A 72089-nucleotide genomic window follows, 5' to 3' on the forward strand; every position below is an offset into this window, starting at 1 on the left:
GCTTACCCTATGCCACTGAACTGGGAAACAAACGTGGGAAAAAACAGTTCTATTCCCAGTGCTAAAGTTCTTCAGGTTACTGAGCTGAGAAAATGTCAAAATAAGTGTAAAAGCAAGCAGAAATATAAAGGACATGAACCAACCAGCAAAAACAATGTTTAAATGCAGATTTTTTCCTCCCTAAATTGCTGTGATTTGCGATACCATTTGTGAGTGCCATTTGACAAAGTGATGGATTTGAAAAGTAAAGTTCTTTAAATTCATTTATGTGCCGGGAAGAAGCAGAGAAATGATCAGTGTTGTTTTATAAAAATATAAAACTAATTAAAATTAGGAAAAAAGCACTGCATTCAAATGAAAAGTTTTTAAAAATGTTGTCTATGAACTAGTTTGTTCTATAGATTTATTAAATATACTATATATTTATGTGCTAATGAAACAGAACAATTTCAATCCTTAAATCTTTGATCCGAATGTAGAAAGTATTAAAACGGTAAAATTTGGGTACTTAACCTTTCTTGGTAAACTAATGCTGGTAAATATACCGATAACCAAAACAGAAAAGACACAGCAGCGATTTTGTTCACATTCTTGCTGTGCACTTTGAAAACAGTAAAAGAGGAAATGCTGACACCTATTGGTAGAAATGCACAAACATAAGAAGTTGCATTTTCAAGATTAACACTTCATGTTTGTACAAAATCCAAAATTTTCCTCAACTTTTCCAGTTGTAGAAAGTAAACAGTATGAGCTGTTCTGACATTTAAGAAAACGTGTGGCAAAAATAAATATCAAATGTATATCAGGTCTGGCCAGAATCCGAATTATCTGTTATCATAAATTCACTTGATTTTTATAAAAGATTGTGGAAAAAAAGTAACCTCTGGTACCAAGGGTTTACTTAATTTACATTTAAAGGTCAAATAAATTAAACACCAAATTGAAAAGTTGCAACTAAAATATTTAGGCAGCAAATGTATTTTGCGGTTTAAAGTTTTACCTAAAGGTAATCTTTTAGGGAAAAGGTAATCTCATTCCCCACCCTATTTGAAAAACAATGGCTTGCATTTTTTTTGTTTCATTTTTTTACAGCTTTTTTACAGCTCTTTTCTCCTAAATGAACCACTGTGATCTTCATTTCATTTCGCGCTTTGAGACACAAGGCAAAATGCAAGGATTATTATTATTTCATATTGCAGTTGTGTTTATATAAGCCTTTAAAATCAAGAGTAGAAAAGCCAAACGATGGGCTTATTTACAATACATTCCACCAAACAGTTGTGAGACCTGAATGAAGTGCTACCTTAGGAAAGGCTGAATTTCCCCAGAGTATTAATGCACAAAACCAACACAAAAACCAAATGGTTGGAACCAGTGTATCCAGCTTTTCTTCAATATGGTATAGTTAATTTTATAAATCGGTTACATAAGATATGGTGGGCAGCCTGCAAGCCTGAAAAAAATTGATGTACTGCAGAAAAGACTGGAAGAATTGCATTCAAATGACAACCTTGTACACACTCGCACTTCCATCAGATGCCAAGTAACTTAACACAGCTAAGATACTAGGGTCCATACTAAAGTGGCAAAGTGTCTTGCTGAAATGCAATTGCAAGAAACTATTTGGAATTATTCCTCAAGTCACTTTCTATATTAGATGCTGTTCAGAAGCCAGAGGTGTCCGGTCACCTCTCCGACTGGTGAAGTGGTGAAGGACATCCAATCTTAAAAATGGAGAAGGATCTAATTTAAGCTAGAAATTAGTATAATTGTTAGAATAATCCACAACATGCTTGATGTACAAAAAAAATCAACGATGCTAATTAACACACTGTTAAGACAAACAACCAATGGATAATTAACAACAGCTTACACTTATATAGTGCCCTCCACCCAAAGTAGCTTCTCAGAGAGCTAATTAACACTAAAGAACACACATACACCACTCAATGGTTGCAGACAGAAGGCAGCTGCACATTGGACTACTAGCTCAAGGATCGCAGTACTGGACACTGGGTTAGCAGCCTTAAAAAAAGTATATTAAGTAAAGATGGTAACCCATTTACCACCAGTCAATTGGTACGATATTAATGCATGGCACAGCAGGCTTGTGCGTTCAACCATTATTAAGGGTGGGGAGGGGGAAGAATCCCACCTCCAGTGAACTCTAGGCCAGTATACATTAATAAAACTGGTTGCTCTCCTCAATTATGCGCTATTTAGCATAAACACATTAAAATTTTCCCAGTAAAAATAAATTTACTTTTCAATTTCAGGCTGATTTGAGGTTACAAGACAGCACTGATGTTAGTTAATTTAGCAATAGCTTAAGGTAAAACAATCAGACTATGTGTTTGACCAGACTTTGTAAAACAACAATGTCAGACTTTCAACAATCTTGAAATTCTGGTGACTGATGTTTACGATCTGGAAGTGTTATACCCTGATAACTAATGAGCTTTAGTGTTAGTAGGCATAATGATGTAAAACCTTTATCTGGTTTCATTTTACCAGCACATTCACTTCCCAGCTTTAGTTCAAAAACCTTGCTCTTTATCAATTGCAGTATTCACACTAATCTAATTATAATGTTCTGCACAAAATAAAACCACCGAAAAGATTTAATATATTCTGTTCCACAGAATATGCACATTGCTGTATTTTTGTAGTTCATAGCAATTGTACAGTATAAATCATGTTATGCTGTATGATACAAGCAAACTTCAGACTCAAGTCAGTTAATGGCTTCAGAACAATCAGTATAAATACTCACGCTTCCATTCACTTTGTGTGTTTTTAATATACACCAAAGGAAAATATGAAAACAGACCCAAATAAAACATTAAAAATTGTTTACAGGGGTAGATTTTAGTTTTTTTTTAAATCTTTAGCTTGATGAATGAACATTAACTTCATACAGTTAGCACAACAAATGTTTTGACTGGAGTCTTGGCAGTCATAGAACAAATTAATAATTTACCATTATTAGGGAGGCAGAAACTTTTTGAAATTGTAAATTAAAAACTTGAGCACCCTAAATTTCTCTTTTTTCCCCCATATTGTGTAAATTCTCACTGGGAGATTGAGTCAAGTGGCTTTCTTTGGTTGGGGTGGGAAAGGAGGAAAAAAGCAGGGGCAGAAAAACAGAAGAGTGTGAAAACTCAGCCTTCCCCAGAACATCTAAAACAAGTGCACGAAGCAAAAAAGACAACAGATGTTTAAAAATAATTCAAGTAATTAAACGGTGCCTAAGCATCGTTGATTAATGAATTTGATCTTAACTTCTCTGGGGGAAGAGGCGTGGGGGGGAAAAAAAAGTTTGCCACATTAATTGTAGCTCAACTCAAACTCATATTGGAATTAAACTTGAATGAAGATCAATATTACAATGCAAGATTCCTCGTGCGTCTGTTACAAAAAATACAAAAACAGTCATTTGGGGCAATTTTCAGATTTTTCACCCCAGCCACACAGACATGATATTTGGATATAAAAATATGTTCCAAGTTATGAGCTTCAAATTACAACAGTAAAAGGTATTTTAAACAAAAGAAAAAGTATTTAAAGTTCAATAGCTCTTGGTCATTTCATACGAGTCTGGGAATGCAACAGAACTGTGACCTGAACCCACTACAAGAGGCAGGATTCCAGCGTTTGGGACCACATTCCAAGACAGGGTCAAAGTGATGTTTTCATTTCCTCTGTTGAAAGAAACATTGAAAGGTATGACTACATAAATGTGACAATACAACACGAGGCGACACACAAGTTGAAATGAATAGCCGTTGAAACAAAATGGTTGGTTCTACGTTTTAGTTAATCACTGATGCAGTTCAGGCCATCAAACTCAAAAGTGTACATCTATAAGATCAATAAACTAAGAATAAAGTAGAAGTGATGAACTTGTGAAAGTTTACAATTTTACATCTACTGAAGAGCATCTTTTTCCTTAAAAATAAAATCAACCCCCCCAAAAAATGCGGTATGTAAGATTTTGAAATCATAACTTTTCAGCATTTTTTCCGCAGTAGGGGTAGTATTGTTTTAAAATTGGAGGACATAATATTTATGTATATAGTCCATATTAAGGAGAAAGTGCACAATTTATCAGCATAACACTACAAATGCATTGCAAAAGCTACCACCAGATGACAAGGATATTTTCTACCAAATTACTTAAATAATCTTTGTATTATTAGTACATGCAATATTGGTGCATTTAATCATTTACTAGAAAAAAAGAATAATTAAGTTAAGATAATTTGAAATCAGATTTTACCTATGTTGGAGCCATCACTGAAAATAGTTACTGTACTTCTACAAGCTCAGCAGTGACACCAAGAGACGCATATAAAGTTCTACAACAACTTGTGAACGTCATCATAATCTTTTCTCTTGAGCTCAATTCTATTGTTCCAATCCAAAATCCATTATTACTCAAGACTGAAGTTGTCTTGTTTGGTTCTCGCCAGCACTTATATGACCTTAGCTCCAATTCCATCATCCTCACTGGATGCTAAACTCAGGCTGAACCAGGCGTTTCTCACCCTTGGTGTTTTATTTGAACCTGAGCTAAGTTCCACATCACTGAAAACGTCTTCTTTTACCTGTGGAACATTACACACTTGCAACCCTACCACTTGCTACTAAAACCCTTATTCACGCCTTTGTTACCTTGAAGATAATTGTTACCTTGCTCTCCTTACTGATCTCTTTTAGTTGATCCAGAACTCGGCCTCTAGGGTCCTCTCCCACACACCCACTACATCTATCCTCACGTTTAGTCAACATTTTTAAATGTACTTTCCTGTACAGTTTTTTTTGAATATGGTAGACATGAATTTTGCCACTGAAAGCATTAAAAATGACAATGGCCTGTGGAGTTTCTCTTTAACTTAAGACTGTTTTACTTTTAGAATTAAAACTAAGGAATGTAGTACAACAGGGGTGGGATGAAAGTTGCAAAATGGACTGAAGCTTTCACAAAACTAACACATGACATTATTCCCCATCAGCCATTTAATTACAACTTTAAAATAACCAATTTAAAAGGCCATAAAAATTGAAAGCCCCCAAAATGCATTTAAACCACAATGTATGCAGCATAAAATACTGCACCTTTGGATTGATGGCTTAATAAGAAATAAACAATTTACAACAAACTCGTAACATTTTCCCATTGGCGACTTTTCATTTCATCACGAATCCCTCTTCAAAGCGTTTTATTCAAAACGCAAATCTGGGATGAACAGGGCATTTGATATTCACTAGTCTCTCTTTTCCTCTATTATTATTATTTATCAGTCACATCCCCAAGCACAACCTACAGTGAAGCAATCACTTTCTCGTCATACAGGCCCTGAGTTCCTATCTACTGAACATTACCTTTACAAAAGGCTAGATGTCCCATTACGCAAATCAACAATCTGAATAGAGTGAACACTTTAAGGATAATTCTAAAACTTTGTTTTTGAGAAAATTCAGTTGTAGAAGAATTTTAACAATAGCTTTATTAAATTAACTTCAAATTAATAAAGGACAGATGCACATAAGGAGCACATCATCTCACCCCCAGGGAAAGACACCACAGTTTCAACCAGACACTCCCCTGCCCAGCTCAAAAACAAAGTAAGTGAGGGTAGGGTAAGAAAAGAACCTACTCTGTGATGTGGCACATTAATGCATGAGTCCCTGCAACACCTCACAATGCAGAAAGTTTCCACACGCAAGAGGGGTTGGTGGGAAAGACTGTCATTGAATTATTGAGGGAGTACATATCTATTCATTAACCTCTCAGTTATAAAGTTGGGCAAATACGTTTCATATCTATAATTCTTTACAGCCATGGTAATTACTTACTTTAGGCCATTTCCATCATCAAAGAAGAAATATTTTGACTTCACATCCTTCAGGTTCAACTTCTTCTTCTCTCCTCGAAGAACAATCTTATCCCAGAGAACAACCTGGTTCAGTGCCTGCATTTACACACAATGGAGATTATGGAAAAACTCAGTTGTGTTACAGAACAGAGATGCTAGCACACTCTGATTATCAACTTAATTACATAATATTTACCTCAGTTTGTTCATGGTTTAGAATTGTAATAATTTAATCATTTACATGAAATAAATGGAAACAAATGTCACCTTTGAGACATTTAAATTATTGTTGTATAAAATTACACAGAATGATACAGCACAAAAACAGCCCAACTATTCTGTGCTGGTGTTTATAAACCACACAAACCTCCGCCCTTCCTAATTCTGTCTATTGCCTTCTCCCTCCCTGCATCAAGTATCTTCTTAAAAATGTTGATGCTTTTTGCTTGCACTACAGCTTCCATAAGTGGGTTCCACGTTCTCACCACTTTCTATCTAAAGTTTCTCCTGAACTCCCTTTTAGATCTGTTATTTTATATTTACGTCTTCTCATTTTGGAATCATCAACAAGTGGAAACAGCCTATTAACTTTCACGTTATCCACTGCATTCATAATCGTAAACACCTCTAGCCATTTGAAATGTTACTAATGAGATCATTTTTCATAATCACTGTAATAACCTCTGGCATGATTAAAAACTATCCATTGTGAAGTACTAATTATTTTAGTATTTGATGCCATTAGAATCTGTTTTTAAAAAGTTTAAACTGCATTCCGGAGCTTATTGTGGCATTTCAGACTCGGAGAAGACTAGGTGAAATATATTCACTATCCACACTAAATTAGAGCACGATTTTAAGCTGTGCTGCTGTTTAGCAGTAGTTTTTTTAAGCTGGAAGCTATGTTATAATATTCCACACATTTGATAAATGAAAGAACTAACCCCCCAAAAAGGATTTGGAGAATAGTTTTATTCACAAATGTACTATCAGAACATGGATTACCCAACTAAAGCTGATGTTTGAGGCAGAATCAGTAACAGCTTTTAAAGGGTAAATTGGACAAATACTTAAATATTTACAAAGGTATGCAGAAAGAGCAGGGAAGTGGGACGGAGTGGGCTAAAGCTCTTTTATAGAGCAAGTGATTAAAAGGTAGCAAGTACATGAGTTACCAGTTATATAAACCCAGTGCTGCAATTTGATCGCTGGAAATTCATAGTAATGCTGCAATGGAGTTTCCACATTGCTGCCTGAACTCTGCGCGGTTTTATAAAATCTGAAGTTAACATACAGGCACACAGAACACAAATCAAGTCTTACTCACCGGAGTAACGTCTTACTCAAAACTGTTTGAAGGTATTCACTAAAATTACATTTTTAGTTCCAAAGTAGTTTTGTACGTCTCAGTCCCATCTCTCCATTCCATGTGGCAACAATGCCAAGATAATGCCAAAGCCTTCCTGTCTTGAGTCACTGGGACACCATTCACCAGTTTTCAGTGTAAATTTCTGTTATCATTTATCATAGCATCTATTGAACCAAACTAACTAGTGAATTCTATTGACGACATTAAAAAAAAGTGTTGTGTGTCACAATTTAAATATATACTTACATTGGTTTTGGTTTTATACTCCGCTGATAAATAAAGAAACAACTGTTTGACGTTCCAGTCAAATATTGGCTCCAAATGTAAAAGCAGTTAAAGATAATAAGAACAAATTTATAAATTACAGCAAAACACTGTGTAATCAATTTTCCCTGACTAAGGTTCAATGACATTCTGCTAATTTACCAGTACATCTGCACACGTGGCCATTCTTCAGCTTTCACGTCAGGCGTGAGGCTCTTCAACCTTGGAGTGGACCACAGCCAACCCCATCCACCATTCATATCATCGCATTTTCCAACATCGGTAACTGGACAGTTATTAGGAGTGAAAACAAGTTACATAAATCACTGTATCAAATGCAAGGATTATTATATAGTACCTATCATGTCAGGAGGATGTCTCGACTCTCTGACTTCAGTTTTTTTAAAAAAATCAAAGGATATCAGCTGTCAGATCAAACGTGATCAATCCCAAGTCACTTCTTTCTCGAGGTCCAGTAAAATCTTCTACATTTTTCCTGCAATAAAAGTTTTACAAACATTTCTGAGTTCTAATACAATATAGTAATAAAAGCATGAGAATTTCTCCCAAGACAGGCTATTGACCTCAAAAGATTTTCAAACCCAGAACCTTCACATCCAAATCTGATGCTCATGCAATGGAATGTACACAGATGTGAGGGAGGAATGATTTCTATGGCTTCTCATAGACCTGTGCTAAAGTATTCTGCAAATAATTGATCCTCAGTGTCTCAAAAACTATTTTTGGATTAAATTTCAGATCAGCTGGAACCAGTCAGACCAACCAGTGAGACTGATCATTAGCTGCTGGAATGACAGTTGTGCCGTTATCAGTAGATATAATATTCTGCAACCTCGCCAGCAGTGGGCGTAATATTCTACCACCCTCCCAAACATTTAGTACAACTGCATTCCCACAGCATAACATTGAGGCGGTATACATCTCCACTCATTATGATTAAGTTATTTCAAATGAATCAACTTGAAATCCCACGAGGTAATTCTCTCATGCGTGTGGAGTCCTGTAGCTCAGTGGTTAGAGCACTCGCTTCGCAAGCAAAAGACCTGGGTTCGATCCATGGCAGAGCAAAATGTTGGGCAAGTTTCCTTACTCCACACACCCCTGTTTTCCTAGCAGTAAGTAGGAACCCGGTTGTTAAGTCGATTGGCGGTTCACTTTTCTGGGGATAATAACTCCTTCAAAATTTTTTTAAATTGGTCATTTCAACGTACAACTGTTTGTGGGACACTGCTGTGCACAATTAGCTCCTGCGTTTCACCCACAAAATATACAATCAATTCACTTTACAGTATATTCTGTGAAACTCTTTGATACATCTTGAAGACGTGATAAGGAGTTATATCAAACGCAAGAATTATTAGTAATATTATATGCCACACAACAACAACTTGGATTTATATAGTGCCCTCCACGCCGGACGGCGTCTCAGAGCCCTTCACAGTAACGGATCCCGGGGCCGAGCCAGGGGGAGGGGGAGGAAGGTGACCAAAGGCTCGGTCGAAAATAAAGGTCACTTTCTGTTCACTAGAATACACTAGTATTTTCAATTTGTCTAGGTGGGAAAAAAAATCCAATGCAGAATATCTAAAGATCGAGCACCACCTTCAGTTCTCAAGGTCAACATCAAGTGTTCCCTTTTCAATTTAAAGGCTTTTGTTCAAATTAAACCAAGGCTGTATGTGCGAAAATGGAAAAAGAACATTTACTGTTCTCTCAAACCTATATTGAGTGATACTTTTACATTAACTGTAGCCAACACTTCCCCTTACAATAAAACTCCACTATGACCAAAAGGTACCGTCTTCGTGAAATTTTAAGGGGCACACTTCATGAAATACTGTCGTGCAGTATCATAGTCAGTACCTCCTTAAAGGAGTAAGAAAACAACGTGCAAATTTAAAAATGGAAACAAAGTAAATGTAGAGATGTGAGGGAGGAATGATTTCTACACAAGGTTCACTCCCATCAGCACAAATTTCTCTAATCATTTCAAGCCCTCTGTGTAATGAATGCATTATATTTTAATATTGATACTATGCGGATTAAAAGATTTTAAATTACAAATAAAAACAGAAAAACACTATTTTATTCAGCTTTTCGCCCAAAAGCTTCCACCCACTTCAAACTACCACCAACCAACAATTTACATTTGAATAGCACCTTTCACATCAGAAGTATCATCAAAGCACTTCATACAGTTGACTGGACATTCGAGCTGGGGGAGGGGAGACAAGAAAGTTTAAGAGATTTTTTTTGGTCAGCTGGGTATCACACTGCATAATCGTATCCAAACCAAACTAAGAATTCCATGCATCCCACCTACACATGGAAATCCCAGAGACGGAATGGAATGTGCACTCTCTCCCTGGAGGGACAGATCCTGCTTCTCTAATTCCAGAAAATATTAGGCACAGGCTGACAAGAGCCAAGGCTTCGAGGCCCCAGAGTATGCATTAATAATAATAATAATCCTTGCATTTGATATAGCGCTTTTCACGTCGGGAGGACGTCCCAAAGCGCTTCACAGAACACACTGTAAAGTGAATTGATTGTATATTTGTGGGCGAACGCGGCAGCCAATTGCGCACAGCAATGTCCCATAAACAGTCGTAGATTGAAAATGACCACTTTATTATTGTTATGTTTTGGAGGGATTATTATTAGACTCTGTGTGGAGTAAGGAAATTTGCCCAAGGTTTCGCCCTCTGCCTGGAATTGAACTCAGGTCTCTCACTTGCAAAGTGAGTGCTCTAACCACTGAGCCACAGGACTCCACAAGTGGGGTACTGCTGGAGTCTAACCCGCTAGAACCGCTTAGGGTGCCATTGATATCACTGTCTATCTAGCAAGCTGTCCTATTGCCTGTCCAGCGAGGACCACCCTACCCAGAAGGGCTTTGGCTTGCACTGTTAACAGGAGCTGTGTCAGATGATTTCCTGCCGATGAGCCAGGCTGGCTGTGCTGTCATCAGCAGTGCCCTGGAAATCTGTGGACCCGCCTGGCTCAGGAACCGGACTACCGAGACTGCAAACAGAGGGCTGGCGGCCCATTTCCGACATTGCATTGCCAAGCATGTCACCTTGGAGTAGTTCAGCTCCATGGAGACTCCACTTATCTTCCCAGTCTAACGCGAGTGTTAAACGTGGAAAGAGAGGGGCAGAGGGATTCTAGGATAGAGTTCCAAAAAGCAGGAATAGAACAGTTAAAAGGTCGACATTCGGCCGCGCTGAAGGAGGTCGCAAAGGAGGGTGGAGTGAGGCTTTAGAGGGATTTGAATGCGAGGATGAGGATCTTGAATTCTATCTGCTGGGGGATAGGGAACCAGTGAAGCCAAACAAGGATGGGGTGATAAGCTCATGGATAATAATCAAGCCGGGACACAATGAATGTCTACAAAATACCACAGTAACTACAATAAATCCAGTGCAGCACTTTTGAGACATCCTCTCGATGTGAAAGGCACCATATCAAAAGCACAAATTGTGATTTATTAAGGCGTGGATGAATGTAATACAGCTAATATTACAATAAAATGCATCCTACCCATCACGTCAACAGTATTGAACACTAATGCTTTGACTTTGAGATTAGGACTAAATGCTGGAAAAGTATGGAAACTATCTTCCCATAGCTTTCATACTTTTACAGCATTTGCTGCAGCAATTTATAGTATATTTCAATATCCATCTCATAGATTCAGTGTCTTTGAATAAATATTAGCAAACAGCTGCAGCCTTTAAATAAGTATTTGGCACATTAAAAGGCAGGTACATTTTTAGATGCTCTGCACATTTGTAATGCCTCGTCATTTAAATAGAAACTTCAAAACCCTGCACACAATTATTTCTGGAACAAGACCAGAATTACAGCCTATTGAATATGTTCACCGTCAGCACAGTGTAACAGGCGATCATTATCCCAATCATTGAAGTTACAGTGACCTTGCGTGAATGCCCAGCCATACCTTTATGAAGTTTGCAAAGCACAGCCAGATCAAATCGAAAAGCTTATACACAGATAGAAAAAAAATCACTAAATTCCTAAAAAGATTAAACAAGTGTCCCAATTCACCAAAGCTACTGAACCATGTTAAGGTAGTATTGCTCAGTTAGAATAATTAGAATAGCAGATAAACTGAACAGGGAAAAACGTAATCATAATTGTAGCCTACATAAAATGCATATTTGCCTAATTTCACCAAATTTCACCACTTTAAAACAGACATATATCAAATAGCTCAATGAGGTGTCCAATTTACTGGTTGCAAACACAAAGAAAACACAACTTGATTTTGCCTCATTTCAATTGTTCAATCTAAGTAGATCAATCTCAATTATACCAATCGTATGACTAGGGAATGCTAACTGACTGTTAAATTAATTAATTAATCCTTGGATTTGACATAGCGCTTTTCACACCTTCTAGATGTCTCAAAGCGTTTCACAGAATATGCTATAAAGTGAATTGACTGTATATTTGTGGGCGAACGCGGCAGCCAATTGTGCACAGCAGTGCCCCACAAACAGTCATGGATTGAAAATGAACAATTTATTACTGTTTTGGAGCGATTATTATTATTAGGTGTGTGGAGTAAGGAAACTTGCCCAAGGTTTTGCCCGGCCTCGAATTGAACTCAGGTGTCTCACTTGCCAGGTGAGTGCTCTAACCACTGAGCGACAGGACTCCACTCAACTGTAAGAAATGTACTGTACAAAAAAACACTGAGCACCATATTTCAATAAGTGGGTCAGGAGGAAGAAATCCTGCTAACACAGATGTAAAAATACATCTTTCCCACACTATACTTCTGCTTAATGAACGATGGTATAACAATGCTACAACTAATCATAAAAGCCATTGGGCCGAGCAGTTATTCCACTACACTTAAACATGCTAACCATTCTATAATACAGTCAAGTGCCCCAAATCACCAAAACACAGACACACATAGCAGAAAACACTGCCACATTCATTTCAAAGGTACAAGGCAAGAGAAGAAATAAATATTCTCTTTTGGAAGAGAAGTTAACTAGCATGCTTAACAATTTCAATCTACCTCCAAAAAAAATCTGAATTGATTAACCAACTGGCCAACGAGACCCTCATACACGCGTTCATAACATCCAGGCTTGATTATGCAAACTGCCTGCTTGTCGTGGAGTGAGAAGCAAATCAAGCTTCCCTTTCCTTTCCTTTAGAGGAAAGGGAAGAGGTATCTGGAGGGAGGGGGGAAGAGGAGTGTGAACTAAGAAATATTTGCATTTTCACCCCTCTCCAAATGTTCCCTGCAACAAGCATTTTGTCATCCCCTATCCTAATCATTTTACTACAATATTGCGTTGCTTCCATCAGTGTAGACTGGACCCATAGTAAGATCATCTACAACTAATGTACGGATAAAAAACAGCTGCCTCAGTTAGTTGCACTGGACCTGCCGGTGCATATTTACTTATTGCTTTGGAACCCATCCACCAATACAAGTCTACCTTAAAAGACTCTGCAGCCAGCAATACCTGCTGCAGCCACAGACCCTGCAGCAAAAAGCCTTTGATGGTCCAGTCCCCCGTGTGCATTCGATTGGATAAACATGTGCTATGTCTTTTTTTTGTTAGAAGTGCACACAACTTGGAATATGCAATCGGGACAGTCACTCGCCCGGTCCGGAGGCCGAGTGCCGCACTCTCCAGTCGGTGCAGTAACCTCGGTGTCCGGGGGGGGGTGGGGGGGGGGGGCGGCAGCAGCTGCTCACCGCTCACTGCAGGAGCTGCGGAAACGTGCACTGCATTCATTGGTAGGAACCGAGAAGGCAATGAAACCGCAGCCGCAGCTTTGGGTGCAAATAAAAACCCGCAACGTGTTCAAACACTAGTCGAAGGCACTGCAAATACGTCGTCCGCCGATGTGTGTCCAATGGGGGGGGGGGAGAGGTGGTTGGAAATGCACTGCTGCTTATAAAAATAATCCACAGTAAAAGGCTGTTTGTTACCTCGAGGTCACCTCACCATATGGTACCAGACACACAAACTTCCACAGATTCAATCTGTTCTCTCAACGCAAACCTCTCGGCCGTTTAACACGTAGTCCCCTTTTTTTTTAAATATAAAAAAAATAAAACAAGGTATCATTTACAGTGCTGCACTTTTTGTGCAAACGGGGCTTTTTTTTTCTCCCCAAAACAAAATAAAAGGATTTTAAATCAGGAAGTGAAGGGCGGGAGGTATTTGTCACAGCTGCAGAACAGCTGGAGAAGGGGCTGGGACACGGGGGGGGGGAGGGGGGCATTGAACTGAATGATATTGAATTGATATCTGACAATAATGAAATGTGTGCAAACAATGTTTCCCCCCCACCACCACCACCATTCCCCCAATGCCTCTATCCCCGCCCCAAGTCTTTCTCCTCTTTCTATTCCCCCGTTCTCCCCTCTCCCGATATCACTTTCACCCTCTCTGTATTCCCCCTTTATGTTCATCATGTATGTCTCTTCCCTTCTCTGTCCCCATTCTCCCTCTGCCCTCTTTATTCCATCTCTCTCCAGCCCCGGATTCCCCCCATCTCTCTCCAGCCCCGGATTCCCCCATCTCTCTCCAGCCCCGGATTCCCCCCATCTCTCTCAGCCCCGTATTCCCCCCATCTCTCTCCAGCCCCGGATTCCCCCATCTCTCTCCAGCCCCGGATTCCCCCCATCTCTCTCCAGCCCCGGATTCCCCCCATCTCTCTCCAGCCCCGGATTCCCCCCATCTCTCTCCAGCCCCGGATTCCCCCCATCTCTCTCCAGCCCCGGATTCCCCCCATCTCTCTCCAGCCCCGGATTCCCCCCATCTCTCTCCAGCCCCGGATTCCCCCCATCTCTCTCCAGCCCCGGATTCCCCCATCTCTCTCCAGCCCGGATTCCCCCCATCTCTCTCCAGCCCCGGATTCCCACCATCTCTCTCTATCCCCGGATTCCCCCCATCTCTCTCCAGCCCCGGATTCCCCCCATCTCTCTCTATCCTTCCTTAGAATCATAGAATCCTACTGCACAGAAATGTTTGCTGGGCTACAGGGTAAGAGTGGGGGAGTGGAACGAGTTGCCGCTCTTTCAAAGAGCTGACACAGGCACGATGGATCGAATGGCCTCCCTTCTGCAAGCAAGATTCACAATGAGAAGGAGGCCATTCGGACCATTGTGCCCGTGTCAACTCTTTGAAAGAGCAATCCATGTTTTTAACCCGTAGCCTTGCAACTTTTTTCTTTTCAAGTATCTATCCAATTCCTTTTGAAGGTTATTATTGAATCTGCTTCCAACACCCTTTCAGGCAGTGCATTCCAGATTGTAACAACTCACTGTGTGTAAAAAAAATTCTCCTCATCTTCCCTTTGGTTCTTTTGCCAATTACCTTACATCTATGTCCTTTGGTTACTGACCTACCTGCCAATGGAAACAGTTTCTCCCTATATATTCTATGCAAGCCTCTCATAATTTTGAACACCTCTTATCAAATATCCCCTTAACCTTCTCTGCTCTAAGGAGAACATTCTCAACTGCTCTAAAGTCACATAACTAAAGTCCCTCATCCCTGGTACCATTCTGGTAAATCCCCGCTGCACCCTCTCCTACAGGCCTGAACATCCTTTGTAAAGTGTGGTGCACAGAATTGGACACAATACTCCAGCTGAGGCCTAACCAGTGACTTACAGTTTTTATTCCCCATCTATCCCCTCTTATTCCCACCCCCACCATCTCTCTCTGGCCCCTTATTCTCCTCATATCTCTCCCTCCCCTTCCCCCATCTCTTGCACCCTCTTATTCTCCCCATCTATTCCCCCTAAATCTCTCTTCCCTTCTCTCCTCTCTATCTCTCCTCTCTGTTCCCGCATCTCTCTGTGACCCCTCTGAAACCCTTGTATCTATCTCACCACCACCCACCCCCCGGGTCTCTCCCCCCCCCCCCCGGGTCTCTCCTTCCGGGTCTCTCCTCCCCCCCCCCCCCCGGGTCTCTCCCCCCCCCCCCCCGGGTCTCCCCCCCCCCCCCCCCAGGGCCCCCCCCCCCCCGGGTCCCCCCCCCCCCGGGTCTCTCCCCCCCCCCCCAGGGGGTCTCCCCCCCCCCCCCCCCCCCCCCCCCCCCCCCCCCCCCCCCCCCCCGGTCTCCCCCCCCCCCCGGGTCTCTCCCCCCCCCCCCCCCCCCCCCCCCCCCCCCGGTCCTCCCCCCCCCCCCGGGTCTCTCCCCCCCGGGTGCCCCGGGTCTCTCCCCCCGGGTCTCCCCCCCGGGTGTCCCGGGTCTCCCCCCCTCCCCCCCGGGTCTCTCCCCCCCCGGGTCTCTCCCCCCCCCCCGGTCCCCCCACCCCCGGTCTCCCCCCCGGGTGTCCCGGGTCTCTCCCCCCCGGGTGTCCCGGGTCTCTCCCCCCCGGGTGTCCCGGGTCTCTCCCCCCGGGTGTCCCGGGTCTCCCCCCCCGGGTGTCCCGGGTCTCCCCCCCGGGTGTCCCGGGTCTCCCCCCCGGGTCTCCCCCCGGGTGTCCCGGGTCTCTCCCCCCCGGGTGTCCCGGGTCTCTCCCCCCCGGGTGTCCCGGGTCTCTCCCGGTTACTCACAACATGACTTTTGACACCTGGATGTTGACGGTGACCGCCCGCTGTTTAAAGGCTGTGGTGAGGAAACAGCCGAGTGTCAGCACCGCCATCACACTCAGCGAGAAGGCGAAGAGCGAGTTGGCGCGGGAGAGCACCGTGTTCATGGCGGCGCCGAGTCTCTGCCTCTCACACACACACACACACACAGAGAGTGGGGCAGTGACTGACTGCGGGGACAGCACAGGCCGCGCACTTCCTGTCTGACGCTGTCCGCCAGCAGCAGGTGCCGCGGGTAACCAGTGCCCCGAACAGAGGTTCCGCTCCCAGAGGGAACCAGTCACCACCCAACCCCCTCCCGCAAACCCCTCCTCCAACCCCCTCCCGCAAACCCTCCTCACAACCCCCTCCCCCAAACCCCTCCCCCAAACCCTCCTCACAAACCCCTCCCCCAACCCCTCCTCCAACCCCTCCCCAAACCCCCTCCCGCAACCCCTCCCCCAAACCCCCCCCAAACCCCTCCCCCAAACCCTCCTCACAACCCCCTCCCCCAAACCCTCCCGCAAACTCTCCTCACAAACCCCTCCCCCAACCCCTCCTCCAACCCCTCCCCCAACCCCCAACCCCTCCCCAACCCCCTCCCGCAACCCCTCCCCCAAACCCTCCTCCAAACCCCCTCCTCCCAACCCCTCCTCCCAAACCCCTCACTCCAAACCCCTCCCGCAAACTCTCCTCACAAACCCCTCCTCACAAACCCCTCCCCCCAAACCCTCCTCCAAACCCCTCCCCCAACCCCCTCCCCCAAACCCTCCTCCAAACCCCTCCCCAACCCCTCCCCCAAACCCTCCTCCAAACCCCTCCCCAAACCCTCCCCAAACCCCTCCTCCAAACCCTCCCCCAAACCCTCCCCAACCCTCCCCAACCCCTCCTCCAAACCCTCCCCCAACCCCTCCTCCAAACCGCTCCCCCAACCCCTCCTCACAAACACTCCCCCAAACCCCTCCCCCAAACCCTCCTCCAAACCCCTCCCCCCAAACCCCTCCCCCAACCCCTCCTCACAAACCCTTCCCTCCAAACCCTCCTCACAAACCCTTCTCCCCAAACCCTCCTCACAAACACCTCCTCCAAACCCCTCCCCCAAACCCTCCTCATGCTGTGGGTATCATGGTTCAGTGGCTACTGAAAACAAGGTATTGGTTTTGCACAGACTTGCCTGGACTGGTGCGGGTGTTTGGTGGGTCACTTCTTGATACCCTAAAAGTGGCCCAGGATACGGGCATCAAGAAGTGGCCCGTTCCTTGCCGAACACCCGCTCCAGTAGATTCCAAGCCACAATACCCATAGAGCGGCCATGAATGAAGAAAAATTCAATAAAGAAAATTGCATTTGGTTGACCAACCATTACTGGTCTAAGAACCGAAGCCCCGTCTGCTTGTTCAGGTGGATGTTAAAGATCTCATGGTACAACTCAAAAAGAGAAGGAAATTTCTCATTGTGTCCTGGACAACATTTCCCCCAGATAAAATTGGTCATTCACTTCATGGCGGTTTGGACCACTACTATGTGCAAATTGGCTGCCTTGTTTATCCACAACATGCACATTCACTATACTTTTACAACAAATCCTGTGAAGCAATTTGAGACGTCTTCCTGAAGTAATAACCACTATACAACAATTATGTAGCACCATTCAGGTGGGATAATGTCTTGGAGTACCTTATAATGGGGAGGGGTCAGTTGCCATGCAAGGGGTTGGTGACCTTAGGCACAGTTGAAGAGGTAGGTAGGTTTTAAGGCAAGTAAGACAGGTAGAGGGAGGCAGTTTTAGAGTTTAGGGGCAACATATCTGAAGACTCAGCTACATGTGTACTGGTGCTGCAAATGGCAAGGTACACATTCAGCAAGCGCAAGTTAGCCAAGCAGCGGAATGGGATAGAAGATCCAAGACTTATGGAGGTGTTAGGTTTGAAGGCATCGGCATCTATAAGTGAGACTGGGGATCATGAAGTTGATTCATTCGCAGGCAGGAAGCCAGTGGAGCCTGGGGAAGACTGGGGTGATGAGCATACCGAGTTTGATGTGGTTATAAATGGAATCTTGTTGTTGTTGTTGTTGGTTGAGGATGTAGATGGTGGAGTTTTGCATTAACTGCATCTGATTGACGATGGAGCTAGGAGATGGAGGAAAGAGTAAATTTAAGAGTGAAGATGGGGACAGACAGACGGCAAAGGCCAGAATAAGGGTTTAGGTTGCATTCTGTTAAGAGATAGGGGTGGAGGTGGGCAATGTAGTGATAAGGTTTTGGCTGATTAAACTTCAGTAACACCCCAATGTATGCCCTGGGGTCCCCAATCCTTAGCTCTTGCCAAACAATGCCTCATACTCTCCAAAATTAGGTAAACCGGGTGTATCTCTTCAGTGAGGGGGTGCACTTTCCATTCCAGACATAGGGACATTTCTATGTGTTGGTGATATCCATATGTGGAACTTGGAGTCTCATTTGGATTCTCTTCTGGAAGGCTTGAAAAGTGCTATATCAAGTGCAAGGAGTATTATGATATATATATCCTTCAGTATGGTGATACAGCTGTCAGTCACCAATGACCAAAAAAATGCTGTCCCTAATTGCAGTCACTTGGTGGAGCTGTGCAGAATTGAAATATTATATGCTGCTGTTTCTGGATCAGTGCTATTGGGGAGAGGGAAGAAGGTCTCTGTTGCAGGACTTATTCAACCACAAGAATTACGTGCCACACAACTGCTGAAAGACAGGAGTAATTGTTAATAAAATCAGTGAAATACAGAAGCATGTAAAGCATGTACATGATAAAAGAAAATAGAAAGAATGTAAGAAAATGGAAGCAGGGATACATAGGTCTTTAAAGGTGGCAGTACAAGATGATAAAACAAGAAAAAAGCAAATGTTATTATTGCTTGTATATGTAAGGTCATTGAATGAAAGAATAAGGATATGTTTTATTTGTTCGGGACATTGATTGGCTGCAGTTTAATTATTGCATCCAGTTTTGAGGGTCCATTTACGGACCGTTCATATGGAGAAGGAAATGTGGAGATTCCAGGAGATTGCATCATAAGAACATAAGAATTTGTTAGGCCAAAGAAGACCAAGGTCCATCCAGTTCGCTTTCAACCATCCTGTTAGTTGCATGCACAGGTCGAGTCCCAAACTATATATTGTATCATGAGATATTATTTCCTAACAAAAATCTGTTCAATTTGTTCTTGAAATTATCAACACTAGGGATGAGGAGTTATGCTTCTGCAGACATGTTTCAAAATTTGGGTATTTTACCAGTGGAACAGCAAAGGTTAAGTTACATAGAATTAATTAAAATGACAACTCACATTTATATAATAATAATCCTCGCATTTTATATAGAGCCTTATCACATCTTCTAAACACGGCAGCCAATTGTGCACAGCAGTGTCCCACAAACAGTCATTTGGATTAAATGACCAAATTGTTATAATTTTTTTTGCAGGGATTATCACCTCTGGAAAAGCAATCCGCCAATCAACTAAAAAATGGGTTCCTACTTACTGCTAGGTAAACAGGCGTGTGGAGTAAGGAAACTTGCCTAACTTTTCGTTCTGCCCGGAAATCAAAGGACTCCACAAATAATGCCCTTCGTGCAAGGGAAGCGTCTTTGGTGCTCTTGAAAGTTACAGCAAGGAAACAGACCATTAGGCCCAATTGGTCCATGTTTATCTTTCCCCTCTAGGAGAGACCCAAATCTCTCCTAGATCCTTCCAATTCCTTCTCCCTCATGTATGCCTCAAGTTATTTAATATTGTTAATTCTGATTTGCCACCATTAATCACCAAATTAATCACCAAAGCCATCCTTGACTCATCTGAATAACAGCATCATAAAGGTGACAATTAGTTAGTAACTCCTCTGTACCTTAGTGTTCTGTGCAAAATTAAGTGACGATCTGTAGCAAGCCTTTTCAGTGAAGGGAGGCATCAAAGGTACAAAAATCACTCATTTGGAAAACAGCAGCTGAAACCCTCCTCAGGTTGCAAGGTGCATTTCCTACATTTCCCACGTATATAACGCATCGTCAGCACAATCCTGACTGCAATGAGATCTTGGACTGAAGCCAAGTTCTCACAGGTTGGCATGATGTACACACAATACAATACAAAATTTGTAAAGCACCTTTCACATCGGGAGGATGTCCCAAACCGCTGAACAGTCAGGAATTGGGACCCGAGTGGGGGTGGGCCGGGGGTGGGGGGGGGTGGGTTTGGGATCAGAGGGTGGGATGGACCCTCTGAGGGTAGAGAGGACAGGATGGTGGCCGAAGAGTCGAAGAGGAGGGTCGAAGAGGAGGGTCTTGAGGCATAATAATAATAATAATAATCCTTGCATTTGATATAGCGCTTTTCACGTCGGGAGGACGTCCCAAAGCGCTTCACAGAACACACTGTAAAGTGAATTGACTGTATATTTGTGGGCGAACGCGGCAGCCAATTGCGCACAGCAATGTCCCACAAACAGTCGTAGATTGAAAATGACAAATTTATTATTGTTTTTGGTTTTGAAGGGATTATTATTAGGCGTGTGGAGTAAGGAAACTTGCCCAAGGTTTCGCTCTGCCTGGAATTGAACTCAGGTCTCTCGCTTGCAAAGCGAGTGCTCTAACCACTGAGCTACAGGACTCCACAGGCATGCCTTGAAGGTGGCAAGGGAGGGAGTGAGGCAAGGAATGTGGGATGGTGTTCCAGAGGATGGGGGCAGAGAGGCTGAAGGGCCGACCACTGATGGTGGGGCGGGCTCGGTGAAGGACATGGAGCAGGCTGGAGCCCGCTGAACAGAGGTAGTGGACAGGTTGATAAGGGGTTAGTACATCAGAGAGGTAGGAGGGCCATGAAGGTGCGGACGAGAATTTTTAACTCTATCCTCTGAGGAATGGGGAGCCAGCGGAGCCGGGCGAGGGTGGGGGTGATGGGGTCACAGAGCCTAGTGCAGGCGAGGACATGAGCTGCAGAGTTCTGGATGATCTGCAGCTTGTGGAGCGAAGAGTTGGGAAGGCTGACAAGCAGGGCATTGGCATAGTCGAGCCTGGTTGTAATGAAGGCATTTATGAGGCTTTCGTCGGCCTGATGGATGAGGAGGTGGCGGAGTCAGGCAATGTTGTGGAGGTGGGGAAAGGCAGAATGGGTCATGGCACAGATTTGGAGGAGAAAGGACAGTTGAGGGTCGAACAAGATGCCTAGGTTCCTAACTGGCTTGATGAGGTGGAGTGTGCATCCATGGATGCTGATGCTGCCAGTGCCCCAGGTGAGGAGGCGCTGACCAGAGCCAATCAGGAGAGCCTCGGTCTAGTTGATGTTCAACTGGAGAAAATTAGCTCTCATCCAGGACTTGATGTCTGACAGACAGTCTGTCAGGACAGCAGTGATCCTGGAGTCGAGGGTGGCGGCAGAGACATAGAATTTGGTTTCATCCGCGTACATGTGGAAGTTGAGTCCATGTCTGCTGATGATGTCACCAAGAGGGAGCATGTACAGGTTGAAGAGGAGAGGACCAAGGACGGAGCCCTGAGCAACACCGCACAAGACAGTGCAGGAGCTGGAGGATAAGTCTTTTGTGGAAACAAAGTGGAGCCAATGTGAGAGATATGATTTGAACCATTCTAGGACAGAACCTTGAAAGTTGAGGTGAGAGGAGAGGTGGTGGAGGAGGATAGAGTCATCCACAGTGTCAAAGGCAGCACAGATGTGGAGGAGGATGAGGAGACAGAGAGAGTCCTGGTCAATTTGACCAGGGTTGTTTCCATGCTGTGGGCAGCATGGGAAACCCGATTGGAGGGGTTCGTAAAGGGACTGGCATGAGAGGAAGGAGTGAAGCTGAGAAGCCCAACCTGGATAACACCGAGCAGCCTGCAGGGAGAAGACAGAGGAGGGAAAGAAGATACCAATGGACTATACTACACCTGGGATTCAAACCTGGTGGGCAGAAGTGACGTCATGGGGGAGTTTAGGTGGGAAATTGTGAAATGGGGTACATGCACACATTTCAAAGCAAAGTATTAACCACTTCTTTCCAACATCCTGAAACGTAATTTCAGCACAAATCATTGAAGTAATTATCCTTGTATTTGATAACTGGCAACAAGTCATTTTAATATTGATAAATGCAAGATACTACACAAATAAGAAGTAAAAATAGGAAACACAAGCACTGGATGGAATTGAACTTTCCAATAGAAAGCTGAAGGAGATCTAGGGGTGTTAATTACACATCGTTCACTACGTCAAAATAGTGTGAGGTAGCAATAAAACATGACAAACATGAAGTTGGGCAATATTGCCAGATCAATCGAGTTTAATTCCGAGACATCATACTAGGTTATATATTGCTCTGGTTAGGCCCCAACTGGAGCATTAGATAAAGTTCTGGTTACCGCAACACTAGAGGCAGGACCTAGAGGCAGTGCAGAGGAGAGCAACAAGAATGATCCCCAATTTTAGAGGAGTGACCTAAGATTAGACAAGCTAGAGCTCTTCAGTCTTGAGAGAAGATAATTCAGATGGGATCTTATAGAGGTATATTTCACCAACAAAATATACAGTCAAAACTACTTTACAGTGTATGCTGTGAAACATTTTGAGACATCGCCTCGCCAGATAAGGCACTATATCAAATGCAAGGATTATTATTATTATGGGAGGAAAGTAAGGTAGGCATTCTGGTGGGATGAGATTCAGTGGGCCAAGGGCCATCTTCATCAACAACAACAACAAATTGTATGTGTACAGCACCTTTCAAGTCAGGGGACGTCCCAAAGCGCTGGACAGACAGGGATCCGCACCTGAGCAGGAGGTTGGGATTAGGAGGGGTGGAGGGCTGAGCGGGTAAGGGTAGGAGTGTGACCGAAGGCACGATCGAAGAGGAGGGTCTTGAGACAGGTCTTGAAGGAGGCAAGGGAGGGGGGGAGGTGTAGGGACTGTGGGATGGAATTCCAGAGGATGGAGGCAGAGAGGCTGAAGGCCAGCCCATCAAAACCTATCCTGTGATCTTGCCTGTATCATTAAAGCAAAAGTGATTCACAGGAAACTCCTGTCTAGTGTAGTGACTGTGCATTTGTACACAAACACACTAACCAAATTAAGCACCTCAAGATCCCAGAGAATGATCAATTTATCTGGAATATTATTACCCAGAATACTCAAAGAAATTTCCTATTTTGTATAGTGACATGTCATCTTTAATGTCTACTTGAACAGTCAGCAGCACAGATACAATGAGCTAAATCGCCTCGTTCTGGGCTGGACATTCTATGGTTCCATTTAATCTCAAACTGCGATGATTTATATCTTATCTCCTGTGTAAACACCGTAATCGTTCTCTGTGATCATATGATGTTACCACAACTATTGCGAGCTTGTCAGGAGTTGCCTTTTGATATCATCACATGGTGCTTTTTCCAACAACTAGCAATTTGATATCGGTCACAGAACTCAACTTGCCTATTTAGCACCAGATAATATAAAAGCTTCACAAGACATAAAATTATGCTCATATCTGACGATACTGCAATGCCCACAACATCCTATAAAAAGAAACCAATGGAAAATTAAGAAAGATGCAAACAAAGTTGGCATCATTGACACTGTGGTTTGCATTATATGAGTCATATTATTTTAATAGGAAATATGTACTTCTACAAACAGTTGTCAGTGACAAATGATGGATTAAGGATTCAAGTGTTATAAGCGATCATATTGATTTGAGTAGAAGTGCTGCAAACCTTAGGAAAATCCTCTTGATTTTATGTATTGATAATTAATTATATTGACTGCTGCCAAAATCTTTTCGGGAGAGACAGTACAATACTAAAACTCAGATAAAGATTACATTGCTTTAACGTTACAATCAATAAACTTTAATTCAGTTTTTTTTTCTACTTACAGAATAAAATGAACAATAAGCAGTGCAAGCTAGTGTCCCAGAGCAGTTAATACAAATCCTTTTACACAACTCTCATAATAGACCCCATCCATTGTCAAGCATTGTCAAACTTCACGATTGGTGTCTGGAGAACTATATCCCCAGCAGAAAAAAAACAAATTAAACTCCTTGAGGAGGAAAGGACAGAAAAATTGTGAGGAAACAAACAAGTGAGATACTGGAGGATTACTGACGTCTGGAATTATATGACAGCATCTTCAGGAAAAATGATAAAACCATACATATACAGTCAATTCACTTTACAGTATATTCTGTGACGCACTTTGAGACGTCTAGAAGATGAGAAAAGCGCTACACAAAATGCAAGGATTATTATTATATTATTTTATTTAAAAAAATCACTTTCAAATCCTTGGCAAATATATATGTTCAAGAAAGGAGCACAAAACATTTATATATTATGATCTCTTTCCAGTGCAATATATCTTACATGACTCTGCATGTCAGTTCCATGATTTTATGAGGGCTCTTTCTCCAGAGTACAACAACAATTTGCATTTACATTATAGCGCCCTTCACACTGGGTAGCGTCCCGGTGCACTTCACAGTGGCGGAGTCTGACAATGGGCCAGCGGAAAAGGGAGGGGGGAGGTGACCCTAAGTACGATCAAAAAGGAAGGTCTGTTTGTGGGATTTGAAGGTGGATCGTGGGGGGAAAAGTGGAGGGATTGAGGGAAAGCGTTCCAGATTTTCAAGGTATAGTTTGTGACTGAAGCCACTGATGTTGGAACGAAGGGCACAAGGGACAAATAGGAGGCCGGAGTCAGCCGGGCAGAGGCAGTGGGTGGTGGAATGGGGAATAAGCAAGTCGGGTAGGTAAGGAGGTGCAAGGGAGTGAAGTGATTTAAAAACGAGTGAGAGGATCTTGACTTCGATCTGTTCGGTGATTGGGAGCTAGTGGAGCCTGTCAAGGACTGGTGTAAGTGGACAATATTAACGTATAAGTCATTGGTTTAGGTATAGTTTAACAGCATTCCAAGATCTTAACGTGTACTGTAATCATTTCTATTTCCGTAGCTATGAATAGTTGGGAGCAGCTATGAATAGTCTATCGGGAAATAATGTCCATGGAATAAATTGTTCTATCAGATGAGCAACACAAGTTCTTCTGTATAGTATATTAGCAAAAATAAAGCTTCCATGACAAATATACTTCAAATAGATTTTGAGCAGGCACTGTTACAACCACCTGATACTTAGTTTGCCAGGTCCCAGCTGTTAAGGGAGCTTGTGAAGCAAGCCAGAGTTCACATGAAAACATTTATTGTTGCTGACTGGAAGCAATGACTGGAGTGGAAAGCGACCGTTTTTCCCAGCACTTAGCCAATGTCTATTTCTCTATATTTGCGCTTTTCTGTTTCAAGTTATTTGTTAAAATTAGCCTCGCCATTCTGAGCCACTTCTACATAGTCAAAGGGAACCGTAAAGAAGCGGCACGAATAGCAGCAGAGTTTTATGGGGTTACTCAAGGACGTGGTAAGTTTTCTTTTATTGCTTCACAGAGTCTGTTTCAGGTTTCACTTTACTGCATTTAATATACTCTGGTAAAGTGAAACGGCATCAAAATATTCCTTAATGCAGTGTGGTTGTTGTTTTGTTATGTCAGTACAGTGGAATTTCAGTAAACCTTTCAGTGTCTCTCACTTTGCTCAAAGTTGTCAACTAGGACGCCTGTTTTGACATTCAACATTCCTACAGTGTCTGCCAAGTGCCTTCTGCTGTGGAGGCATCCATGTTTTATATTACAGTTGTCATATCCTCTCTCATTGCTTGTTAAATGATGGACGAGTTCGAAATCCTTCCGCATTTTCTATGGATTTAATTTTTGTTTACATTCTGACAGTGTATAGAATGGTGATGAAATGTGTGCAAGAGATGAATAATGCATTGTACTCATTCAATTACAAATTGCGAATGTATCATTCAGTCACACTCAACTTGAACAAAACCAATCAACATTACCTGTATGCGTACAACACTTATACACAGTATTTACAAAAATACCCTGATATTTCTATAATAAAAGCATCTGGTGTGTTGATGTCAGCTTTCTCTTTTGGTTATATGGATAACTGACACAGGCAAAAACCCATAACTACTTAAGAGTCTTCAAAGAAAATTGTGAGTTCCACATATGTATGATATCCATTTGTCTGGCATGGAGTTTACATTCTCTCTACAGAGGAACTCACAATGCTTATCTGATTCAGCAGAGTTTAGACACAATTTGGCAAGAGCCAAGGCTTAAGGACCCCAAACTGTGCATTTGGGTTTATCCAGCTAAAGCCACACAGCCTACCATTGTGAATACAGTAATAGCAAGCTTCTTACTGCTTGTCCAACTAGGGCCATTCTACCCATTAGGGCTTTCGCTTCCAAGGTTAACAGAAGCTGAATGGGAACAATCCTTGCTCCGGTGACTTGTCTGTTCCTAATGATTTGCTAAGAACCAATTCCTCGGAGTTCTGCGGACCTATTTGGCTCAAGAACCAGATAACTAACAGAGGACAAACTCAATTCCAGGGTTGTCACTTTGGAGCCAACTCATCCCCAAAGAGGCCCAGCTTACCTTCCCCAAGCAGGGTCTTTAGATATCTGATAAGTGCAGTTGTGAACCCTCACTAGATGCATGGTAGATACCAGAAGCTCCCTGTGAGTCATACAGTGAACTAAACAAATTCAGAAATGTTGTCAATTATTTGTCTTCAATAGTAAGAACAGGTACCTGGAAACCTAACTCTTTGACCACACCTAAGGTCACCTCCACCTCTCCTTTCTCTCTTTCTCAGCATCCAATCTCAGCACTGTACAGCACTCTGAGACTTTATCCCACATGAATACAAGTTGTTATTTTTGTTGTTCACTTGTACAGAAATACGGTAGGGTACAATCAAACAACATCAACAATGAATTACGTTTGTATAGCGTCTTTCATGTCACAAGGACGTTCCAAGGAGCTGAACAGTGAGGGATTCTAACCCAAGCTGGGGCTTGGGATCAGGAGGGATGGAGGGCAGTAAGAGTAGGGATAGGAGGGTGACCAAAGATGCGGTCGAAGAGGAGGGTTTTGAGACATGCCTTGAAAGAGCAATGGAGGGAGCGAGTTAAAGGGACTGTGGGATGGGGCCATATAGGCTGAGGGCCTGACCACCAATGGTGGGTGGACTGAGCGGGCTGGGTGGGCCAGGCGGTGGACATGGAGCAGGCCGGAATCCACTGAGCGGAGGGAGTGGACAGGTCTATATGAAAATATTATCTGGAGGATAAACCATATCTGAACAGTGAAACATTTTACAGTTTAATCACGTTTGGTGAAATGTATGTTTCATTTTGTTTTAAACAAAACACTGAATGATGATGTGCCAAAAAAGTAAACTAATTTTATCTGTGGATATTAAGCACCATACCGATTTCATCATTAAAAATTCCGGCTCCTAACTTTTATATACTGACTTCCCGAGAACCTATCAATCATTCTCTGAAACACCTCACTGGATTCTGCATCTGTGGTTACCCATAAAATACACCGTCAATTCACTTTACAGTATATTCTGACAAGCGCTTTGAAATGTCTCAACGACGTGATAAAGCGGTATATCAAATCCAAGGATTATTATTATGGATCCATGACACTATTCAAAAAGAGAAAGGAGTTTCTCTTTCTGGTCTGGCCAACAATCCACTGGATAAAATTAATCATTCACTTCATAGCTGTTTTTAGGACATTGCTGTAGGCAAATTGACTGCCACATTTGTCTATAAAATACACAGTCACTACACTTTTCAATAAATCCTGTAAAGTGCTTTGAGACTTTTCAACAACATGAAACATGCTATATCCGATGTAAGCATTATTATTTGTTATGATTCCAGGCTTCCCAGGGGAGTGAAATGAATCAATTTGATATAACACTAGAGATAACGAGAAGCTTTTGGCTCAGAAGATGTGTGACGTTGTTTTAAAACTTTGCAGTTTGGAATATGTGACATTTGTTGGAACTGTAATTTAAAGGTTTAATAGATTTTACAAACTGAGAGAGTTTTGGAAATACTCTGTTGAAGGTTTTACTTTGATTTTCAAAATAGATCAAAAGTCATATTAAAATTCCTACCAGAATTGTAAGAACACATTCAGCATTTTCAGAACTTCTAAGAGGGTATTCAATACTTAAAAACTGACTCTTGAGAACTGTGTTGGAAACAAAACCACTGCTCTTAGCTGAATTATTTAATTCTATCTCTGTTAAATAAATCTGCTTCTTGGCAAATTGTTTTTGCTTCGTTCACAAAAGGAATATAGTCGAGTCTAATTAATGCTAAACTCTGTCAGACTGGACAAATTTATAAGATTATGTGTGCCATAACAATAGAACCTCCCATTATAAATACCTGAAAAAGATTCCAGACTGTTCTGAAGGCATTTACAATGTCAAGGATAAGAAAAACAACAAATAAATTCCAAACTTTTACTTTAATTCCACTCTAACGTGGGTTAATTTTTAAAAATAAATCAGTTATTTTTAACTGTTTCATCTTAGAAATTGAATCACTAAAAGAACAGCCACTATGGGCGCTAAAATACTGTAGTGCAACAGCCTCTTCTCATTGGACCATCTGCCTTCCGTCAACCTGCTCCGAGTGGCAAATCTAGTAAAATTTCATGTTATTGTGTTTGGGATCCAAAAATAGTAGATGTTGATTTTTAATGGGGCCTATGGAATAAAAATGGCCACCGATCCCACTTCCAGTACATTGCGTTGTCACCAGTGTCAATTCCTGTGCTCTGTGCCGGCTTGTTGTTTGAAAGAAACTCCGTCAACATTATTTCCTGAATGAAGTGATGTCAGTGGCATTTCCAGCTTACATGCGCAGTATGCAGGAGGAGATGCTCGTCGTGCTTTTTGCAGACAGCTTGCACATGCTCAACGCATAGGACGTGTCATCAGTGGTGACATGACACCCCAGAAAACAGCAATTATTTAGCACAAAAAGCTAGCTGGTCAATCCTGCTGGTACTAGACTTTCATACACGTGATTGTTTGTGTGTGTTATTCTCACAGAATTCCCCAATTCTTTGATGTGTTCATTAATACCAATTTGCAAATGACTGCTGGTAACCAATTTAGCAACCTGGTACCCAGGAGTATTTCTAGATCTTTAGTGTCATTAGTTAACAGATAATATTCAGTTAAGCAAATCGGGACACGACCCTGCGTGAAGGGTGCTATATAAATGCAAGTTGTTGTTGTTGTATCTTTGTTCAGTTGTGATCAAGAAAATTGACTGGAAGTTTTGTCAAGTGCAAGTATCATGTGACATCAATACGCAGTGACGGCTATTTGGTGTGTGAGGAAAAAAATATGGGGCAAACATGGGATTTTTAAAAATGAAATGCTGAGTCCGCACAAAGCATGGTGCTCAGATGTTAGCACCACCACTTGAATAACACTCATAGTATAGCAGGCGATGTAGCCTAACATTGTTTACCCTGCAATTGTTGTGAATTTACTCAGTGTGCTACTGTTTACATCAAGAATCAGACTCAGAGCTTGGCTGACACTCCAATACAGTTTGGGGGGGAACTGCTGTTTGGTTGCAGGTGACGTCCTTTAAATGAGATGTTAAACAAAGGTCCCATTGGCCTCCTCAAATTGGAGATAATAATAATAATAATCCTTGCACTTGATATAGCGCGTATCATATCTTCGAGGCTTTTCAAAGTGCTTCACAGAATATACTTAAAGTGAATTGACTATATATTTGTGGGCAAAACACAGCAGCCAATTGTGCACAGGAGTGTCCCACAAACAGTGACTAATTTTTTTTCAGGAATAATTACTCCCGGGAAAGCAATCCGCTAATGGCCAGGTTCATACTTACTGCTAGGTAAACAGAGGCGTTTGAAGTAAGGAAACTTGCCCAACATTTCGCCCTGCCAGGAATCGAACCCAAGTCTCTTGCTTGCGAGGTGAGGGCTTTAACCACTGAGTTACAGTTGATTGATCAATACTTAAATGCATTACATTTCAATTTGACAAATACTGTGCAAGTCAATAAGAAAAGCAAATTCAGTGCTAACCATTTCCCAAATTACAATCTGTCCTCTGGCCCTTTGAAAACACTATTTCTTCCTCTTTGATATGAACCCCGTGACAAGCCTCAGAAATAAAACAATGTAATAATAGCAATCCTTGTATTTGATATAGCACCTTTCATGTCAGGAGGACATATTTCAAAGCGCTTCACAGGATTCATTGTAAATTCTAGCAACTGCATTTGTTAAACAAAAGTGGCTGCCAATTTGCACACAACAATGTCCTACAAATAGCAATGAAAGTGAATCGCCAATTTTATCTGGGGGATTATCTGTAGGAGAAAATTTCTCTTTACAATTTAGTTTTCTCACAGCGGAGTTCTTCATAAACCACTGGCATTTTATTCTCCTCCACAATAGGATATCAGTGACACTGATATTGTCTTGGGCAGAAAACTTCTCTCTACAATTATTTTTGACCACCACTGTAGTTCTTTGAAAGCTTTCTCTTTATTGAGGTTCGAATGGATCGACTTCAAGATCCTCACTCTAGTGTTCAAATCCATTCACTCCCTGGCACCTCCCTACCTCTCCGACCTCCTCACTCCCCAATCCACCATCCGTCTCCTCCGCTAGACTGGCACCAGCCTCCTGCTCATCCCTCGCACCCTCCGCCCCACCATCGGAGGTCGTGCTTTCAGCCACAACGTCCCAAAACCCTGGCAGAACACTCTCCTTCAATCCCTCCGCCTTGCCCCCTCGCTCCGCTCTTTCAAGTCCTGCCTGAAGACTTTCCTGTTTGACTGTGCTTACGGCCACCTGCCCACTCCGCCCAGCCCGAAGTCAGGCTCTGCCACTGTTATGCGCTTTGAGACACTCTACCCTGCGTGGAGGGTGCTCTATAAGTGCAAGTTGTTGTTGTTGGCAAGCCTTCTTAGCTGACCATGTGGCAAAATTCCTTTTCAAATTATTATAATAAGTCCTTAACACGCTAAATTGAGGTTTAGAACTGCTGAGTGTAGCACTGAGCACGACTGATGCTTCTCTGAGCAGTTTCCCAACATTCCACCCCTGTTTACATAGGTCTACATTGTTACTAAAAATAAGGCATATCGGCATGTCCGGCTCTCCGTATGAATGGAAAAGTCCGAATGAAATACCAACAGTGCAGTTTTATTTGCCTGTGGAACATTGTTTGAGAGAAAGCCCCATGGGCAGATGAAGTTTCATCGCTGATATTTCAGGCAAATTTTGGATTGACACAACATAACCGCAAAACAGCAGCTTCTGTGTTCTTGGCATTGGTATGGAGATCAGGCCTAAATGTCATGGCTCCAGTCATCAATTTGCACATGACTAACAGCTCTCATTGATACAGGGTGTGGCATTGAGGAACAGAAATCCCACCTCAACCTACACTTAGCCTCTTTTATTTTCCTCAGTATTTTAGCTAGTGGTGTAGAAAGATTACTCCTGCTGGTTGGTGTGGACGCCTGGCTCAGTTGGTAGCGCCTTTGCCTCTGAGTCAGAAGATTGTGGGTTCAAGCGCCACGTACCAGGATTTGGAACTTGTATTGTTTAGGCAAGTGGTGGCCAACCTTTATGGTCAGCTAACAAAATGTATGTCCATGATTGAATATTTCTTGATTTAGCGTATATGTATATAATAATCCTTGCTTTTGATATAGGGCTTTGTCACGTTTTAGAGACATCTCAAAGCGCTTCACAGAACATACTGTAAAGTGAATTTACTGTATATATTTTGTGGGCAAAACACGGCAGCCAATTGCACACAGCAGTGTCCCACAATCGTGGATTGAAATGACCAATTTTTTTTAAATATTGAAGGAATTATTACCGATTCCTACTTACTGCGAGGTAAACAGAGGCGTGTGGAGTAAGGAAACCTGTCCAACATTTTGTCCCGCCGGGAATCAAATCCAGGTCTCTCGCTTGCGAGGCGAGTGCTCTAACCACTGAACTCCACTAAATGAGTCCTGTACAGGATTACAGGATCATTTATCCCATGAATCAAGAAATATTCAATCAAGGAAAAACTGAAAACACACGTGTGAATGCTCGGAGGTTGCTTCTTGACAGCCCCGTCAGCCACTTCTGTGAGTGGGAGGTAGCCATCAGTGTGAAGTAGGATTTAAGGGAGGACTTGAAAACAAAGAGGGGGCAAGATGGAGTGGTAAAGGAGAAAACTATGGCATCTCCTTTCAACAGTTGTATATGAAAGGATACATTGCAACCATACAATGAGGTGGATTTTGTCTGATGGGTTTACGTTTCGAATAGTGTCCTGGCATCTTTAAGATTTACCAGAACAGGTAGACAGACCTCAGTTTAATGTTTCATCTGAAGGATAATAATAATAATAATAATAATAATCCTTGCATTTGATATAGCGCTTTTCACGTCGGGAGGACGTCCCAAAGCGCTTCACAGAACACACTGTAAAGCGAATTGACTGTATATTTGTGGGCGAACGCGGCAGTCAATTGCGCACAGCAATGTCCCACAAACAGTCGTAGATTGAAAATGACTAATTTATTATTATTTTTGGAGGGATTATTATTAGGCGTGTGGAGTAAGGAAACTTGCCCAAGGTTTCGCTCTGCCTGGAATTGAACTCAGGTCTCTCGCTTGCAAAGTGAGTGCTCTAACCACTGAGCTACAGGACTCCACGATGGATGGATAATAATAACAATTAAAAATCCTTGCACTTGATCCCTTCATCGGTGGACCCTCAAAGTACTTCAGGAGATTTAATGGAAAGTATACTGACTATATATTTTGCCTAATTGGCCTCCATCAATTTTAAAACAACTTCAAGGCTTTAGTAAAAGTTTTCTTACTCCTTTTAATATTCTTCAAGAGTTAATCGAACAAGTGATTTTGAAATGCTATGTATAGCATTTCCCAGCACATTGGGACGTCCTCCTGGCGTGAAAGGAGCTATACAAATGTAATTTTGTATTGTATAAAATATAAACGGATGCTGCGTTTCAGCAACAAAATACACAGTCAATCCACTTTTCATAAGTTATGTTCTTGCAATATATTCTGTGAAGCTCTTTGAGATGGCTCAACGACATGATAAGGCGCTATATCAAATGCAAGGATTATTATTATTATAAATCAATGCAGTTCAGCAGGACAAGAAGACCATACAACAAATGCAGATCATGTTTGAGATATAAAGCATTTCACTTCTGAACTCTTACTAGGTGAAATTATTAAGAACTCCGACTGGACGAGTAGTTTGAATGATTGCAACAAAAGGCTGCTGATTGACTGTCTTCAGTCTTTAGACATGAAGTCTTTAGACATGAAGGCAGATCTTACAATAAGCTCCTGTGTGAAGATGTTTTAAAAACTTTTTTGGATGAGACGGGTTTCCTCTGCCTGGCCACATGATGTACGGTCGCTGACTTTCATTTTATTGCTTGCCCTTTCCACATTTCTGCTGCTCGTACAAATGGATCTTGTGGAATTGAAATGGGCTCAGAGTGCTCGCTGCCTGTCACTCTGAGCCAAGGCACTGCTTTTAATAAAGCTAGAGCTAAAAATACTCAGGCATACATTTGATCCATCTGGGGTGGCGAAATCAAGCCAAAATAATTCCCTCTGTGTCCACACAACATAGACACACACACACACACACTCACTAGACACTCCCTGCTGTCAATGGGTTAGACTGGGGGAAAGCTGATACAAGTATGTCCAAGAACACCTCAACCCAAAGTAACAGCACAAATCAGCTTGTGCACAGCCGCCCTTTATACAATTTGGAGGAGCCTTCTAGGAAGAGGAAGGCAACCTGGGGTCTCCTCACCAGCCAAGGTCAGTGCAACATATCATGCGGATGAAACCATTTAAATGTGATTATAAAAATTTTGCTGAATCACTCACAAGTCTCTCTCTGATCAGGAGAGAGCAGGAGTGAAAACAGAAACAAGTCAGAATGTGAACAGACCCTACACTCAGTTAGGCAGATTTATTTACTCTAACTTAGTAAAGTCGCAGCAGAAATTGCAGAGCAAGATTAGAAGTGACTGTTAAATGACAGAACCATGGCAACTGTACAGCTCTGCGGAAGATAAAGGGTTACCTACCCTCTGCACCTCCCCCTTCCACACAAGAATCCCACAGTGGTGTGTGTGTACGTGGGCTTTCCTGATTTGACAGTGGATCAGACACACTGCAAACACCACCAGCAGTGAATATGGAGACACTGTCCCATGTACTGTAAAATATACAGGGAAACTTCAATTTTAATAATAATAATCCTTGAATTTGATATCGCACTTTATCAAATCCCAAAACGTTTCACAGAAATATTGTAAAGTGAATTGACTGTATTTCATGGGAAAATCGCAGCAGCCTATTGCGCACAGCATTGTCCCACAGTCATGGAGTGAATGACCAAATTTTTTTTTGAGCAATTATTAAGCCCAGAAAGCAAACCACCAATTCGACTAACAACCATATTTACTGCTAGGTAATCAGAGGCGTGTGGAATAAGAAATATTTTGTGGGCAAAACGCTGCAGCCAATTGCGCACAACAGTGCCCCACAACCAGCTTTTACAACCAAAGTGTAATTTGAGTGACCAAATTAATATTACTTTTTATATATTTATTTTAAAGGCGTTATTACCCCCAAAAAAGCGAGCCGACAATCGACTAACAACCAGGTTCCTACTTACTGCTAGGTAAACAGAGGAGTGTGGGGTATGAAAACTTGCCCAACATTTTGCCCTGCTGGGAATGCATGGGTTAAGTTAGCCACTGAATACCCAGATCCACTTTCCAAAGTTAACTAAAACGAGGCTTGAGTCAGAATATCACAACGGCAAGTCAGTCCTATGTAACACCCGGGCCGATCCGCCCCACCTTTCCCAGAGCCCCTCCGTTTTGCCCCCTCCCTTCATCTCGCTTTGCAAGCGAGAGACCTGAGTTCAATTCCAGGCAGGGCGAAACCTTGGGCAAGTTTCCTTACTCCACACGTCTAATAATAATCCCTCCAAAACAAAACAATAATAAATTGGTCATTTTCAATCCAAGGCTGTTTGTGGGACACTGCTGTGCACAATTGGCTGCCGCGTTCGCCCACAAATATACAGTCAATTCACTTTACATTGTGTTCTGTGAAGCGCTTTGGGCCATCCTGCCATCCTGAGATGACTCAACAACATGATAAGGCGCTATATCAAATGCAAGGATTATTATTATTATTATTATCTCCACCTTCAAAACCCACTTTAAGATTTTTTTTAACCACACTTTCAGTCACTACCCTCTCCTGCCCAATCCAGCAGCTGACGCCTTCAACTCAGGCTCCCAGTGAGTTTATGAAGCGCTTCAAGTCGTCCTCTCGACATGAAAGACACTATATCAATGTAAATTACAACAACAACAACATTACATTTGTAATGGGAGACTGTCCCAAGGTGCTGAACAGTCAGTGATCAGGACCCCAGTGTGGGGTGGCGGGGGGCGGGTTTGTTCAGGGTTGGGATGAGGGAGGGCAGAGAGGTCAATTACAATTGTAGTGGCAAGTGTAAGGAATTTTTCAGCATCTGATCCCAAAACAATCTAAATGGTATTTCCTTTTCGAGGGACTCAAATGAATCAATCTACATCATAGTGTTGAGCAGCCAGCGGCCCAGCGGATGATGTTACCTGATCCAAGACAGTTTCCACCATTACAACCCGCTCTCTCCCTCCCTGGGGATTGTCCTCCCAGGGCAGCGGCCGGAGTCGGCAGTTGGGAGGACCCAGTGCTCAGAGCTTTTACTGCTGTCTGTCTGTCTGACTGTCTGTCTGTCTGGAAGGCAAACGTGTCTCTTACCAACCACATCCTTAGCAACTCACCTCCCGCTCCTGCCACTGCAAATAGTGACCCGCGCTTGGGGGAGGGGGGGGGGAGAGAGGGATTGAGACATGGGGACGAGGGGGAGAGAGGAGAGGGGAGAGAAAGAGGGAAAAAGAGCGGGGGGAAAGAGGAGGGGGAGAGGGGGGAGAGAGAGGGGGAAGAGAGAGAGTGTGGGGAAGAGAGACGGGGAAGAGAGGGAAGGGGGAAGAGATGGGGGAAGAGAAGAGGGGAGAGAGAGAGAAAGAGGGGAAGAGAGGGGGTAGGAAGAGAGGGGAGAGAGAGAGAGGGAAACTGAGGGGGCGAGAGAGAAAAGGGGCAAAGAGTGAGATGGGGTGGGGGAGAGACAAGTGAGAGAGAGCGAGAGAGAGAGCGGGGGGAGAGAATGCATATGTAATGTAAGAGGGGGAATGAGAGACAGAGACTGAGTGATTGAGAGAGGGAGAGACCTCTTTTATCTCTCCCCTCTCTCTCTCCCCTCTCTCTTACTCTCTTCTCTCTCCCCCTCGTCCCCATGTCTCAATCCCTTTCTTCCCCCCTCTCTCTCCCCCAAACGCGGGTCACTGTCGGGCAGTTAGTTGCTAAGGACGTGGTTGGTAATAGATGCATTTGCCTTTCCGACAGCCAGCCAGACTGCAGTAAAGGCTCTGAGTGCTGGGTCCTCCCAACTGCCAGCTCCGGCCACTACCCTGGGAGGACGTTCACCAGGGAGGGAGGGAGCAGGTTGGAATGGTGGAAATGGTCTTGGGCCGGATGTAGCCCGCGGTTTGGGACGTCCTCTCTACGTGAAATAATAATTATTATTATTATTATTATTATTAAAGGCCTCTATAAATGTAATTTTGTTGTTGCCCACACTGGATGTGGCCCGGGGACCTTTCTCAAATAGGGAAGGTGGCCCATGGCAGCCAAAAGGTTCGACCACTTTGGGATAGAGGAATGGGGAAAAGGGCCTTCACAAGCTCATCCTCCGAGTACATTAACTCATCTTGCGTAACATCTGTATGGTGAATCACCTCAGTAGTTTGTATCCATTACCTTTCTGAGTAGATTAATCAAAACCGTTTCGAAATATTGTTTCTAAATTTAGTTTTGACAGGAGCTCAGCTCCAGTGTGATTCACACTGCCAGTTGATGTTGCAAGCTTGGCAGCGATTTAACGCCACAGTTATGATGATTTTCATGCAAAGCATTTCAAGATTTAGGCCTTAGATTATTTTCAATGAGAATTGAATTGTAATTTACAAAACAAGCACAATATCTGCCTTCATCCATGAATGTAGTTCATTAGTTGCCAATCATTGCTTCCTCCAAAGCACAAGTCTTTTGGTTAACTGGGTCTGGTAAAACATTTTTATTTGGTTGGTTGGGTGGGGTTGGAGTTAAGGTTGCTTGCTCCGAGACGCTACCCTGTGTGAAGGCCGTGGTATGAATGCAAGTTGTTGTTGGCGGGGGATAAGATTAAAGGTGTTGGAATAAGATTAAACAATGCGTGTTATTTCTTTAAGTAAATACAGTGAACTAATAATAATAAAAAAACACTGTCTTATATCATCACATGGCTTATATATTGCCATGCTGTCAATATGCCGATAGCTTCCCATGCCAAACATGAAGAAGGGACCTGTATTTCATTACTCTGCTTATAACTTATAACTTGCATTCCTTACATCCCTGTAAGTAAAATATCGGATATATCATCAAAGCAAGTTTAGCTGTACCACGGGAAAATGTGAACTCTCATGGACTGTGCAATGACTGAGCAGCCTAGCGCAGGGCCACATGAAAAGAAAGGAAATGGAGAATTGCAATTGAAAGGCAATATTAATTTATGAAGGTGGGTGGTCCTCAGAAGGTTAGCCCAAACAGATGTCTGAAGAAATGACTATCCTTCTTATGCATCTGAAAAAGTGGGAGAAAATCCATTTTTAGTACAAGACATCTGACTCTGCTGCATAAAATGTGTCATAAATTCTAACCCTTCAGAAGTGACAATCTAAATCAGTGACAAATATAGTGTGAAATGGCAAGTGTTAAATATTCAATGCATATGCTACCTATTTGGCTGGTACAGTACTTCACAACCAGGTATAACACATAAACTGCGCAGTGTGTGTTGGTGTAGATCCTCCTGGCCACAGCGCCTCCTAGTGATACCGGAGGTCTCATGCCTTATATAGTGACCCAGATAATAATAATGATAATCCTTGCATTTGATATAGCGCCTTATCACATCTTCGAGATGTCTCAAAGCGCTTCACAGAATATCCTGCAAAGGGAATTGGCTGTGTATTTTGTATTTTGTGGGCGAAACTCAGCAGCTAAGTTGGGACTTTGTACTCACAGTCTAGGTTGATGTGCCAGTTTAGTGCAGGGGTTGCGCTACACTGTTGGAGGCGTCATCCTTTGATTAGACAATAAACCGAGATCACATTTGCCGTTCAGGCGGATATTAATTAAATAACTTGTGGTATTGTTTAAAGAGCGAAATGAGTTTCTTCTCGGTGTCCTGGCTAACAATGGCCCAAATAAAATTGATCATTCGCTTCACGGATGTTTCTAGGACATTGCTGTGAATATTGGATGCCACGTTTGCCTACAAAATATACAGTTGCTCCACTTCACAGTAAATCCCGTATAACACTTTCATATGTCGTCCCAACGTGAAAGGTATCAAATTGTATCAAATGCAAGGATTCTTGTTTTTATGAAAATAGGTTATGTTCTTACATTATTTTAAATAGGGAACACACATACGTTGCATACACGAGGGAGATTGGAATATGGTGATGAGGCTAAGGAGTAGGGATTAGGTTTGGAGAGGTTCTTATTGAGTATAAACACAGGCACAGACTAATTAGGATGAATTGGTGCTGTACAGTTTATGCAATTCCATGTAAATTGTTGCCAGCCATGAAGCAGTTAATTGTTCACACTGCATGTCAAACTTTTTCCGAAGTAACCTTTTCAAATGTGCTTTGTTTTAATACTGTTTTAGTATTCAATTTCTGAAATAATAATCTACAACAACAACTTGCATTTATATAGCACCCCTCACCGGAGTAGCATCCCAGAGCGCTACCAGTTGAGCTGCACAATTTGATTTATAAAGATAACAAGGATTTGTGTATGTGTGTGTGTGTGGGTGGGGGGGCGGGGTGTGGAGAGTTTATATGCCAATAGCATGATGCGTGTGGCAAAAAAGGGGCAGAGCCAATTAACGGTGAAGCTTTCTCAGCTTGGATATGAACTCCGTCCAAAGTCTTTACGAATGGCCATGGGGGGACGGAGATTTAGGTACTGTATGCATGGGCTGTACAAGAATACAAGTCTGCGGAAAGACGGCTAGCCCACTAATCAGATCGCTTTAGTGATTTTACAGCCCGTTACTTTCTGTATCAAATCTGTTTAGAAATAGCACTGGTTTCTGTCCCCCCCTACCTACCTGCCCGTACCCTCCGTTCCTCTGGCTCCGGTCTGCTCCACGTCCCCCGCCCCAACCGCCCTACCATCGGTGGTCGGGCCTTCAGCCTCTCAGCCCCCAGGCTCTGGAACTCCATCCCCCAGTGCCTTCGCCGCCTCCTCCCTTTCCTCCTTCAAGGCCGGTCTCAAAACCTTTCTCTTTGACCGTGCCTTCAGCTCCCCTCTCGACTCTCTACCCCCTCCTCGCTCCCCCTTCCCGCCCCGCACCCTGACCATTTCCCCCCTCCTCGCTCCCTCCCTTCCCTCCCCTCACCCTGACCATTTCCCCCCTGCTCGGGTCATGACCCAACTGTGCAGCGCCTTGGGACGTCCTCCTGACGTGAAAGGCGCTCTATAAATGGAATCTTGTTGTTGTTGTTGTTGTTAACAGTGAGTGCTGTTAAAGTGATACACCAGATGAGGCTACGTGAGATTAGCTGCTAAGTTTAGCACACGCTGCCTATGCTGCTACAATACGCCTCATAGCCACAGTGACTTGCAGTTATCTTCTTGCCTAACGGCACTGCATATATGTGAATCATGCCCGAGAACTGCTTCTATTCCTTCTGCTGAACTGATGTGCAAAGTAGATTGCCTATGATTAGGAAGAATCTTTTAAAAATGAGCAAATATTAGAATCACAGAAACTCCAGGACAGAAGGAGGCCATTCGGCCCACCGAGCCTATGTTGGTGCCAGCTCTTCCACTGTTGATAATTACGCTGGTGTCAATTCCCTGCTCTCTCTCCATAGTATTTTATATAATTCCCCTTCAAATGTTTATCTCTTTACAATGCTACTGGGGTCTGAAATGTGATATCACAAAACAGATTTCCTGTGTTAATTATGAGTTCCAGGTTCGCAAACTTTGGATTCTGAGATTCAGGTGAGATTTCTAAATGGTGAATGACAAATCCTAAACTGGCAACATTTGAAAAAAGATCAAGCTGTTTTACCAAATCTGAACCGTGGACCAACTCTGTAAACTTGTATTTCAGTTTAGCTCCGCTATTATTAACCATTCTACTACAAATTCAGTGCAGCGAGACTAGATGTGATTTGCAGGGCAGTAAGCAATGTGATGAACTCAGACTAGATTTGTGGTATGCAAGAATAAAACAACCTTAGTAGATTATGTCATACTAGCTGTACCCGTTGCAGTTTCGCTTGCAACCAAAGGATCCAATACAGAATGTAGATTGACACACAGACAGACACACAGACAGACGTTTCATCTTTATCTACACTCATCTGGGAGGACTCTTGTGGGAGGACTCAGTGGGAGGACTCGGCGCTTTAAAAATATAATTTTGTTGTTTTTGCTGCGGCTTAGCTTCGTCTGTGTTCTTTATTTGGTTCCCGCCACTTGGCTACGGTGTGCTCTGTGACGCAGGCTGCCACAGTGCCACTGTCAGCCAGTGAGGCCACCAGGTGTAGCTACAGTGTGTATGTACATACAAAGGTGCTCTGTGATGCATGATGCCACAACACCACCTTGACTCGATGGGCACCAGGTGTAACTGCAGCGAAAAACGCAAAACTGAAAATAACTCAATAACAATAGGCTATACCTGAAAACAAATATGCCCATGTTACTCCCACATGCAAGACCTTTTCAGTGAGGTATAAATGACTTCTCTATGTCAATTGGTTATTGAGATCCTTCTTGAAGCGCAGACAGACATTGTTGTTTTATTAGTATAGAAGAAGATGGAAGAAGATAGATAGAAGATTGATGTGTAAACTATATTAGAACTATACAATAATCCTTGCATTTGATATAATGCCTTATCATGTCATTGAGCTGTCTCGTACCGATTCACAGAATATATTGTAAAATGGATTGACTGTGCATTTTGTGGACGAAACAAGGTAGCCAATTGCACCCAACAGTGTCCCACAAACAGTTGTGGAGGATGTACCAAAAGCACTTCACAGGGCTATGTGTTTTGTGGGCAAACACGGTAGCCAAGTTGCGCAGTTGAATATCCCACACACAGCCATGAGGTGAATGATCAACTTTATTGGGAGATTGTTGGCCATGACACTGTGAGACACTCCCTTCTCTTTTTGAAAAGTGCCATGGGAGGTTCAATATCTACCTGTGCAGGCAGACAGGACCTTGGTTTCATGTCTCATCTGATGGATAATAGGATGGATTAAGGGTAAAACATGAGCATAGATTACTAACTAGCTACAAAGAGGTAGTCATTAGCTAAGATAGGTCAAAATTGACCTGGGATGTCGAGGGAAATATTAAGTAGGGTGCCTCAAGGGACCCATCCTGTTCCTGATGTACAAAAATGACTTGAATTTTGAGTTTCAGTGCAAAGTGAGATTCAGTGCAATAATTTGAAAATGGCATAAAGCTGCAGGAATGGTGGCATCAAAGGGAAGAATCTAACAATGGGTTCAGCACTGGCAAATCAAGTTCAGTGAGTCAAATCTAAGGTGCTGCATACCAAGGGAGAAGTTGAAAAAGAACTGTTGACTCCTTGGTGCTTACTTGACTCATTGCTCACGCTATAGAGGTGAAGTGGAAATTAAAAGGGAAATACATAGCAAGTAAGGGTATTAAAAGCATATGCAGTAAAGAAAGGGAAATTGGAATAAAGTATTGGCTCTAATCTTAAATGGTGTAACAAGCGTGATGGTTTGAATGCCTAACTAATGTCCTTGTGTTCCTAGGTTCCTGTAACATTAGAATAAGGTTATTCTATATGTAGCTTATCATAGTCTCATGCGTTTTAATATCTTCCTCTGCAAATAATCTCATAGACAAATCAACGAGAGATGGATCACAGGAAAATCTGGAATGCAGCTGGTGTTGTCTTGGATATTGATTCAGGTTTGTGCATACAACTGGTTGTAACACTACTCAGTTCACCAATCGAGAATAATCTTGGAAATTAGAATCTACAGGAACATAAGTAAACAATTGTTGATTGGACCTAATATCCTCACAGATGACAATATTCTGATATTGGCTTGATGATTATACCCCTCCCTGATGTTCAGTATAGAAGAGAAACAACATGGTCATTGTTTCCTCTCCTTATCCAGTGACTCCTACTGGAAAGTGTGTATGTGGACCTGGGTTTGGATTCTGTCATGAAGCTCTCTATGTTGAAAAACAACTTTCCTCCTTGGTGGGGGAGATTAGTAAACTAGGTCTCCTTGAACTGTCTCCAAGATTCCAAGGTAATATGCTTGGCAATAGAATATTGGAAATGAGTCAATACGGTCTCGGTAATCCAGTTCCTGAGGTAGGTGGGATTCTTCCCAATCATCTGTTTAATCCTGAAAGCCAAAGCCCTAACGTGTAAGATGGTCCGAGCTGGATAAGCAGCAGGGCACTTGCTTAACAGTGCTTTCAGTGGCAAACTGCAGTTTTAGCTGGTTAACCTTCAGCAGTACCCCAATGCACACTTTGGGTTCCTCAAGCCTTGGCTCTTGCCAACCCAAACCTAATAAGCTCCAGAAATAGGTAAGCAGATGCATCTCTTTGGGGAAAGAGTGCATATTCCATTCTACACAGGGAAACTTCTATGTGTAGATGGCATATATGGAAATTTCAGCATGGTTTGGACACTCTTAAAGCATAGTAATGGAGTTTCTGCAAAGATCTGATACTCGACTGAACAAAAACAAAACACACACTAGCTAGTTTCACACAGAGAGCCTGGCCATTTGAGCAAGCTATCAAGACCAATGGAAATGTACTGCAGCATGAGACAATGCTTACAGGGGAGAAGGCAAGAAAACTGAAAAAGAACACAGATAAATTGTGGCTCTTTTTCCTGCTTTGCAAGACTTATCCTCCTTGGTCACTCACCTCTACAACTCTTTCTCCACCACTAATTAGGCCCATTGCCCTCCTCACCTCCTGAACTACCTCCTACTCACTCAAATCACCTGGTACACCAGTCACCTTCACTCCCTCAAGGCACAGGTGTGTGCTGCAAATCTAATGGTCCATTGGTAGATCTGGCTGGACCACATTAAAACTTACCACTCCGCCTTTGCCTACTCTAAATCACCCTTCTACTCCAAGATAATCTTGGAGGCCAAAGACAACTCCAGGCTCCTCTTCTCCACCACTAACTAGTTCCTCCCCCACACCTCACCCAGACTCTTCTCCAACTGTGAGGAGATGTTGAACTTCCTCGAGACCAAAATTGAGGGGATCCGCTCAGCCACCTCTGCCCTCCCAACCACTATCGCCTCCCCATCTCCCCCTCACACCCCTTGACTCCAGGATCACTGCTGTCCTGACAGAATGTCTCAAACATTAAAGGCCTGGACGAAAGCTAACTTTCTATAGTTGAATGTCAACAAGACCAAGGCTCTCCTGATTGGCTCCCATCAGTGCCTCCTCACCTCAGGCGTTGACAGCATCACCATCTAAGTATACACACCCCACCTTGCTAAGCCAGTCCAGATCCTTGGCATCTTGTTTAATCCTCAACTGTCTTTTTTATCCGACATCCATGCTTTGACCCGCTTGGTCTTACCCCACCTCCACAACATCACCCAACTCCACCACCTTTCAGGCTGCCAAAATCCTTGTTCATCACATTTAGGCTTGATTATACCAACTGCCTGCTTGTTGGCCTCCCCAACTCTTCCATCTACAAGCCACAGATCATGCAGATCTCTGCAGCTCATTTCTTCTCCTGCACCAGGTTCCATGACCCCATCAGCCCCACCCTCAACCGGCTCCACTGGCTTCCCATCCTCCACATGATAGAGTTCAATATCATCATCCTCGGCTTCAGGGCCCTCCAGGGCCTTGCTGCTTCCTATTTCTGTGACCTGCTAACCCCATATCAACCTGTCCGCTCCCTCCGCTCAGCAGGCTGGGGCTGCTCCACATTCCCTGCCCCACCCGCCCCACCACCGGCGGTTGAGCCTTCAGCCTCTCTGCGCTCACCCTTTGGACCTCCCCCAGCCTCTTCACCTTGCTCCCTCCCTTGCCTCCTTCAAGATATGTTTCAAGATCCTCTTTGATCATGCCTTTGTCTACTTTCCTACCCATACCCTCCCTACCCTCCATTTCCCCTGATCCCAACTGCCAGCCAAACCCAGTCTAAATCCCTGACTTTGGGATATCCTCCCGACATGAAAGACGCTATAAATGTAATTTGTTGTTGTTGGTTGTGAGGATGGATCAGTTATTCTTCAATGATGTTCCTTTTCCATTCCTTCCTGTATTGAGAGTACCTAATTGTAAAAGCTTTGAAACTATCTGGCATTTTTATTTGTACAATAAAGATTACTTAAAAAGTGATAAAAATGGTGCAGTCGAGTTTTTTGTACAATGAAATATGTGAAGAAAATGATAAGGAATGCTTTAAAAATATTTAGCTTTCTATGGTAGCAAGGACAAACTAAACTCACTTAATCATCATCAAGGTAAATGTTTTTTTTATTTGTATACAAAGTAAATGTATTGATCCACAATAATACATACAATGGCATTATTTATTTATCACTTGGTAACTTTCCCAGAAATATTAGAATGGCTTCACTGTTATCTATTTGCTTGTTTTTTTTCAGTCCATTTACAAAAGAGAATTATATACATTGATGTGGGGGGTTTGTTTGACAAGTGGTTAATGCTCAAATCAGTTCTCACTTGGTAAAATAGGTGCATTTTTTCTGAGACGGTAGTGCATCCAATAATTGTGGTCTTTTTNGTTTTGATGATAACAAGACAATAGACCCAAGACATAAAATGTTGCCTGGTTCATAGAATTACTATGTGTCCCATTTGTGGCAGACTTTTTAAATAGAGCTAAGCCTCTTGGAAAGACTGGATAATTCTACCCAATAAAGTAGTTGGGACAGAAGGTTACACCTACAAATACACATTCATCACCAAAAAATCTCTGTGAAATGCTTTGAGACGTTTGATGTGACATATCAAATGCAAGGATTGTTTTATTATGCATACATAAACACTACCCCAAGAACATTTGACCGTTTGAATGTCTATTTTATTAAATCTTTATCTTTTTGAAAGGTTCTTGGGCTGATCGCTCACCTTTACATGAAGCAGCCAGTCAAGGTCGGCTTCTATCCCTCAAAACGTTACTTGCCCAGGTAAGTGAATGCACATCTTATTGTCCTAATGTGTTTTAATCTGTCATATTTGACCCCAGATTTACCACTTGTATTATTTGTCTGACAACTGTGAAGCTTACTGTTCAATTATCACTTACATTTACACTTCTATTTGTTAGTGATATTGTACAATTTTATAATCATATGACATTTTAGAAGTCTGAAAACAAAAGAAATTCAGAAATATACAGGAATAAATTTTGCGTGTTTTGATAATTTATTTTGAATGATCACTACCATTTGCTATGTTCAATGTGAATTCACATTGCTGACTTCAGTAGTCTATGAAGGGTGTTATGTAAATGCAAGTAGTTGTTGGATTGAAACTGAACATGACAATACATTTAAAAAATCCTTATATTTGGTACAGTGCCTTTCACGTCAGGAGGAAGTCAATGAGGGCTTCACTGGATATACTGTAAGGGAAGTGACTGCATATTTTGTGGGTGAACACCAGTAAATGGCCCGTACATTTGTTTCCCCGATCACCCCCAACCCCAGAGTGCTCTGACTTAAAATCAATCCATCATCATCTTTTTTAAAAAGTGTGGCAACTTTTGCTGTTGAACTTTAAGCCATAAAGAATGTGATACATATGTTTACATTTTAATAGTTATTTCTGGAGCAAAATCCTCACTCTCTATGGCCCCAAAATGTTTATCCCACTAGTGATCAAGACCATTGGTCTTATTCTTCCTCTTCAAATGATCATCCAATTCACTTTTAAATATTGTTATGGTATAATGTTGAGGAAAAACACTTAATATTCTGATAACTCCCTGAGGGAAAACCTTTCTTCTAACATCCCTCTTCCAGTGATGATCTTTTCTAGTGATTTTCCAAAGAGCAGGAATAATCTTTAACTATCTCTTCTCTCAAAACTTTTTAGAATTTTGATCCCCTATTTCAGGTCTCCTCTAAATCTTTTCTAATTCAGTGAATTTCTTGTGCTTAGAATCATAGTTATATCTCTTGCCCTCATTAAGGACTATGCTGCGCCCTAGACATCTGTACAAAGCATTGATATTGGTATTTGTACATCTTATTTGAAGAAAGGATATCACAGCCAAATGTTTGATGCTCAACCAGGAGACCTATTTAACATATGGACTGAAATGGGTAGTTACAGAGTGAGCTCTGTCTACATGGATAAACTGTGTTAAACTGTGAAGTGATACCGAACAAAGAAAAGTTTAGAACTTGTTTTTGCAATACAGCTGTAAAGCTGCTTTAGCATTTGATTGTACCATTGTATACAGTATATGTTTCTGAATTTCAGGGTCAAAAAGCAAATACATTGACAATTGATCACGTTACCCCACTCCATGATGCCTGCCTGGGAAAACATGTAGCCTGTGCCAAAGCTCTTATAGAGGCAGGAGCCAATGTAAGTACCTTTACATACAAGACAGATGTCACAATTATCATTGTTGTCATCATTATGATGCCTATTATCCTTCATTACTGTGGCTTTTGGTTTGAATACACCTCGATTTGGATGATTAAAATTCTGAAAATTAAAATCTGAAATGTATAGTGAAGCAACGAGCCTCCCAGGTCACAAAGGACATGAAAATAGGGAGTGTAGTTAACAATGAAGAAGATTGTAAGCAACTAAGAGGGGGGGGGGTTAGTTGATTGGGCAAAGAAATAGCAAATGAAATATAATGCAGACAAATTTGAGATTATACATTTTGAGGAAGAATTAGGAGAACAAGTGGTAAAATATTGTTGGGTGATATCTACCCAAATATTGTTGGATTACGTAGTAAGATATTCAAAGGAGTGGAAGAGCAAACCGACTTGGGGGTTAGTGTACATTAATCCTTAAAAGCGCAAAGTCGGGTGGACGATACTGTCAAAAAAGCTAATGGAATCTTAAGTTTTATAAATAGAATATAAAAGCGAAGAGGCAATGCTAAATTACATAAATTGTTAGGTAGACTGCAGTTAGAATATTGTGTCCAGTGTATGCATGTTAGGCAGGGTCAATCATCTCCTTTCTACAGTGTCAAACAATAGATCAAAACAGTGTCTCCTCTCATTGTCTTCATGTAACTGTAGTCATTAGAAAGAACTTAATAATAATCATCCTTACATTTAATATAGCACCTTTTACATCAGGAAGACGTTCCAAAGCACTTCACGGGGTATACTGTAAAGTGTATGTTTTGTGGGAAAATGATGATATCCTTGGTGGGAGATAAGCGAGGTCCCCTTTGAGTTAACTTGGGTACTCACATCTTAGGTCTGGAGACATGCATGCCTGGGGAAGCCTGGTAAATGCACTATGTGATTTGAAGATGGGCAAAGAGTGGGTAAGAAGGAGGGATTGAGGCAGGAAGTTCCAGAGATTGGAGGCATTGTGGCTGAAATCGCAGCTGACAATGGAGGAGAGAAGGAGACGAGGGATATGTAAACTGAGCCATTCTGTTAAACCAATATTAAATGTGTGATGTCTTGACAGGTACAAATAGGATGGAGTGGTCATGGCTGAGGAGGAGGGTGAGGCTGAGGAAAAGTAGAGGAGAGGGGTGCAATAGATGCACTACCTGATGCCATCTAAGGAAATATGGAGAAAGGAAAAGGAAGTTGGATTAGAAAAACCTGTCATGAACTATCAAATAATTGATCAGGCCTGATGCATCAAATGACCCACTTGAGTTGCAATGTAACTTTGCTTACACCAACAACTTGTATTTATATTGCGTCCTTCACGCGTGTAGCATTTTGGAGCGCAAGTGGTGTGGTATGATGCTAAGTTGGAAAAAAATGGGAGGCGCTCCAGGCATGATCAAAGAGAAAAGTTTTCAGGTGTGATTTGAAGATGGGCAAATAGTGGGTAAGAAGGAGGGATTGAGCCAGGAAGTTCCAGAGATTGGAGGCATTGTGGCTGAAATCGCAGCCGACAATGGAGGAGTGAAGGAGACGAGGGACATGCAGCAGATCCGAGCGAAGGCTGTGGGTAGTGGGGTGAAGAGGACGCACATTTTACCCTCAGGACTCATTCTTTTCACTCCAGTGCATCACCCCACACCATGAGAGCAAGTGGCACATTTTATGCTTCAAAACTGCTGGTCAGCCTGGATGTTTGGTTAAAAAGTTCTCCTAATTGCCAGATAGGGAGTGATTTAGTCCCCACAGCAGGTCAATTACAAATACAGGGTATTATGATAAAGTAATAATAATCCTGGCATATTCATCCACAAAATATACAGTCAATTCATTTGACAGTATATTCTGTGAAGCGCTTTGAGACAGGACTATATCAAATGTAAGGATTATTATTATTATATTCTCTTATAAATAGCTGTAGGCCAACCGATTATCTTAGATTTTATCCAGTCATGTATTAAAACAAACAAAATTCTGCTCCAATGATCCAGTAATATTTGACTTGCTTTGTTTTATAGACAAATGCCATCACTATAGATGGAGTGACTCCATTGTTCAATGCTTGTTCCAGTGGCAGTGCACCTTGTGTGGGCCTCTTATTACAGAATGGTGCAAAACCTCAAGGACTTGAGTTTTGGGCTTCAGCCATCCATGAAGCAGCAAGCAAAGGCAAGCCTTAAACTGTCACACCTAGAACACTCCTACTCTTTAGTTCATCATATGTTTAACTAACCATAGCTTATAATATCCTCGGTGGGAAGTAAGCGAGGTCTTCCTTGAGTTAACTTGGGTACTCACATCTTAGGTCTGGAGACATGCATGCCTGGGGAAGCCTGGTAAATGCACTATAATCCAAGACATTATTGCTAATTGACCATGTCATCCGTTTCATAAAAGTAGAACATTTTCAGACATTGAGCCATTTGGTCCATCATGTTTGTGCAACTATTTTGATAAATTATCTTTTTTTAAATTTAATTGGACTTTTACAATATCCCTTATTATCATTGGGACCTTGGCGACGTAGCCATGGTCTCAATCTGACCTGGAATCTTGGTTCATCAATACGTGCTTATGTATCCAGGTCTTGGTTATCTTCATTGGAATGCAGAAAGGAAGCAGCTTCTGTTCAAGCTCTGCACTTCCAGCTGGTGGGATCATCACTGAATCCATAGGGATTTTTGTCTGAGCAAGAAGATGGTGTCGTTGCTCTCATGCATTTCATGCTGAGTTGTTTTGGTCACCAAGAATTGAACAGATTGTCACAGATACCTGCGCTCCATATAGTGAGGGCTGAGACCTGTGCTTGTCAGCTGTGAAATCAGCAACTAGGAGGTTAAGTGAGGACTCTTTGAGGCTGAGCTACCTCCAAGGCAACAGGCTTGGTATGGAAAGTCATTTGGTACATTTGGTTCTTAGTTGATGCTTAATTCATTTTTAAGATGATTCCTCTCTTTTATTCTATCCCCTCCCTCTAACTTCCTTCTCCACTGATTTAGTTACCTTTTCTTCAGAGAAATGATATCTACCTATGACCATGTAGATGAAATGTGTTGCTTCTAGAGAGCTTCCTCCTGCCTCAGGAATAGTCCCAATATCTAAGGAATCTGCATCCCTCCCTTGTATATCATTCCTCAAGGGCAATGTGCTGGACTTTTACAGATGATAAACTTGGAAAGAAAAGATAAATGCTGCCGAAGTTATTAACAATGGAAAATAATTTGTGCTCCAACTATTTTATTAAATTGAGTTCAATTTTAATTTTTATTATCAACGTTATTCTGTGGACTTTTCTAAACTTTCAATGTTGTATGTAGGTCACAGTGATTGTGTGGAAGTGCTTATCTCCTGGGGTGTGGACATAGACCAAGATATTTCTTACCTGGGAACTCCCCTCTATGTAGCTTGTGTCCATCAACAGTTGCATTGTATGAAGAAACTGCTCCATGCAGGTAAACATATTTTTGAATCTTGCAGCTTCTATGTTGAGGGAATTTTGATTGTGGTACCAAGAAACAGTTCTGCACATGCTTTAGGTTTCCCTTTGAAAATACTGAATGTCTGTCTGCACTGATGTACAGAGCATTGCCTCTCCTGATGGCATTCAGTTCTTCCACATAGGTAACAATTATCCTTAACTTTCTGAGAGATTGTACTGATTTTGGAAAGATGTCACTGTTAAGTAACCACCTCTGGAAAAAAGTTAATAGGTCTAAATTATTAATTAATTATCAGGCACTGTGCGAATGAAACATTTCTCCATTTTTGATGATATTGCAAAGCAAAACCTCCAAGGATAAGAGGCGCTCTATCATTCTGATGGTTAAGATAGCAATCTTTTCACTACGATGGGAAATCCACAAGTACAAAGATTGCGATTTTTAGCATATGATAGACCTCATGGTGTTAACGATCTCTCCACAGAAATAAATGACTGAGAAATAGAATGTAATTGAGTAATGCAGCAGGAAGAGGAGAGGAACTGAAGATTGCTTGTGATCTTATGTCATCAGGTTTTTGAAAAACTTCCTTTTTTGTAAGTACATAACTCTAAAATCACCACAGTCCATTGAATAAGAATGGGGAAGATGAATTGCAGCCACAATTTCTCGTGGTGCATGCAGAGTGCAACCTTTTGGTTGAAATCCAACTAAGATAACAAGAAGACAAAGAGAATTGTTAATAAGATGAAAATTCAGCTATTACAGATCCATGGGAAGAAAGCTCATCAAATCTCTTAAAGTCACAAATTGCACTTTATCGAATGTCATCTTTGAGGTTTGGGTTTGCTTTTTATTGTAGGAGCCAGTGTCCAGAAAGGGAGACAACAGGATACTCCATTGCACGCTGCTTCCCGGCAGTCCAATCTAGATATTGTCATGTTGCTGCTTGACTTTGGAGCCAACATCAGTGCAAGAAATGCTGAAGCCAAACGACCTGTAGAAGTAGCAATTGCAAGTAGTCCAGTGGATAGATTGCTTCTCCATTATGAAGGTAAGCAGTTTATGATTGGAAACTTGAGGCATTTTGCTACAGTTACTGTTGTTGTTAAACTTGATTGTTTTACCAGTTAGAAATAAGATTGCATAGTTCATACCACCTTCTATTTATACAGACCAATTATAATGCTGTAAAATAAGCCCCTGTTCTATATTATAATGGGTTCCATCAAAGTGTAGCCACAAGTCAACACTTGGGGGGGGGGGTGTCTTATTGCCAGTGACGACACCAATCAACTCAGCACATGGGTAGAAAGTGGGCCGGTCAGCAGCGACAGCTCTCTCAAGCATTTTCAGCAGATTCTAGGATGCTGCTAACCTTGGGAGCCCTCTACAGCTGTGCATCAGACACAGAATGTTGGCCACGATTAACATTTTGCATGTGAAGACGTTGGGATATTGACAGCATGGCGATTTAAGTAGAGTGACAAGTTAAGCCATTGCTGAGTTATCAGGAGTTTGCTGTATATGTGGACAATATTATAAGCATCCAATGGTTTTCTTTTGATGTTTTACAAGAAATTTGACTGATGTTTTACTTCAGCATGTTTTCATTGCAGCAACTCCAAACTCCCTCTGCCAGCTGTGTCGACTGTGTGTTAGAGGTTGTCTAGGGAGATCCAGACTGAATCTCATTCCACAGCTTGAACTACCTAAATTACTGATGGACTTTCTGCACTATCAGTAGCCTGCTTCTCTTGTCTACTCCCAACAATCACTGTTGTAAGCAGATTTAAGGTTTTGACTTTTTGTTCCTTTCTGTATATAGTTATTAAAAATTATTGTAATATAGTTTGGAAAAGACAGTTAACATTCTTTGTATGCTTTCTCAGTCTGTGCAAACATATATAGTGTAACATGTTATGAAATGAGCTTGACTAATGCCTTGTTCACAGTGAAGCCATTTAATTTTCTTCCCCCCACCTCTCAAAGACGTACACACTGTGAGGGCGTTTCTCTGAACGTTAATAAACTTTTAAGTTTGAAGGCCTGAAGTCCTTCATATTCTAACACTTAAGGCTATTGTCTTAAAATGTAAAATCAGGTGCTACAGTTCAGAGGAAATTTAATTTCCAAATCAAAGACTCTTTTCCAAAATTCTCCACAATCTTGAGTTTAACAACCAAATTCTTAACAACAACAAATTGCATTTGTATAGCGCCTTTCACATCAGGACAACCTCTCAAGGTGCTGAATAGTCAAAGATTTGGGATCAGGAGGGGTTGGAATCAGGAATCAGGGATTAAGAATAAGGTAATAAAAATATTTTATGCCCTTGATATCTAACCTACAATGTGGTACCACCAGGGTACCTACCAGTCAAGATTAGGAAGTTTTTTGATCAACGAATTCAGAGTAGATATGTGAGTAATCAGTGAACCATCCCCATTTGTGCCTATTTATTTTCCTCCCAAATTGCATTTGATCACAGTTCTATGCCGTCTCACTTCTTTCACAAATGCCCTTGAATTGTGTGTTTTTATATTATTGTGAACCATATATGTGAAACATAGTAAAGCGGTCAGCAGGGGTGAACACACAGAAACTGACTCATTGCCATAACTGATGCTTCACATCAATAGCTGCTGCTCCCACTATTACATCAGCATTCTTGAAATAAACTACATTGAGTTAAAATTATTCTTGATTTTATTTTATTTTAAAGCAAATATCAACCATTAAAATAAATATCTAGAATTATTTTCACATTTCTGCTTATTTTCTCCCCTTTTTAAATCCTTTATGACATACATAACCTGAGTTGTGATTTCATCCCATATTTAAATACGTTTACCTACAAAATACGCAGTCACTACACTTTAAAATATATTCCATGAAGTGCTTTGAGACATCCCCCTGACGTGAAAAGCGCTGTATCAGACGTAAGGATTATTATAATATTAAATACAGATCATCATATACAGAATGAGCATCAACATTAATAATAGGTCCTTGAAGATAATAATACATTTAGAGTCTATGGTTTCTATTAATAAGAATATAGATAATCTCTGAGCAGTACACCTACAAAAGAATATCAGGTTATACATTTTGAAGTCTGTGTGTTTGGTTCATTTTGTGTTTCCTGCTTAGAAATAAGTATTCCTTCACCTTATTGATATATGCATTAGAATAAAAAACATTGAAGTTTGATGTGATTCTATATTTACGAAGAAAGATAACTATTATGGACAAGTTGGTGCAGGGGATGGTTTATGAAGCAATGCTGTAAACTTTGCATAAAACGTTTAGCAATCTTCATTATGCTGCATGACGAAGTTCATTCAATGCATTTTATAAACAAATCACGCAATAAAATTTACTCCTAATTTCCACATCTTTCACATTTTGTATATTATTCCTGTGCAAGAGCATGGGTAGTAACATGTCTGTTTGTAGCTGATCATTTAGACGTGTAAGAGAATGGTGGACGTTGACCAAGCCTTTAAAATTCTCCCACCTGTCCTTGGAGGCTGCACCTTATCTTCATTCAAAAGAATGTCAGACAGGTCAGGGTGGGAATGGGTCCTTTTCTTTCAGGAAGCCATGGAGCTCGGACCTTAGGCAAGTTTCCTTACATCTTTGTTTACCTAGCATTAAGCAGGATCCCGAGTGATTGCTTTCCAGGGAGGGCACTGCTGATGACAGCACAGCCAGTCTGGCTCATCGGCAGGACCTGGAAGGGCAGACCAGTCACTGGGGACAGGAAGTCATCCCACACAGCACCTGTTAACCCTGCAAACCAAAGCCCTAACAGGTAGGGTGGTCCTAACGGGCAGCTGGAAAGCTTACTGGTCAGCAATATCAATGGCAAGCTATGCGGTTTTAACTGGTTAGACTCCAGCAGTTACCCAAACGCACGCTCTGGGGTCCCCAAAGTTTGGCTCTCAGTTTGGTTTGGATACTCACAAGCAAGGTGACACGTTTCTGCATGTGTTGCACACCCGGCTGACCAAAGAAAAGAAAAAAAATCTTTAAGCACTCTGAGACATTACCAAGTGTGAAGGCCACTATATAATTATTTTGGGGGGAGTATATAATTGCATGTTGTTGTTTTCTGTTATTTTTACATGTATTAAATATTTTGGAAGCTTTGTTGGTATGTTTATAACTACAGGGTGACCAAAACATTGTGCTACACTATCGTGTCTAATAAGTCTTAAATAAATTATGATTTTCTTTTAGATAATAGGGTAGTTATCATGACTTTTTGTATTTGACACCCTGTATTTATAACTGAATAATATCAATAGTTGATCATTTTCTTTTATCATATGGATGAATAAAAACACCTCTCTCCACATAACCAGTTAGAGATATAGAAGTACGGAAACCAAATTGGTGTTTTATTCAGCAGCTCTGAGCTTCAAGGTTGCAGGTTCCTTGTAGCATGGACATGTTTATTTATTGCAGCAGGAGGCAGTCTAGTATAATGTTTAATGTTCACAGTTAGAGAAATCAGGTGACAAGCTAGGTTCAAAGGAGGTGTGAGACTAGCTCAGTTGTTAGCACTCTCACCTGCACGTCAGAAAATGGTGGGTTCAAACCTTATGTGAGGACTTTGAACTCACATGACAGAATAGTCTGCAGTGCAATGCCGGGGTGGGTATACTCCTTTGTCGGAGGTATTGTCCTTCATATGAGACATTAAACCAGGCTGCTCCTCCCCCTATCAATTGGACGACAAAGATCCTATAGCTCCATTTAAAAAGAGAAGGGATTTTCTCCTGCTGGATCTGCCAACAACAATTGTATTTATACAGCATCCTTCACACAGAGCACTTAACAACACTGAGCATTGCAAAATATATCTTTGTCAATGAAGGAAATACTTTGCACAAAAAGTACAATGGCATTCTGCCAGCGAGGACCTGAGAAAATATTTTTGGGTCTATCATTGCATCAATCAAAAAAAGATATCTTTTCAATACCTGTGTAAAACAAAAAGTTCCTTATTTTTAACAAATAGTCCAGAGGATATCAATGTAACATATTAGCAAATGAACAAATGGAGAGGTTAGGAGAATTGGAGTCCTGCAGCTCATTGGTTGGAGCACTCGCCTCACAAGCGAGAGACCTGGGTTCAATTCTCAGCAGGACAAAACGTTGGGCAAGTTTCCTTACTCCGCACACCTCTGTTGACCGAGAAGTAAGTAGGAACCTGGTTGTTAGTCGATTGGCAGATTGCTTTTCCAGGGGTTATAATTCCTTTTAAAAAATTATTGGTCACTCAATCCACGAATGTTCGTGGGACACTGCTGTGCGCAATTGGCTGACGCGTATACAGTCATACAGTATAAAATATACAGTCAATTCACTTTACAGTATATTCTGTGAAGAGCTTTGAGACATCTGTATGATGTAATAAGGTGCTATATCAAATGCAAGGATTATTATATGGAATTCTCTGCTGGAATGGTGGTTAAAGAAGGAATCCATATTAGCTATCATAAGAACATAAGAAATGCTAGACGATAAAAGACCATGGTCCATGTAGTTCGCCTTCCACCTTCCTGGCAGTCACATGCACATATGTCCCAAACTATCTATGTACTATATCCCACAATTTTATTTCCTAAAATAAAACTATCTAATCTGTGTTTGAAGAATCAACATTTCCTGCTTTGACCGTCTCCCTAGGGAGCCTATTCCACAGGTTCACTATTCGCTCACTGAAATAGTGTTTGCGTAGATTTGTTCTGATCGCAGGCTGTGTCCTCTGGTTACAGCTATCAAAAACGCATTAGATAAATACCTAAATAAGAGTAAGTTACAAGGGTACTGGGAAAGTGTAGGTAAATGGGACTGAAAGGATTGCTCTTAAAAAAAATGCGCCGAAAAGCCTTTTTCTGTGCTGTAAATTCTCAAGGTTCTGCAGACTGTCTCATGCTCCCGCCCCCCAAACTAGGTATTTCCTTCATTTTCCACGGTTCTGTACACTGTTTCCTTGATGTATTTAGTCAATTATTATTAATATCAAACAACCATCAGAGCAGTTTCCTGTCTTGAGAATGCAAAACAGAATGGTTTATTCAAGACGTAACTTTAACAGAAGGTCTGCTTAAATGATTGTGTAAAGGACACTAAAACAATTGCACCACACCTGCAAAAGCTTTTGCAACTGTGCAACTTAATTTTTAGCAGGGTTTGCCAGAAATTGAAATACGTTCGTAGCCCTTTTTTTGAGTTTCAGCCGGGTGCCTGACACATGCGGAAACCCATCCCCATGCTTAATAGTAGCCTTCTAATAGTGACATTCTGAACATCTGTGATCAGGGCTCCCTCTGCCTCCTTGTCCTCCTCGACCTCACTGCCGCCTTCGAGACTGTCGACCACTCCATTCTCATACACCGCCTTTCCGCTTTACTCAATCTTCATGGACCTGCCCTTGCCTGGTTCGATACCTATCTCTCTCACCGTCGTCTCCACTTTGTTGCTTCTAACAGTTTCTCCTCCTGTCCCTGCACTGTCACGTCTGGCGTCCCCCAGGGCTCTGTCCTTGGCCCTCTCCTCTTTAATATCTACATACTCCCCCTTGGTGACATCATCCACAGACATATATGCGGATAACACCCAACTCTATCTTTCTGCCTCCACCCTCAACGCCAGGGCCACTGCTGTCCTGACAGACTGCCTGTCGGACATCAAGTTCTGGATGAGGTCAAATTTCCTTCAGTTGAACGTGAACAAGACTGAGGCCCTCCTGATTGGCTCGCGCCAGCGCCTCAGCACCTCAGGCTCTGGCAGCATCAACCTCCATGGTTGCACACTGCAACTCACCGCCAGTCAGGAACCTGGGCGTCCTGTTCGACCCTCAACTATCTTTTCTCCCCCACATCCAAGCCATGACCCGCTCTGCCTTCCCTCATCTCCGTAACATCACCCGACTCCACCACTACCTCACCCCTCAGGCCGCTGAAACTCTTGTTCATGCCTTCATCCCCTCCAGGCTCGACTTTGCAAATACTTGCTTGTCGGCCTTCCCAACTCCTCCCTCCAGAGACTGCAGATAATCCAGAACTCTGCAGCCCGTGTCCTCTCCCGCACCAAATTCCATGACTCCATCTCCCCATTCTCGCCCGACTCTATTGGATCCCTATCTTTCAGAGGATCCAGTTCAAGATCCTGGTCCTCACATACAAAGCCCTCCATGATCTTGATCCACCCTACCACTATGACTTCCTAACACCCTACCAACCCGCCCGCTCCCTCGGCTCAGCCGGCTCTGGCCTGCTCCACGTCGCCCGACCCGCCCACCCCACCCCACCATTGGCAAACTCTGGAATTCCATCCCCCAGTCACTCCGTCTCACCCCCTCCTTAGCCTCCTTCAGGTCCCGCCTCAAGACCCTCCTCTTCGACCATGCCATCGGCCATCCCCCTTCCCCTCCCCTCCCTTCTCCCCCCTGACCCCAGCTCGGGTCTGAAATGCTGTACACTGTCCAGCGCCTTGGGATGTCCTGCCGAGGTGAAAGGCACTATACAAATGTAATCTTGCTGCTGTTGTTGTTGTATCCAAACCAAGCAGAGAATTTCATGCATCCCACCTACATATGGTAATCCCAGAGAAAGGTTGTTGGAATGGATTGCACACTCTCTCCCTGAAGCCCCAAGTTATTCAGATACTTGCCCAAAAGCAGCCCAATACTTTGTGTTGCCATCTGCATGCAGCAGCAGTGACCGGTTCAGGTCAGTGCTTTTCAAACGAGGAAAAGGTCTTTGACGCACAGAACAGCAAAAAAACGTCCAATTGGGCGTGAACCCGCCCAGAGCTCCGCCTCACGGGCAGTGACCGGGGAGACGTGATTGACAGCTCTGCGCGCCGCCGTGCATTGTGGGCAGCCTGGCCTGGCTGCGGTTACCATGGAAACACCCAACACAACTAACAGCCACAGCGGAGACTCCATCACTCACCATCCCCAGCCCTGACCATCCCCAGCCCTGACCATCTCCAGCCCTGACCATCTCCAGCCCTGACCATCCGCAGCCCTGACCATCCGCAGCCCTGACCATCACCATCCCTGACCATCCCCAGCCCTGACCCTCCCCAGCCCTGACCATCTCCAGCCCTGACCATCCCCAGCCCTGACCATCTCCAGCCCTGACCATCTCCAGCCCTGACCATCTCCAGCCCTGACCATCTCCAGCCCTGACCATCCGCAGCCCTGACCATCCCCAGCCCTGACCATCTCCAGCCCTGACCATCCGCAGCCCTGACCATCCGCAGCCCTGACCATCCCCAGCCCTGACCATCTCCAGCCCTGACCATCTCCAGCCCTGACCATCCGCAGCCCTGACCATCCGCAGCCCTGACCATCACCATCCCTGACCATCCCCAGCCCTGACCCTCCCCAGCCCTGACCATCACCATCCCTGACCCTCCCCAGCCCTGACCATCTCCAGCCCTGACCATCACCAGCCCTGACCATCCCCAGCCCTGACCATCTCCAGCCCTGACCATCTCCAGCCCTGACCATCTCCAGCCCTGACCATCTCCAGCCCTGACCATCTCCAGCCCTGACCATCCCCAGCCCTGACCATCTCCAGCCCTCACCATCTCCAGCCCTGACCATCACCAGCCCTGACCCTCCCCAGCCCTGACCATCTCCAGCCCTGACGATCACCAGCCCAGACCATCTCCAGCCCTGACCATCTCCAGCCCTCACCATCACCAGCCCAGACCATCTCCAGCCCTGACCATCTCCAGCCCTGACCATCTCCAGCACTGACCATCTCCAGCACTGACCATCTCCAGCCCTGACCCTCCCCAGCCCTGACCCTCCCCAGCCCTGACCCTCCCCAGCCCTGACCATCACCAGCCCTGACCATCTCCAGCCCTGACCATCACCAGCCCTGACCATCTCCAGCCCTGACCATCACCAGCCCTGACCATCTCCAGCCCTGACCTCCAGCCCTGACCTCCAGCCCTGACCATCCCCAGCCCTGACCATCCCCAGCCCTGACCTCCAGCCCTGACCTCCAGCCCTGACCATCTCCAGCCCTGACCCTCCCCAGCCCTGACCATCCCCAGCCCTGACCTCCAGCCCTGACCATCTCCAGCCCTGACCAACACCAGCCCTGACCATCACCAGCCCTGACCATCACCAGCCCTGACCATCTCCAGCCCTGACCATCTCCAGCCCTGACCATCTCCAGCCCTGACCTTCCCCAGCCCTGACCATCACCAGCCCTGACCATCTCCAGCCCTGACCCTCCCCAGCCCTGACCCTCCCCAGCCCTGACCATCTCCAGCCCTGACCAACACCAGCCCTGACCCTCCCCAGCCCTGACCATCACCAGCCCTGACCATCTCCAGCCCTGACCATCTCCAGCCCTGACCATCTCCAGCCCTGACCATCTCCAGCCCTGACCATCTCCAGCCCTGACCATCTCCAGCCCTGACCATCTCCAGCCCTGACCATCTCCAGCCCTGACCATCTCCAGCCCTGACCATCACCAGCCCTGACCATCACCAGCCCTGACCATCACCAGCCCTGACCATCTCCAGCCCTGACCATCTCCAGCCCTGACCATCTCCAGCCCTGACCCTCCCCAGCCCTGACCATCCCCAGCAATGACCATCACCAGCCCTGACCATCTCCAGCCCTGACCATCACCAGCCCTGACCATCTCCAGCCCTGACCATCACCAGCCCTGACCATCTCCAGCCCTGACCTCCAGCCCTGACCTCCAGCCCTGACCATCCCCAGCCCTGACCATCCCCAGCCCTGACCTCCAGCCCTGACCTCCAGCCCTGACCATCTCCAGCCCTGACCCTCCCCAGCCCTGACCATCCCCAGCCCTGACCTCCAGCCCTGACCATCTCCAGCCCTGACCAACACCAGCCCTGACCATCACCAGCCCTGACCATCACCAGCCCTGACCATCTCCAGCCCTGACCATCTCCAGCCCTGACCATCTCCAGCCCTGACCTTCCCCAGCCCTGACCATCACCAGCCCTGACCATCTCCAGCCCTGACCCTCCCCAGCCCTGACCCTCCCCAGCCCTGACCATCTCCAGCCCTGACCAACACCAGCCCTGACCCTCCCCAGCCCTGACCATCACCAGCCCTGACCATCTCCAGCCCTGACCATCTCCAGCCCTGACCATCTCCAGCCCTGACCATCTCCAGCCCTGACCATCTCCAGCCCTGACCATCACCAGCCCTGACCATCTCCAGCCCTGACCATCTCCAGCCCTGACCATCACCAGCCCTGACCATCACCAGCCCTGACCATCTCCAGCCCTGACCATCTCCAGCCCTGACCATCTCCAGCCCTGACCATCTCCAGCCCTGACCATCACCAGCCCTGACCATCTCCAGCCCTGACCATCTCCAGCCCTGACCATCTCCAGCCCTGACCATCACCAGCCCTGACCATCTCCAGCCCTGACCATCACCAGCCCTGACCAACACCAGCCCTGACCATCACCAGCCCTGACCATCTCCAGCCCTGACCATCTCCAGCCCTGACCATCACCAGCCCTGACCATCTCCAGCCCTGACCATCTCCAGCCCTGACCATCCCCAGCCCTGACCATCTCCAGCCCTGACCATCTCCAGCCCTGACCATCTCCAGCCCTGACCATCACCAGCCCTGACCATCTCCAGCCCTGACCATCACCAGCCCTGACCAACACCAGCCCTGACCATCACCAGCCCTGACCATCTCCAGCCCTGACCATCTCCAGCCCTGACCATCTCCAGCCCTGACCATCACCAGCCCTGACCATCTCCAGCCCTGACCATCTCCAGCCCTGACCATCCCAGCCCTGACCATCTCCAGCCCTGACCATCTCCAGCCCTGACCTCCAGCCCTGACCTCCAGCCCTGACCATCCCCAGCCCTGACCTCCAGCCCTGACCTCCAGCCCTGACCATCTCCAGCCCTGACCATCTCCAGCCCTGACCATCCCCAGCCCTGACCATCTCCAGCCCTGACCCTCCCCAGCCCTGACCATCACCAGCCCTGACCATCACCAGCCCTGACCATCACCAGCCCTGACCATCTCCAGCCCTGACCATCACCAGCCCTGACCATCTCCAGCCCTGACCCTCCCCAGCCCTGACCATCTCCAGCCCTGACCATCTCCAGCCCTGACCCTCCCCAGCCCTGACCATCTCCAGCCCTGACCCTCCCCAGCCCTGACCCTCCCCAGCCCTGACCATCTCCAGCCCTGACCATCTCCAGCCCTGACCATCTCCAGCCCTGACCATCTCCAGCCCTGACCATCTCCAGCCCTGACCATCTCCAGCCCTGACCATCTCCAGCCCTGACCATCACCAGCCCTGACCTCCAGCCCTGACCATCTCCAGCCCTGATCATCATCAGCCCTGATCTCCAGCCCTGACCATCTCCAGCCGTGATCTCCAGCCCTGACCATCTCCAGCCCTGACCATCTCCAGCCCTGACCATCTCCAGCCCTGATCATCATCAGCCCTGATCTCCAGCCCTGACCATCTCCAGCCCTGACCATCTCCAGCCCTGACCATCTCCAGCCCTGACCATCCCCAGCCCTGACCCCCCCACCCTGACCCTCCCAGCCCTGACCATCACCAGCCCTGACCATCACCAGCCCTGACCATCTCCAGCCCTGACCATCTCCAGCCCTGACCCCCCCAGCCCTGACCCTCCCAGCCCTGACCCTCCCCAGCCCTGACCATCACCAGCCCTGACCATCACCAGCCCTGACGATCCCCAGCCCTGACCATCACCAGCCCAGACCATCTCCAGCCCTGACCATCTCCAGCCCTGACCATCTCCATCCCTGACCCTCTCCAGCCCTGACCATCTCCAGCCCTGACCATCACCAGCCCTGACCCTCCCCAGCCCTGACCCTCCCCAGCCCTGACCATCTCCAGCCCTGACCATCTCCAGCCCTGACCATCTCCAGCCCTGATCATCTCCAGCCCTGACCATCTCCAGCCCTGACCATCTCCAGCCCTGACCATCTCCAGCCCTGACCATCACCAGCCCAGACCATCTCCAGCCCTCACCATCTCCACCTCACCATCTCCAGCCCTGACCATCTCCAGCCCTGACCATCTCCACCTCACCATCTCCAGCCCTGACCATCTCCAGCCCTGACCATCCCCAGCCCTGACCATCTCCAGCCCTGACCATCACCAGCCCTGACCATCTCCAGCCCTGACCATCCCCAGCCCTGACCATCCCCAGCCCTGACCATCTCCAGCCCTGACCATCTCCAGCCCTGACCATCTCCAGCCCTGACCATCACCAGCCCTGACCATCTCCAGCCCTGACCATCTCCAGCCCTGACCATCTCCAGCCCTGACCATCTCCAGCCCTGACCCTCCCCAGCCCTGATCTCCAGCCCTGATCTCCAGCCCTGATCTCCAGCCCTGACCATCCCCAGCCCAGACCATCCCCAGCCCAGACCATCCCCAGCCCAGACCATCCCCAGCCCAGACCATCTTCAGCCCTGACCATCTTCAGCCCTGACCATCTCCAGCCCTGACCATCTCCAGCCCTGACCATCCCCAGCCAAGACCATCTCCAGCCCTGACCATCTCCAGCCCTGACCCTCTCCAGCCCTGACCTTCCCCAGCCCTGACCATCCCCAGCCCAGACCATCCCCAGCCCAGACCATCCCCAGCCCAGACCATCTCCAGCCCAGATCAGCTCCAGCCCTGACCATACTTCTCCAGTCCTGACTATCTCCAGCTCTGACCATCCAGCTCCAGCCCTGACCATCCAGTCCTGACCATCCTACCCTGACGCTCCAGCCCTGACCATCCAACCCTGACCATCCAGCTCCAGCACTGACCGTCTATCTCCTGTACTGACTGTCCATCTCCTGCACTGACTGTACCCCCTGTTAAGGTTATTATTTGCTGTACCAGCTGGCACCAAGCTGGAAGCAGCACGTTCTCCTGGTGGCTGGAGCCCATCTGTGGATGAAGCAGATACCATTGACTGAATGAGCACTTTATTCACTGAGGCAGCAGCTGAGGTAGCCACAACCGGCGATGAGGTGTCCGCTCCGGGGGCTCCTCCACCCCTGACCACTGTCGGGGTGGAGGAGCCGATTTCAGCACCAGTCCCAGCCTGGGCCAGAGCCACTGCAGCGCAGGCCACCACCCCATGGGTGTCAGTACAGCCGCTCGCATACTCCCTGTCGTCTAGCCGGCAGAGCATGAGGAGTTACTCTGAGTCAGTGCCGCGCGGGGTCAAAACCGAGAAGCTGACATTCACCCATCAAGCGGGTCAGTGCTGCCGACCTGTTCACAGTGAGTATGCTGACCACTCTACGGTCACCCACCAGGGGATCTACTACCCTCCACTCCAGAGCAAAACTGGCATAGCCAGGGAGGTCTACAAGTGGCTCCAGAGTCTGGATCTGAGTGTGGAATACACAAACATCAGGAGGTAACTACCAGCAATAATAATAATATTTATGTTTACTAGAGTTCCTTTCATGTCAGGGGGATGTCTCAAAGGTCTTCACAACATTTACTTATAATGCAACATGTGCAGCAGCCCTGATACCAGTTACCAGTCAGCCCGGGTCAGTTGGTTGCATCCTTGGTCTCTGACAGAAGGTTGTGGGTTCAAGCTCCCATGGTTTAGGCTGGGACCCCAGTTCAGTGCTGGAGAAATGTTGGAGGTAGCCTCTTTCAGATGAGATGTTAAACTGAGATTCCATCTGCCTGTTCAGGTGGACATTAAAAATCCTATAGCATTGTTTGGAAAGAGAAGTGAGTTTCTCCTGGTGTGCTGAACAACAATCCCCCAATAGCATTGGTCATTCGCCTAATGGCTGTTTATGGGAAAATTGTTGGACATAAATTGGCTGCCGTGCTCTCTTACATAAGTGCAACACTTTGCAGTATATCCTGTGAACTGCTTTCCTCCCTGTGAAAGGTGTTATATCAAATGTGAGGATTAGTATTAAATTCTGTGAAGTGCTTTTTGCAAATGTATATCTTAATACTGTATCTAAAATTATATCATAATTTCAATGCAAATGTGTTTCAGGGATTTTTCCAATGGCTTTCTTGTGGCTGAAATCTTCTCCCGGTACTTTACTGATGCCTCTACGCGTCTTGTCACCAATGGGGTATCATTAACCAGAAAGATGAATAACTGGTACCATCTGGAAAACGTATGTAAGCCAATTGGAGGGTTATATTTTTTACATCTAGGCACGTCTGTCAAATTAACAAATACCTACTCCACAGATCTAAAATATAGTTCAATATAACTTAAAATTGGTGTATGTTGGGGGAAAAGTAAGGAGCAGACTTATACCCTGGAGACTGGAAGAGCAGTGTGACCTCAGAGCATAAAGTGCAAACAGATTTTGTTTTTTATCAATCCATTGAATATAAAAGTAAGGCAGTGATGATGAATCTGTATTAGACATTGGTTAAGAACATAATTGGAATATTGTGTGGCAGTTTAGACACCACATTGTAGAAAGGATATTTGAGTTATGAAAGAGGATGCAGAGTAGATTAACAGGGATGATACAGGAGATGAAAGGATAATAATAATAATAATCCTTGCATTTGATATAGCACTTTTCACGTCGGGAGGACGTCCCAAAGCGCTTCACAGAACACACTGTAAAGTGAATTGACTGTATATTTGTGGGCGAACGCGGCAGCCAATTGCACACAGCAATGTCCCACAAACAGTTGTAGATTGAAAATGACCAATTTATTATTGTTTTGGGCTTTGGAGGGATTATTATTATTAGGCGCTTGGAGTAAGGAAACTTGCCCAAGGTTTCGCCCTGCCTGGAATTGAACTCAGGTCTCCTACTTGCAAAGCGAGTGCTCTAACCACTGAGCTACAGGACTCCAGGATATAGTTACAGGAGCTACAGGATATAGTTATTAGGAGATGCTGAAGAGGTTAGGACTCTCCCTGTTGGAACAGAGAAAGCTGAAGTGAATTGTTAGTGCCGTTTAAGATAATTAAAGGGTTTAAGATAATTCATTGCGAAAAGGAGGTTGCCTCTCCATTGGTAAGGGATATGAAGACAGGAGGGTGTGACTACAAGATTGTGACTACATAGTTACACAGAGTGATATGACACAGAGACAGACCATTTGTCCAATTTAGTCCATGCTAGTATGAGGATAAAAAGAGAGAAGTGGAAGTAATGGAACTTCTCCCAGAGGCTTGCTAGAAATTGGAATGATTTGGTAGGGGAGCGGTTAGATCAGCATTGATCACAGCATTCAAAAGAGATTTGGCCAGACGCACGCAGAGGAAGGCCATTAGAGGGTATAGGAAAATAGCAGAGAATTGGTATTAGGATAGGTGGCCTCTTGGAGGAGCAAACATTTCGCTCACAAAATATACCGTCTATTATATATATATATTTATATATATTTACAATATATTCTGTGAAGTGCTTTGAGATGTTTCAATGATGTGATAAGGATTATTATACATCAAATGCAAGGATTAATATTGTTATTGACACATAAAAATGGGCCAAATGGTTTCACAATTAAACTGCAGGACCACATTAGAAATTAAGTTTAATTTGTTGACTAGTTTAGCAAATTGTGCGTTATATTTAATTGTGCATTGTATTTACAGGTTGGACTAATCACGTGCATACAACAACAACAATATTACATTTGTATAATGCTTTTCACGTCGGGAGGACGTCCCAAGGCACTGGATCCGAGCTGGGGTCAGGGAAGGAGAAGGAGGGTGGGAGGGGAAGGGGAGTGACCAATGGCATGGTCGAAGAGGAGGGTTTCAAGGTGGGACTTGAAGGAGGCTAAGGAGGGGGCGAGGCAGAGTGATTGGGGGATGGAATTCCAGAGGTTGGGGGCAGAGTGGCTGAAGGCTCTCCCGCCAATTGGTGGGGCGGGTGGGTCGGGGGACGTGGAGCAGGTCAGAGCCGGCTGAGCGGAGGGAACGGGAGGGTTGGTAAGAGGTTAGGAGGTCACAGAGGTAGGGTGGGGCGAGTCCATGGAGGGCTTTGCAGGTGAGGACCAGGATCTTGAACTGGATCCTCTGAAGGATAGGGAGCCAATGGAGTCGGGCGAGAATGGGGGAGATGGAGTCAGGAGTTTCATGCGGGAGAGAACACGGGCTGCAGAGTTCTGGATTATCTGCAGTCTGTGGAGGGAGGAGTTGGGAAGGCCGACAAGCAGGACATTTGCATAGTCGAGCCTGGAGATGATGAAGGCATGAACAAGAGTTTCAGTGGCCTGAGGGGTGAGGTAGTGGCGGAATCAGGTGATGTTACGGAGGTGAGGGAAGGCAGAGCGGGTCATGGGTTGGATGTGGGGAGGAAAAGACAGTTGAGGGTCGAAAAAGACACCCAGGTTCATGACTGGCGGTGAGTTGAAGTGTGCAACCATGGAGGTTGATGCTGCCAGGGCCTGAGGTGCTGAGGCGCTGGCGTGAGCCAATCAGGAGGGCCTCAGTCTTGTTCACATTCAACTGTAGGAAATTTGCCCTCATCCAGGACTTGATGTCCGACATGTGCACAGTGGGAATTATTTGATTAAAAACAAATGACAATCATTATAGATGATTCTATAATCCTTTACATTAGTTAATTACGCAATTAAAGGTACGCAGATGCTCTAAAATTTCACACAACTATCTCTGGGATGCAAAGGGAAATGTTGCAGGATTCTATTTCAGATGTTGGGTAGAGACCATGATAAATCACAGGTATGCTTGACATGTAGAACAGGCTTGATGGGTTGAATGACATTTTGTCATTCCATGCTCTTATTTCTTTTTATGCCATCATTCAGAATGCATAGGCTGTGATAAAAGCAAATATAACCTCTTTTAATTTTCGCGGTTGTTTTAAGAAGTAATGAGAGCTGAAACACCATATAAAAAATGTGTGAAATGAACTGTTCAAGTCTAGAGTTTATTAACAGATTATTCAAATATTCAAAGGATATGTGCAGAATAGATTTGTCTGTCGTATTATTGTTATCATACTAATGTTTTTGAAAGTGTATCAATGAAGATAGGTTATTACTAAAATAAATTGGGTTTGGTAGTAGTTACAACCAGTAATTTCTGTAGATGATGAGTTAAAGAAGTGGGATATGAGGGCAGAATAGGGTATGAGCACAGAGTGGGGATATGGTTTCTTGCTTGTGATGGACCAGTGAGCATGAATACTCAAGGCTCCAATGTATTGGAATGACATTTTCAGAAGTAAAGTGATATATTGCCTTAGAATGTATTGACCAACACCTGCTGAATTATAATAATAATAATGCTTGCATTTGATATAGCACTTTTCATGTCTTTTAGATGTCTCAAAGTGCTTCATAGAATATATTGTAAAGTAAAGTGAATTTACTGTATATTTGTGGGTGAAACAATTATGAAGTTGCTTCAGCGTGCTGGTTTGGGGCAATATGAAAATATGTATTCCACAGGAGTGATCCAGTTGAATTTTTCGCTAACCCAAGGACAGAGTCAAATTTGGGATCTCTTGCAGTCTCAGCACATACTCCAAAACAATACAATAATAAATTGGTCATTTTCAATCCACGACTGTTTGTGAGACACTGCTGTGCACAATTGACTGCCACGTTTCGCCCACAACTATACAGTCAATTCACTTTACAGTCTATTCTGTGAAGCACTTTGAGACGTCTAGAAGACGTGAAAAGCGCTATGTCAAATGCAACGATTATTATTATTATTATTTATATTGCATCAGTGATAAATGGCCAATGTTTTTCTTTGTTTGAATGTTTTTAAATCCTAAATTTACACTTTAAATGAGATGAACATGTAAACAGATGTCTCAGATGTCTGAACATGGCTGAAATTCAACGAATAAAATCAACATTACAGACAATTCAAAATAAGAAGGCAACATCAATTCAAAAATGTTTACCAGACAATATAAGACACACTTTAAATATTATAAGGGTAATGAATACTTGCACCTACCTCTAACTGGACAGGCAACTATTTGTTTTGGAAGTTTGAGTGTTTAGTCTTTTGTCAGAATGGGTGGATTATTGTATCATATGTTTCATTTAAAGTTTTCTTTTCCTTTCCAAGTTCTTCAAAAGGAGAAACTTGAGCTTGCCCAGGAATCTAATTAATGGCACTGTTCATCGTTGGCCTGGAGCAGCAGAATCGTTAATACAGTACATTCATAATATGCTAACAAACAGAAAGTGAGTACTCATGCATCATTTCCTATTAGTCAGTTTGTGACATCTCCCATCTCTTACCACTATTGGGTGGTTTATAATGTATTCTTATGATAATGACTGCTCCATTTTTACTTCTTAGTTCTACCCACAAGGATTCTCTCTTAGTATTACTCTCTTCAAAATCCTTGCGCTCTATCACTGTAAGGGAGTGTCAGATTAATATCTCCACCTCTCCATCCGATCTCCCTTCACTATCAATTCTGAAAATGCTACACTCAGGAATGTTTAGTTCCAATCCTAACCATCCTGAAGCCACATTTCTGTTGACAGTATTACATCTTATCTCCCTTTCCCAATTAGGACTTCACTTTCATCCATTTTATTTCTAACTGTGCATTTGTATATAAACATTTTATATCCTGCTCTGCTTTTTTTTCTGTTCCCCTTTCCTGCTCCCTCTATTATATTTTCTCCTTATTTTTTCCTTACTTCCGTATTCTCTGATTTTCTGTCTTGCTTTTTCCAATCCCCATCTCCCACATCTTATCTACAAGTTGAAATCTTTCCCCATTGCCTATTTAGATTTTCTGCAAATACATTTGCTCCCATTTTGTCAAGGAGTAAGTCATCCCATCTGTACTTCTGACCTTGTCCCAGAACGTGCCCCAATGTGATACAAATCTAAACCTACTCCCCTGCACTACTTTATCAGCCACATATTTATTTCCCTAATCTAAATGTTTTGTTTGTTTTCAGAGCAAAACTCATCATGGATGATGAAACAGATTTTATGGACAGTAGCTACCAAAACAAATTGCCAGCTGTTGCTCGGTCGACTGCTGCCCACGCTATTAGAAGCAACTATAGGAGCAGCGAGATGGCCCTTGAACCTGACACTTTTAAGATTAAGCAGAAAACACTGGGTATTATCAACGTACATATGCAACACAGGCAAACAGATAAAATGTCCAAATCAAGTAAGTAAATACAACTTTAAAAAACGTCCTGTCAAATCCACTCAGTAAATTATCCTATACTTATGATGAATTAAGTCATTCACTTCATGACTGTTTCTGGGGCATTGCTGTGCACCAATTACCTGCTCGCAAAACACAGTCACTACATTTTAGATACAGTATGTCTTGTGCTGCGCTTTGGGGTGTCCTCCCGACGTGAAAGGTGCGATACCAAATGTAAGAATTATTATTGTTTCTGTTTTAGATAGATATCCTGATATTCAGAGAACCATTCAATGTATAGTAGACAATAAATCGAATACATTTGTTTTGGATTAAAAACATTGAAGTGAGAAAGGTGCATTGGAAAAGGAAAAGAGGGTGTAGTCCTTTAGCTCAGTGGTTAGAGCACTTACCTCGCAAGCGAGAGGACCTGGGTTCGATTCCCGGCAGGGCGAAACGTTGGGCAATTTTTGTTTCTCCACATGCCTCTGTTAACCTAGCAGTAAGTAGGAACCCGGTTGTTAGTCGATTGGCATATTGCTTTTCTGGGGGTAGTAATTCCTTCCAAATAAATAAAAATAATTTTGTCACTCAATCCACCAGTTGCTGTGTTTCGCCCACAAAAGTCAATTCATTTTACAGTATATTCTGTGAAGTGCTTTGAGAAATCTTGAACACATGATAAGGTGCTATATCAAATGCAAAGATTATTATTATTACTTGAGCAGGAGTTGGTAGAGTAGAGAAAGAGGCCAAGGAACTAGGGTTACATTGCAGGAATTTTGTAAAAGAACATACAGTCTTCACCTAGGTAGAATTTTCTACCTCAAGGTGCTTATTTATTTGTTTGGAAATTCACTTTAAATAAAATCAATCTAAAACTAATATTAGAAACATCACTGCGGTAGAAATTGATAGCGTGTGTAGTGTTTGACTGACATTGACGCATATAAAATTATGTTTTTTCTCCTAATATTGACAAAAGAATTAAGATGAATGCTTAAACATTTTGAAACTGTGGTATGTACATTTTTGTTTTTTTAATATATTATTCTATTCATTGTATTGTTTTTATTTTTAGAGCGTTTTCATAAAAAGCCCACTCTGGGAGAACAAGCTGTGAGACTTGCCCTCCCAGCACACAGGTACGAGGACATGAGTGCCAAGAAGACAGAGAAATCAGGAACTATTCCACGTAAGTGCAAAGTTTCTTTCCTATTTTACCAATAATGAATACTATAATAAGAAGAATTATAATAAAATAATAATCTCCCACAAAATACACAATCAGTTCACTTGACATTACATCTGTGAAGCGCTGTGAGATGTCTCAACAACCTGATGAGGCACTATGAAATGCAAGGATTTTTATTATCATTGTTATTGTTATTGTGAAATACTAATTATTATTATTTCTTTCCTAGTTCTACCTCAGCTTGAACTACTCTTTTGATTGATTTGATTCTTATAAACAACTACCATCCAAATTAAGACTAAATCCAAAACATTTCCACAATTCTTCATGACACTAAATTTTAGACCAAGCAAACTTAAAAGTTAAGAATAGATAGAATTTTGATCTTAGGAAGTGTTTCAATGTTTTACTTTTGGAATTCTAAATTGAGCAAATTTAGTAAATTGCAGTATGTTGTTCTGTAATCGTATTTGCCAATATGTTCGGCTAAAAGTATTTCCAGCTGGTCCAATTTATTTTCTCACCAATCTGAAACGCTGGTCTCTATAGGCTTAAATATTACTTCTTTGATGGTGTGGTGCTAACGCCCCTCCCAATCCCACTCTCAATGTTATTGCTAGCAATTTGCATCCCTCACCTTCAAATCTGTTTTGCTAGTTCTTCAGTAAATTGCTGTGGATGAAGAAAACCCTTCAGCCCCTTTGATCTCATCTCTCCAGAATACACACTGTATTGCCTTCCCTTCACAGCATCAAGATTTGAAATAAATCTAGTGTTGTGACCTCAACCACCCTTTCTGGCAACCTGTTCCAGTCATTAATCAGCCCTTGGGGAAAGAACAACCGGTGTCTATCATGAAATTGTCCTTTACCACTCTAAATGTATTGTTCAGGATGATAGCAGTTATTCTCATTTTATCTGGATTAATATGCAATGTTTTGTTTTCTAGGTACAGAATTGCATACTTCAGATATTCGAAGTAAAATCAATGTTCAGTTTAAGGAAGTCAGTGTGAAGCAGATTGTTAGACATTCCATTCCAAGTGTGCAACTTAGTACAGCGTTGTTTTAAATAATTAAAGAGGGTTTGGAAATGGAGTCTGTAAGCTCCATTTTCAGTTAGTAATACAATGGGTATTTTGTTATTTTCTTTTAAAATGAATAATATACAAATCACCAAGGAATAATCATAAATTCTGTTATTACATTGCTATAATTTCAATTAGTAAATGTGTTGTCTAACTATAAACTGATAAGTCTTTGACCGAAATGTGATGCAGTAACTATTATTTGGGAATAAACCAAATTATTTGTATGACTGT

General features: G+C 43.5%; 3 protein-coding genes across 7 annotated transcripts; 2 read left to right on the forward strand and 1 right to left on the reverse strand.

Moving 5' to 3' along the window:
* Positions 1 to 1793: 1793 nt before the first annotated feature.
* On the reverse strand, positions 1794 to 16440 carry spcs3 (signal peptidase complex subunit 3). The gene is made up of 5 exons (XM_007895925.2): positions 16103 to 16440; positions 7935 to 8008; positions 7495 to 7571; positions 5860 to 5975; positions 1794 to 3701 (listed from the first exon to the last, which is right to left on the reverse strand). The coding sequence occupies exons 1-5, from the start codon at positions 16243 to 16245 to the stop codon at positions 3569 to 3571; spliced, it is 543 nt and encodes a 180-aa protein (XP_007894116.1). The 5' UTR covers positions 16246 to 16440; the 3' UTR covers positions 1794 to 3568.
* Positions 16441 to 25289: 8849 nt separating this feature from the next.
* Positions 25290 to 52649, forward strand: asb5b (ankyrin repeat and SOCS box containing 5b). Of its 5 annotated transcripts, none has more exons than XM_007895928.2 (8): positions 25474 to 25556; positions 42234 to 42303; positions 45481 to 45560; positions 46861 to 46968; positions 48995 to 49145; positions 50294 to 50428; positions 51279 to 51470; positions 52036 to 52649. In XM_007895928.2, exons 1-8 carry the CDS (start codon positions 25536 to 25538, stop codon positions 52161 to 52163), a joined length of 885 nt encoding a protein of 294 aa, XP_007894119.1. In that variant the 5' UTR covers positions 25474 to 25535; the 3' UTR covers positions 52164 to 52649. The 5 variants fall into 5 exon arrangements, with proteins under 5 accessions (XP_007894117.1, XP_007894119.1, XP_007894118.2 ...); XM_007895929.2 differs by lacking the exon at positions 25474 to 25556 and adding an exon at positions 39230 to 39291; XM_007895926.2 differs by lacking the exon at positions 42234 to 42303 and having other exon boundaries at positions 25290 to 25556.
* Positions 52650 to 63516: 10867 nt separating this feature from the next.
* spata4 (spermatogenesis associated 4) lies at positions 63517 to 71946 on the forward strand. Its single transcript, XM_007895931.2, has 6 exons — positions 63517 to 63866; positions 64476 to 64602; positions 68517 to 68635; positions 69371 to 69591; positions 70655 to 70768; positions 71718 to 71946. The coding sequence occupies exons 1-6, from the start codon at positions 63634 to 63636 to the stop codon at positions 71837 to 71839; spliced, it is 936 nt and encodes a 311-aa protein (XP_007894122.1). The 5' UTR covers positions 63517 to 63633; the 3' UTR covers positions 71840 to 71946.
* Positions 71947 to 72089: the final 143 nt, after the last annotated feature.

Source organism: Callorhinchus milii, unplaced genomic scaffold (genome assembly GCF_018977255.1).
Source record: "Callorhinchus milii isolate IMCB2004 unplaced genomic scaffold, IMCB_Cmil_1.0 Scaffold1, whole genome shotgun sequence".
In the NCBI taxonomy this organism is placed as follows: Eukaryota; Metazoa; Chordata; class Chondrichthyes; order Chimaeriformes; family Callorhinchidae; genus Callorhinchus; species Callorhinchus milii.

What these genes read in the sequence shown, in the direction of transcription:
- asb5b (XM_007895926.2), top strand. Translation starts at nt 25,364, where the DNA reads ATGACTGGAGTGGAAAGCGACCGTTTTTCCCAGCACTTAGCCAATGTC. An exon ending in TGGGGTTACTCAAGGACGTG is followed by an intron (nt 25,557 to 45,480) that starts GTAAGTTTTCTT and finishes TCTTTTTGAAAG; the next exon opens with GTTCTTGGGCTGATCGCTCA. An exon ending in GAAGAAACTGCTCCATGCAG is followed by an intron (nt 50,429 to 51,278) that starts GTAAACATATTT and finishes TTTTTATTGTAG; the next exon opens with GAGCCAGTGTCCAGAAAGGG.
- spcs3 (XM_007895925.2), bottom strand. Translation starts at nt 16,245, where the DNA reads ATGAACACGGTGCTCTCCCGCGCCAACTCGCTCTTCGCCTTCTCGCTG. An exon ending in AGTATAAAACCAAAACCAAT is followed by an intron (nt 5,976 to 7,494) that starts GTAAGTATATAT and finishes GTGTAAATGCAG; the next exon opens with GCACTGAACCAGGTTGTTCT. An exon ending in GATGATGGAAATGGCCTAAA is followed by an intron (nt 3,702 to 5,859) that starts GTAAGTAATTAC and finishes TTCTTTCAACAG; the next exon opens with AGGAAATGAAAACATCACTT.
- spata4 (XM_007895931.2), top strand. Translation starts at nt 63,634, where the DNA reads ATGAGGAGTTACTCTGAGTCAGTGCCGCGCGGGGTCAAAACCGAGAAG. An exon ending in GAATACACAAACATCAGGAG is followed by an intron (nt 63,867 to 64,475) that starts GTAACTACCAGC and finishes AATGTGTTTCAG; the next exon opens with GGATTTTTCCAATGGCTTTC. An exon ending in GAAATCAGGAACTATTCCAC is followed by an intron (nt 70,769 to 71,717) that starts GTAAGTGCAAAG and finishes TTTGTTTTCTAG; the next exon opens with GTACAGAATTGCATACTTCA.